Here is a 69,692-nt window from a genome sequence, read left to right as displayed (position 1 = left end):
CGTCATTTGCGGTCAGGAGAGTCCCCTGACTCGCCTGGATTTCTGGCTCCATGTCACGCCAAGGCGAATGTCCTCCAGGCAGCCACTCTGCCCTGCCAGAGCTTGAGCTGGAAGGGACCCCAGGGGTCATCTATCCCAACCCACTGCTAGGCTCAGCTCTTCCATCCATCCCAGAAGGGACCCCTCCATTGCAGGGAGCTGGGCTGCAATGAAGTTCTACTATTCTATGCTTCTACGTTTGGACTCCTGCCCTGCCGGGGGCTGGACTAGGTGACCCTCAGGATGCCATCCAGCTCTGATTCTGTGTCCCTTTTTCTCTGCAGTGCTGCTCTGGCTGTCCTCCCTGTGGGCCAAAGTTGCCATGGGGTCCCCTTTCCTGCTCCCTGCTCCCGAGAACACATCCGATCGAGGGCTGCCTGCTCTGTGGGGAACGCAGTCATCGGGGGACATTCTGCAGTGGCACACGGGATTCCCAGATCTATGGGTCACCCCCCTGGAAGACCTTAGTAAGTGTGGCCAGGGGGATACCTAGGGGTGCATCAAGTTCTCTCCTCTCCCCCTAGGCAGTCCCTGTCCTCTTGAAGAGCCACCCCACTTTAAGGGGATGGGAAGAATGTTGCACCACAAAGGACCACAAAATGTTATTAAATATATTAATCTTGTTTCCCCCACCCCCCATGCGCACCCTAATTCTGGGGAAGGCAGGCTGGGCCCCGCACATGCGCTCCCATTTAAACATGCACCAAAAATGAGGGGCGGAGAAATCCCCCTCTTCACGCAAGGGGACTCCAGTGTCAGTGAGTTCCACAAGCAAGCCACAGAAAGGAAGCTGCCACCCCAGGAAGGTCAAAAACAGCAGACCTTCCTCTCTGGGCCTAACAGGGCAAAATGCTCCCTTCTGAGACAGGATTGCATTCTTTGGGGCAAAAGGTTCCCGCCTTGCTGGGGGTTGGATTGGATGAACCTCCGGGTCCCTTCCAGCTTTAGGGTTTTTCCCCCCGTTTCCAGAACCTCCTGCCCAGCCAGTCATCCGCAGAGAGCCTTCTCCGCAAAAGCCAGGCATCCGCTTATCATGCCAGGTGCCATGGGGCGCAGTGGATGCCATCGAATGGAAAAGGGATGGGAAACCGCTCTCCGGGGGCCAAAGGGATGTTGTTCTTCTCCTCCCCGGGATGGAGACGTCCCACTGCGGCTCGTACTCGTGCAATGCCAGCAATCGCTGGGGCTGGAAGGAGTCGCCCCGGCTGGACGTGACGGCAGGTGAGTAGGCGCCGAGTAAAAAGCAAAGCGGAAGCAGAGAATCTGGGCCTTCTCCTCTCCCCTGTTACCACTTGCCATGTTTCGCACTGGGTCCCTGATCGAAAGATCTATAAACCTCCTCCAGGATCTTGGATGCTTGAGCTGAAATTCTTGTCTTGCAGGGGGTTGGGCTAGATTACCCTGGGATCCCTTCCCCATCTAGGATTCTAGGATTCCCACCAACATTTCTCCAATGAAAAGAGGGACCTCCTAGTCCATCCCTCCTCCCCCATCTATGATTCCCCCCAACATTTCTCCAGTGATAAAAGGCATGTAAGAGGCCCAATAATTCTGCTGCTCCAGAAGAGAGGGAAGAGAGGGAAAGCGAAAGCAACCTCTGAATCCATCTTTCCAGGGAATTGTAGAATGGTAGAGTTGGACAGGACCCCTGAGGGTCATCCAGCCCAACCCACTGAAAAACCTCCAATGAATAGGATAGATTCGGAAAGGACCCCAAGGGTCATCTAGTCCAACCCCAAGCAATGTAGCCCGGATATTTTTTTGGGGGGGAGGCAAAACCTCAGATCTCCCCTCAGGCATTCAGGACAGTCACCCAACCTCTGCAGGGGAGAGGCATGGGTGCCTGACCACCCACAACATTCCCATGAAGGGGCTGGGCACCCACAAATTTCGGCGCCATGGCACCAAGGTGACACTCCTGGAGAGGGGAAGAGGAAGAGGGTGTTTCCTCCCTGAGGTGCTTGATGTTCCCTCTCCCCAATGGGCTCCATCCTGTAGGGATCTCCATGATGCTGGGGGTGGCCTTCCAGCTCTCCGCCTCAGCCCTGGTGAGTGCTGCTTTCTCCGGATGGGGGATCCTCTTGCCGTTGTGTCAGCCCCACAAACTCCGAATCCGTGAGTGTCTTTTTTTCTGGAGGTCCCTCTGGGGGGGTGAAGTCGGAGCTTCCGCCAACAGCCTTGCTGCGGGTTGGATTGGATGCCCCTAGGGGTCCCATCCAAGCCTACCGCCCTGTGATGTGCATCTCGCTCCCCAGGAGGAAAGGCCTGGAAGTGGCTCAGCATCTACGTCAATGGACTGACAGGCTTGGCTTCAGCCCTGGCCTTCGTGGCCCTGATCCTGTGGAGCTACGATCAAGGTGAGAGGGGAAGGGGCTTTCGGAGAAGAGAAAGAAGCTGATTTGCCGCTTAAACGAATGCACAGCCTTAAAAAAAAGTCTGTTTCATTTGGAAGGATAGATGGCTAGTTGCCTTGCAGGGGGTTGGACTGGATGACCCATGGGGGCCCCATCTGACTCGACTGTTCCAAAATTGCCCTTCCTCTCCAGGACTCTCGGCTGCCCTCATCCTGCCTCTCTTCCTGCTCCTCTACGTCGTCATGGTCACCCTGCTGGTCTTGGGCAACGTAGCCTTCAGCCTGAACACGATCCACCAGATCACCGACCCAGCAGGTTGGTCAGTGGGGCTGAGCAGTGTTCTCCATCCTCAGAGGTTTTGAAGCATCTGTTCTGGATGCTTGTGAGGGGTTGGGCTAGATGACCCTGGGATCCCTTCCAGCTGAGGAGCTGTGATGGGTTCTCCATTCCCTTCTCTCCTGCAGCTCAGCGGCTGGTGGACTTCAGCACCCCGACGGGGGTGATCTTGGTCGCTGTGACATGCAGTCTCCTCATCAGGCAGGTCGTGAAGTTGGAAGGTGAGACTGGCAGGTGGCTTAAATCTGTATGTCATTCGTATTCAGTTTCTATGCCATTTAATGTCATCTTAAATTTGGGGTATTTTGGCATGGATTTGTTCAACACATAGAAAACGGATAAATCCCATATGGCAAATGAAATAATAATAATTATTAGTTATTAAATTTGTATACTGCCCGCAAGTCTCAAACTATAATCACAGTGATGTAAGAGCACAGCTGGTTACGTCTTGTGTGTTTGTCAAAATACCATGAAACCTACAAAAGCAGGTAGGCTCAAATAGAGAAGCAAGGGCACCCACCTAAAATTATTTTTTTAAATATCCTGCACTCCTCTCTTCCCAGCTGATTCTGCTGCCCCTAAAGTCCTGGTTTGGGGAAAAAAGTTTTTAAAATATCTTAAAACTTTGGCCTGACTGTTGTTTTCTTCACAGAGCAAGGATGCGCTACACCGGTGGACTTGACGCCTGTCGTCGCAGGAACTGCCGGGATGTGCTTCCTCCCCTTTACAGCGATTGTTGCAGTCCGTAAGTAACACCACCATTGCTTGCTGCAGAGGACTCCAATGTGGCGGGTTCAATCCCCGGCCTTGCTGCGGGTTGGACTGGATGACCCTTGGGGGTCCCTTCCAACTCTACCATTGTATAATTCTGTGTTGAGATTCCTGCACTGAAGGGCAGTTGGACTAGACGAGCCTCAGTTTCGCCCAGTTCCTTGCCTAACCTCCTCTAGGTAAAGGTCAATCAATCAACCAACCAACATAATATGGGCCTCTAGTCACAGGAGGAATTGTATAATCATAGAATGAGACCCCAGGGTCATCTAGCTGAACCCCACCGCAAGGCAAGAATCTCAAGGTAGAAGCATTGGAAGGGACCTCCGAGGGTCATTCAACCTGACTTTTGGTTGTGTTTGCAGATTGTGCAGATATGAAGAAGAGGACGGCCGAAGACCGAACCTCCAGAAGGGAAAATTGGAAGAAGGTACTATTGGCCGGGCTGCCGGGTTGCGAAAAAAATGAAGCTTTTTTTTTTGGCTGGGTGACCTGTTGCCCACAGAGAATACTCATGGAAGGCACCCGAGGGTCTCTAGCCCAATCCCCATTCGAGGCAGAAGTCTCAACATGGAATCCTAGAAACAGTCGAGCTGGATGGGACCCCAGCCTAGGCTTCGAAACCTCCAGTGTGGAGGGAGCCAGTGTGGTGTAGTGGTTAAGAGCAGTAGACTCGTAATCTGGTGAACTGGGTTCGATTCCCCGCTCCTTGAGCTAGTCGCACTTCTCTGAAGTCTCTCAGCCTCACTCACCTCACAGAGGGTTTGTTGGGGGGGGAGGAAGGGAAAGGAGATTGTGAGCCGCTTTGAGACTCCTTAGGGTAGTGATAAAGTGGGATATCAAATCCAAACTCCTCCTCCTCCTCCTTGAAAGGAGATTCCGCGTAGAACGTCTCTCAGTTTGAACCGGTCCAAAGGGTTCCTTTACCACTCTGCCCCTTTCCTTTTCCTTGTAGGCCATCCAGAGCGGGACCATCCAGTTCCTCTGAGCCGGCTCCTGTGCTCCCTCCTGTATCTCGCCAGATCTTTCCTGCCTGTGTCCCCTCTAAAGGAATTCTCTCCAAACCGAACCCACAGTGCTAATAAAAATATTTTTAAAATTCCTTCCAATAGCACCTTAGAGACCAACTAAGTTTGTCATTGGTATACCGCATGTTGTATATAAATGAATCATGAGGAAGAGCAGTTTACTACATAAGGAACAGTAAATGCAAGTAATTGCATAAACGTGCTATTTTGTTTTCCATGTAATCATTATCTGCCTATACTGTTCCTTTCTCTCATTTGCATGTACAGTGGTACCTTGGTTTACAACCATAATCCATTCCGGAGGTTCGGTTGTAAAGCAAAACAGGTTGTAACCCAAGGCGCGCTTTCCATAAATTTAAGTATTAATTCTTATATCACATGAATATTTAAACCCATTATATCAAACTTAACCCCCCTTTCCCTGAATTCTGGGTCTCCCAGATTCATCAGCGAGTTCCATAAGTCATATGGAAATGTGAGGAATTCACATTTAAAGGAGAATCTGCCCCATCCACAGTCTTGGAAACAAAACACAAAGCAGAGCAAAGTTGTCCTTCAAAACTGACACTTCTTAGAATTTCATATGGTAATTTTTCAGCCAATTAATGCCCTACAAAAATGCATAGGCCAGACTGACGTGTGTACAGAAATGCATACGGTATATTAGTAGATATACTAATATACACAAATTTGTTGTCTTAGGGAAAGATGCTTTGCAAAAGTGTTTATTAGGAGAAATTCACACTACAATGCTGACGAATTTTCACGACGACTTAAAAAGAAAATGCCACGTATCGGAAACTGATGGATTCAAATTACACAAATAGATTCTAGCTAAACATTAGGAAGGATTTTCTGACAGTCAAAGATGTTTCCCCATAGAACGAACCCACTTTGAAGGTGGTCGACTCTGCTTGGTTGGAGGTTTTTAAACACAGGCTGGATGGCTATTTGTCAGGGAATCTTCAGCTGCAATTCCTGAATTGCGGGGGGATGTATAGATGACCCTTTGAGGTCTCGTCCAACCATACAAATCTATGAATCTAGAAGAGGTACCTGCTGGCTCAAGCCAATGGCCCATCAAGTCTAGCATCTTCTTTTCCCAGATGCCTCTCTGGGAAGCCTGCAGGCAGGACATGAGCAGGACAGCACTCTGGCCACCTGCACTTTCCAGCAACCGGTATTCAGAGGCATATACACCTGTAGTGGTGCCTAGCCTAGCCAAGCTTGCTGTAAGATTTCCACCAGGCAACTGATTGGGCTCCACAGGTGAGGGAAGCCACCTGGGAACAGTCACTGTGACTTGACCATTGCACAACCAGACTAGGGCATCAGGAGCCCCAGACATGCCAGCCAGAAAATCCCTTTCCGATTCTACAAGTCTCCGGGGCCTGGACCATCTTCAGAGAGAGGAGTCTGCAAAGAGGAGCAGCCACTTCCTGTCCAACTCTCACCAGGCAGGGAATGAAATGTCCACCCAGGACAAAGGCTTTATCTTGATCCAGAAGGCGTCTCCCCACCAGGGGACTTGGCGGGAGGGAAGATTTCCATTGGGAAGAAGTGGGGGGATCAATCAAGCTCATCTCTGGGTTGAAGTGGGACTCCAAGGCCGTTGGTTGTAGGGTCTGCCCCCCAAATCCTGGCCAGTCCGTGCCCAAGTGCCTCTCTGGGGAAGTGGGAGTGATGCAGAACAGAGCAAGGGAATGGAAGGATTCGCTCAGAGGCGAGAGCATTTATGTCACATGCAAATCGCCACTGGAATCTCCAAGGGGGGCTGGGAGAGACCCCCCACCATGCCACGTGACCAGAAGCCCTGGAGAGCAGCAGCCACTCAGAGGTGGCGTGGCGTCCCAGCTTGCGAAGGGTTAAATCGAACAGAGCTGGAGTCCTAGAGAGGACAGGAACAGGTCCTCCAGAGGACAGGAACAGGTCCTCCCCACCCCGCATGCCCAGCCCCTTCCGGTATCTCTTCTCTCTTGTCTCCTCCACTTGCTGCCTCGGTGAGTCTCCTCCTCTCTCTTCCCCCTTGGGGTGCCTGTCTGGGGGAGAAGGGGGTCCCAGGGCTGCAGGGGGCGGTTCTGCTTCTGAATGGCAGGGGGAGACCCCCAAGTCTGGGAGCAGAGGGTCCTTTCCTCTCTGGAGCTCTGCTCTTCCTTTGCATCCAGGGCGGCGCTGCTTCCTCTCTGGGTCTGGGGGGGGAGGAATGGCCAGAATCCCCCTTGCAATGGGGGAGCCCCTGCCAGGCCCTCCTCCCCCCTGCCAGGCCCTCCTTCCCCCCCCCCGCCAGGCCCTCCTCCAGATCAGCTCAGGTCTCCATCCCAGAGCCTCAAGGGAAGCCTCTCCGTGGAGAAAAGGAGAGAGCCAGGGGACTGGGCTGAGCTGGCTGCCCTGGGCTTGCCAGGGTCCAAAGGAACTTGAGAGGAGAGGATGGGAAGCCGCTTTAAGGACCCCAAGATATTGTTCTTAGGGGGATGAGGCAATGCAAGAAGAAGGAGAGCGATCTGTCTGGGTGGCAGGTCTGCAAACTTTTCTCTCTCTGATCCCAAAGTGAGCTTTCAAGGTATTAGAAAACAATGGAGTTGGAGACACTTTTCTGAAGGGAATTAAGACAATCTATACAGAACACATGACAAGCATGATTTTAAATAATACTCTTTTAGAAAAACATAAGATACAGAAGGGGACATGTCCTCTTTCCCGCTTTTGTTTCTACTAGCCCTAGAAGTATTGGCATGAAGAATAAGATATAAAAGGAGGTCAGGGTGGGGCAACAAAACGACAAACTGAAGGCCTCTGCAGATGATGTGGAATTATCTTTAGAGGAACCTCTTCGTAGTGTCTTAGAAGCAATAAGGCTGTTTGGAAATGCTGCAGGTCTTAGAATAAATGGGGGGGACAAAGGTGTGAGTGAAAAACATGGATGTGAAGTCAAAAAATGAATTTCAGAGAGAGAGAGAGTGAGTGGGTTGGTGATAAAGAATAAAGTGAAATAGATTGGAGCATGCTTAACAGAAAAAACAACAACCCTAATATATTTCAAGATAATTATGTTAAAATATGGAAGAAGAAAAAAGAATTTTGAAACATGGGGAAGAATGGAACTTTCTCTGATGGGAAGAATGTCTGTTACAAAAATGAATGATTAGCAAAATGATTGCTGCCCTCTGAGAAGGCCGGGCAGCCGTAGCATCAGAGTGGCCTCGCTGAGAGCCCCACACTCCTCCCGCAAGAGGAAATTTGCCCTCAGCCCAGACCCCAAAGGAGTCCCTCTGATTGGCCTCTCTGGCGCAGGGCCAGGGCAGCGCAGCGGGAGGGGTGCCCTGTGTCTGGGGACCAAGGAGCAGGTGGGGGGTGGGTGCTGCGCAGGCAAGCAGAGCCATGGGGTATTTCCTAGCTCAGGGGTTGTCCCCCCCCTTTGCTTGCCGAAGACTGGAGCCCAACACTGAGGGCATCTCTTGGCTGGCAAGGAAAGACCCCTGATGCCAGAATCCCTCCGGAGAGAAGCCAGACAGAGCAGACCAAACTCTGCTCCATCAACCCTTCCTGCATCTAGTGGGACTAGATGACCCTTCTTCTCTCCCAGCATGACCCCACTCTCCGTTCTCTTGCTGACTCGCAGGGACAGCTATCAAATAATATCGAAATGAGTAGGGGGGTTCGACAGGGTTGTGTCCTGCCCCCAACATTGTTTTGCTTATTCCTAAATGATCTAGAAGAGTGCCTAATGGACGCAGATGGTCACCTTCCAAAAATAGGTATGAGAAGGACCCCCTTGTTGCTTTATGCCGATGACGCGGCCATAATTTCACGCACCAGACCGGGTTTGAAACACCTGTTGATGAAATTTTCTGATTATTGTCTTGGAAATGGCTTAACAATAAATTATGAAAAATAAAAAATCCTAGTATTTGAAAGAAGCTTTTCCCGGTTAAACTGGTCGCTGGATGGCCATGAACTTGAACAGATTAAACATTTCAGCTATTTAGGACTAACATTCCACCATACAAGATCATGGAAGTACCACTGGCAAACCTCCCTTCAAAAGGCGGAGATTACAAAACTAGCCATACTCCGATTCTTCCATACAAAGGGCGGCAAGTATGTACCAGCAGCTCTAAAAGTATTCAATGCAAAAACTGTCCCCCAAATCCTGTACGCAGCAAACGTCTGGCAGAATGGGGATCTGCCTAAGCTAGATGGCTTCCAAGCACAATTTATTCGATCCTTGCTTCAGGTGCCCAATTGTGTTCGAAATTCCATACTCCTGCTAGAAACGGGTGAATGCCCAATTTCAACAAAGGCATGGTGGGCTGCACTAAAACATTGGCTCAAGATTGCAGTATTTGAACTCGGGGAGGGACTGTATAAATACCTGAACAATGAGGAATACATCAGCCAATGGCAGAAAACCATGGCGAGAAAAGCCACTGCTTTAGGTCTGTCACCCACCCAACTCTATTGCCTGGGATATGAAGGTGCCCTAAAGACCTTAAAGCAAAGACTTTGGGATAATTCACACAGTGATCTACGACATCAATCACTTGCGATCTGCAGTCCATTGGCAGTAGGAGTACAATATGGGCATGTCTTTAAGCCAGCAGCCTATATTCAAAACTTGACAGTGCCAAACTACCGAAGGCTGTTCACAAAAGCAAGACTGAATGTTTTCCCCTCTGCAGTGCTGGAGGGCAGGATGAGAGGAGTACCCTACCAGGAAAGACTGTGCTCGTGCACCCATGATGTAGATTCTATAAAACACATTGTGCTGCACTGTGGGAAGTTTGAGCAAGCCAGGGCTGAAGTGATTTCACCCCTGCTAGCCTTGCTCTCAGGAAAATCAGAGGATTTCTATATCAGGTTCCTATTGGAAGACCGGTCAAATGCCAGAACACTAGCAGTGGCAAAGTTTTTATCGGTGGTCACAAGAACTAATGTTTCCTACTCCGAATTTGAGTAAGATGTCTGAGTGGTTTGAGGGCGGGGTGTCCTAGCTGTGTATCGCTTGGTAACGAATTGATGGGTCTATGGACCGTAATAAAGATGGTTGTTGTTGTTGTCTCTTGCTGACTCTCCTGCAAGACAGGAGAAGCAGCCTCATTTCTCTCCCTCTCAGAGTCTGGGCCTCATGGAGCCTCTCCCCTTCACCCCCCTTTCTGGCTCCAATACTTCCCTGCTGGTCCCTTCTGGGATTCCCATAATACATCTCCAGAAGCATCCTCAAGACATCATAGATCTGTCACAGAAAGGTTGTGGTCTCAGGTAGAACCTGAGCTCCAGGCTTGGCCCCACTCTTGGGGCAGGATCTCACCGGTCATGGGGGGTTATGGGGGGCTCACTGACCCCTCCCCTTATGCCTCACTTCCCTGGGTCCTAAATGCCATTGGAACTGAGAAGAATGATACAATGATGTGACTTCTTTGTTGTTGTTTAGTTGTTTAGTTGTGTCCGATTCTTCATGACCCCATGGACCAGAGCATGGCAGGCCTTCCTGTCTTCGACTGCCTCCTGCAGTTTGGTCATTTGTGTTTCTCCAGGGGCAGGAGAACATCTAGGGCAGGAGAATCCCTGCAGGGCCTCTGAGGCTCCCTTTGCTTCTTCCTCTCTCCCAGGACCCTGCAGCTTGTTTTGGCTCCTTGACTCCTCAGGAAGGATGAAAGAGACAGATCCTGCAAAGCTAGCGAGGATGGAAGGGGGAAGATGGACGGTTGACCTGGTCAGGTTGTCTCCTGCATCCCTCCCCACAACCTCTGAGCATTCCCTCCCAGGGACTTCTGAGAGATCTGGTGAGTTCCAGGGGAGTGGAGATGCGGACATGGCTGGATAGAGCTGGAGAGGTATTGGGGCTTCCTCCGCTTGGGAGTGAGGGGAGGCAGGCAGGTGGATGGGGACGGAGACGGGGAGCACCTTTTTGGGCTCCTCCACCTGCCTGCCTGCGCCTTTGTCATCTGAGCTGGGAATAGATCACAGATCCCTGGCGAATGTGAAGGGACAACAGGTCTCTAACACCCAGACAGAAGTTCCCACTGTTCTTTCGGCAAAAGCGGGATGAAAACCTCCAGTTTCACAAAAGATAGGGCTTGGCTTTGGGTTACCTCAGGGCACTTTATCTAAAGCCCCTCACCACCTTCCCACCAGTGGGATTTCCCTCTCATGGATCCCTACTGCTTTGGTTAGCCTTTCCCTCGGGAAACTTTGTGGCCTTCTTGGCTTCACAGACCAGCCCTTAGTATGTCAGAAGTACTTTGAACTAGCTTCCTCTCCTGACCCCAGGGAAGCTCGGTTCTCTTATTAGTCACACAACTGGAGGAACTGACACACTGCTGGAGTCAATGAGCGTTTTGGCACATTTTAAACTTTATTTATTAACTTGAGAACATGGATTTCACTGGTAACTTACAGCGCATTCCTCTCATTATAGGACACAGACTTAATACAGCGTTTCCTCCCTCCAAACCTAACCTCCTCACTCCCCACACTCCCTATCCACCTTCCCCAACCGACTCCCCCTAACGGTTATCCCTCTTTTGTTTTTAAACATAGTCTAGTTTCACCTCCTGGAGAACTGCCTATCATTGGAGGGATAGTTTAACCCCCAATGCACCGGAGTCTTCAGCAAGCACTAATCCGCCACAGCTCAAAATGTCTAAAACCAGTACTGTGATCTGAATGCCGCACCAATGTCAGAAAACGTACAGATCCATTGCGCAGCACTAGAAGCCACAACTCTTAGCCACAACTGAATGCAGATGGGGTCTCCGTGTGTTGCCTTTTTCTTTACTTTTTGGAATACCTTTTAATTTGCTTTTTAAAAAACAAGGGTAATAGGAATAATATATTAAAGGATAGAAATAGGTAGACTGAGTCTTCTCACATGATTTGTATATCTCAAAAATAGCAGAATACATTTGCCAGAATATTTATAACATGGTTCTTCATTAGTGGTCAGTGTATGAGTTCATGAATTGCTTTAAACTGAAACAAAGAGCAGAAGCAGGAGAGAACAGAGAACATTCAACATCGCAGAGCCAAATGCCTAGTCAGGAGCTCTTTTGGCAGAGTTAGCATGGCTTACGCTCTAATTAGCTTCTGTCTTCATTGCAGATGGTGATGAATTGGAAGGGAAGAACAAGGGGGACCACAAGAGAGTCCACATGGCAGAGAAGTCAGAGTGTGGAGAGAACATCCGTCAGAGCTCCCAGTCCACCTCCCATCAAAGAAAATCCTTCGTTCAGAGGGATAGCCTCACTTCACATGAAAGAGCACAGAGTAGGGAGAAATTGTATCAGTGCAGAGAATGTGGGAAGACCTTCAGTCAGAAGGATAAACTCACTTTGCATCAAAGAATTCATACAGGGGAGAAACCCTATCAGTGCTTGGAATGTGGAAAGAGCTTCATTCGGAAGGATAGTCTCACTTCCCATCAAAGAATTCATACAGGGGAGAAACCCTATCAGTGTCAAGAATGTGGAAAGAGCTTTCGTCTGAGTGCTAGTCTCACTTCCCATCAGAGAATTCATACAGGGGAGAAAACCTATCAGTGCCAAGAATGTGGAAAGAGTTTCAGTCAGAGGCATAGTCTCACTTCCCATCACAGAATTCATACAGGGGAGAAACCCTATCAGTGCTTCCAATGTGGAAAGAGCTTCCGGGAGGGGACCAAACTCACTTACCATCAAAGAATTCATACAGGGGAGAAACCCTATAAGTGCTTGGAATGTGGGAAGAGCTTCCGGGAGGGGACTAAGCTCACTTCCCATCAAAGAATTCATACAGGTGAGAAACCCTATCAGTGCTTGGAATGTGGAAAGAGCTTCAGTCACCGGCAGAGTCTAACTACCCATCAAATAGTTCATACAGGGGAGAAACCCTATCAGTGCTTGGAATGTGGGAAGAGATTCAGTCAGAGAGCCAATCTCGCCTCCCATCAAATAATTCATACAGGGGAGAAACCCTATCAGTGCTTCAAATGTGGAAAGAGCTTTCGTCTGAGTGCTAATCTCACTTCCCATCAGAGAATTCATACAGGGGGGAAACCCTATCAGTGTTTGGAATGTGGAAAGAGCTTCAGTTACAGGCAGAGTCTCACTTCTCATCAAAGAATTCATACAGGGGAGAAACCCTATCAATGCTTGGAATGTGGAAAGAGCTTCCGGGAGGGGACCAAGCTCACTTCCCATCAAAGAATTCATACAGGGGAGAAACCCTACCAGTGCTTGGAATGTGGAAAGAGCTTCAATCGGAATGATAGTCTCACTTCCCATCAAAAAGTTCATACAGGGGAGAAACCATATCAGTGCTTCGAATGTGGAAAGAGCTTCAGATATAGCTCCAATCTCACTTCCCATCAAAGAATTCATACAGGGGAAAAACCCTATCAGTGCTTGGAATGTGGAAAGAGCTTTCGTCATAGAGATGCTCTCACTTTCCATCAAAGAGTCCATATAGGGGAGAAACCATATCAGTGCTTCGAATGTGGGAAGAGGTTCCAGGAGGGGACCCAACTTACTTCCCATCAAAGAATTCATACAGGGGAGAAACCCTATCAGTGCTTGGAATGTGAAAAGAGCTTCAGTCACAGGCAGAGTCTCACTTCCCATCAAATAATTCATACAGGGGAGAAACCCTATCAGTGCTTGGAATGTGGAAAGAGCTTCAATCGGAAGAGTAGTCTCACTTCCCATCAAAGAATTCATACAGGGGAGAAACCCTATCAGTGCCAAGAATGTGGAAAGAGCTTCAGTCAAATTGCCCATCTCAGGAACCATAAAATAATTCATTTAGGGCAGAAACCCTATCAGTGCAGAGAATGTGGAAAGTGTTTCAGTCAGAAGGGCAATCTCACTTCCCATCACAGAATTCATACAGGCAAGAAACCCTATTAGTGTTTTGAATGTGGGAAGAGCTTCAGTCAAAGTGTCCATCTCACTTCTCATCTAAGAATTCATACAGGGGAGAAACCCTATCAGTGCTTGGAATGTGGAAAGAGCTTCAGTCACAGGTCAAATCTCACTTCCCATCAAATAATTCATACTAGAGAGAAAACATCTCAGTGTCTGGAAATTGGTTTACCAAATAATCCAAGTTCTTTGTAAAAAACAAAACCCAATGAAGGAGATCCCACCCACTTATGAGGGAGTTCCTTTTCACTGTCTGCTCTTACTATCAGAAAGTTCTTCCTGATCGTTAGGAGGAATCTCCTTTCTTGTTACTTGAATCCACTGGAGCAGAAAGAAACAAGCTTGCTCCATCTTCCATGGGAAATCACTACTGATTGAGGAACAAAGAATGATTATTCTAATGGAAATCCCCATAAGACTATTAAAGAAAGAGCCTAACTATAGATTATTGACGGAAACATTAAAAAAGAAAACTGTCGCATTTTGTTGGGAATATCCAGAAGGGATCTTATTTATTTATCAATGAACAAAACTAAGAAGTGTGGAACCAATGAAGGCAAGTTCTTTTGTGAGAAAATATATAAAAAGACTTAGGAGAATTAGAGGAAACACAACGAACAGAAGTAGAAGAAAAGGAGGCAGGAGAGGGAGAGGGGTAAGGGGACAAAAGAATTAGTCATTGGGATGGATCTGAAAGTGCTCTTGTGGAACATAAATGGATTTAGGAATAAAACCAAAAGAAACCAAATAGCACACATCTTGCTTAAACCAAAGTTGGAGATTATACTGTATTGTAGAGCTTTTTAACTCTCAAATTCAGGTCAAGTTCAAAAATAATTCCAAGTTCAGGTCAAGCTGAAATTAATTTTAAGTCAAGTTCAAAGTTTTAAAGAGCTGTTTACACCAGATTGGTCTTTAAAGAGCTTTGTATAATCCACAACCCTTGTCGCCCATTAGCTGCCTTTAACTCCAAAGGGAAAATAATCCACAAATTTTCCACTTGTAAAGGCTCTCATGCATAAACTACCGCAGACGGGAGTAGACTTCCTTTAAATCTTCCTGTTTTTACCAAATTTTAAATGATTATAAATACTTCTCACCTTAATGCTCAGCTTGAAGTTTTTGGATAAGTAGACTGCTTCAAAGGCTGATCAGAAGCCTTGCTCCGTGGAGGCGCAATGTTGCCTAACCCGCCAGCTTTTTCGGCTCCCCCTCCCTGTGTTTCGACACGGAGGCAAAGAAGAGAGCCCACCGAAGTGCCGTTGTGGGTCGCAGGACCTCTTGACACCTCGGACTCCCTTCTGAGACTTTCTTGAGGGTACACATCACTCTCACACTTCCCCCTGCTCCTCCACAGAGCCGAATCTGAACACGCTCAAATGGAGCTGTCAGACTCTCCGCCCACCTGCCATTTCGCGGCTACCCGGAAGTCGATGTGCTGGGACCTCTGACAGGAGAGGAAAGGCAGTTGCCCCCACAATACAAGGCCTACCAGGACGTTTCTGTGAGGAGGCCGACCAGCTTGGCCCCCTCCCCAACCTTATGACTGCAAAATAGACCTATTACCAGGGGCTCAGATGCTCACCAGTCATCTATACTCCACGTCAGAGGCAGAGCTGGCTGCTCTGAAGGCGTTTCTGGAGAAGAATGTAGCATGAGGCTTCATTAGACCACCCAAGGCTCTGGGAAGATCCCCTGTTCTATTTGTGAAGAAGGGAATTTCTGAACTTCGACTTTGTGTTGATTACAGACACGTGAACAGGATTATGTTGCCAATCTGCTACCCCTTGCCCCACATCGGGGATTTGCTCGAGTGGGTACAGTCTGCAAAGATTTTCACAAAGCTGGACCTAAAGGGGGATTATAACTTGATACATGTGAGGGAGGGAGATGAGTGGAAGACAATGTTCTGCACCAGGTATGGCAGCTTCGAATACTTGGACATGCCTTTGGGTTGCAGTTGGGGACAGCGATGTTCCAGGCATTCATCAACCACGTGTTAGACCTTCTTATCTACTCTGAGAGCCCAGAACAGCATGTGCAGCCTGTGGCGGAGGTGCTACAGAGGCTGAGAGAGCACTGACTTTACGCAAAGTTGAAGAAGTGTAAATTTCACATCACAGAAGTAGAGTTTCTGGGTTATTGTATAATGCCGGGAGGAGTGCACAGCACATGGATCCGGCCAGAGTGTAGGCGGTGGTGTCATAGAAGGAGCCCCAAAACAAGAAGGATCTGCAAAGGTTTCTGGGGTCCGTGAACTGCTATTGCAAGTTCATGGCCGGGTACTCCAGGCTCACGGTGCCCCTCCCTGACTGCTTGAGGGAAAAGAAACCTTATCTGTGGACAGCAGAGGCTCCGCAAGCGTTTGAGCGACTCAAGGCCATGTTCGCCGCAGAGGAGCACCTAGGCCACGCCAACCCCCATAAACTGATGGTGGTGGAGAACGAGGCCTCTGATAGGGCACTGGGAGCTGTGCTGCTTCAAGAAGACCAGGTTGGCAATCTGCGTTCATGCTCCTTCCTTTCCAGGAAGTTACCTTTTTCTGAGCAAAACTTCATCATGTTGTGGGAGAAAGAGCTGTTAGCTATTGGAGATGCATTTGAGGTGGGGGGGGGCATTTCCTGGAGGGTGCACAGCATCAGGCACACCAAAACCTAGAGTTTTGGCAAACAGTGAGGCACCTCAACCAAAGGCAAATCCGGTGGGCGCAGTTCTTTGCCAAGTTTGACTTCAGAGTGCAATATGTAGCTGGCAGTCAGAACCAGGGAGCAGGTGCCCTTTCCAGGAAGCTGGAGTATCAGGGAGGAGAGCCGGTTCCCGTGTCTTTCCATATCCTGAAGCCAGAGCAGCTGCAGTTAGCGGCCGTCACGGCGGTGGAGGTGACTGAGTTCCGATGGGAGACGGCTGAAGATGAGTTCGCTAAAGCCAAGCTAGAGGCACTGCTTAGGGATGCAGGCAGTGCCAAAGGGTTCGAGTAGAAAGATGGCTTGATGTATAAGGGAGAGGCACTCTATGTCCCAGAGGGGGAACTGCAAGCCAAGGTCCTAGGGCAGTGCCGTGATAACCCTACAGCTGGACATTTTGGACAGTCTAAAACCCGCTACCAAGTGATGAGTTCACCTCACGATTTTGGAAGACTTATGCAATTGCTCAAGGTAGAGGTGTATCTCACTTTGGCAAGGCACCCATAGATGAATGGGGAATCAGAGAGGACTAACGCCATGTTGCAACAGTACCTTTGGTGCTATGTGAACTATCAGCAAGATGACTGGGTGTCCCAACTGCCTTTGGCGGAGTTAGCATACAACAATGCCCTGTATGAGTCGACTCACCAAACTCCCTTCTTCGCCAATCATGGGCGTCATCCACACACCTTTCCTTCACCAGAGGACAGACTGTCGGTGCTGCATAGTTTAAGGGAGCTTGTTTAAGTTGGAGAGTTTAAGTTGGACTTGACTAAGGAAGTGTACAAGAGAGGGGCAACAGGGTGCAGAGATAAGGTTGGGAGACAAGGTGTGGCTATCCACAAAAGACCTGCCCCAGAAGGGTAGATGCCGGAAGTTGGATCCTCGGCAGGTGGGGCCCTTTGAAGTGATAGGAACAGATCAATCCTGTAACGTTCAGACTCAGGTGGCCAACTTCCATGATGTCCACAGGGCATTGGTATCCCCAGTGGTTCCTCCTCACCCTTACCAAGCCCCTAGGGAAGCACCCCCTCCCCCAGTGATAGTGGAGGGAGGAGTTTGAAGTGGCGCAGATTTTGGACTCCCGTTGGAACAGAAGGAGGCTACAGGATCTGATAGAGTGGGAGGGGTATGGCCATTCCAAGAGATCCTGGGAGTTCACTACAGATGTTCATGCTCCTGAGTTGCAAAGGGAGTTTCACTGCAACTCCCTGACAGGCCTAGACCCAGTGGGTGGAGGTAGGAAAACGAGGAGGAGAGCCTTGGGGGGGGGGGAGTGGTGTTAGGAACCTGGCTCCCCAGGACACAGTAAGCAAGTGAGCTTGCAGATGAGGCAGAAGGCTCAACTTTCCTAGCTAACACCCGGCAGCTGCAACCCCCCTCCCTCTCTAGACCTGGCACTCCGGTATCAGGGGGAGGGGGAAGACAGGCCAGACGAGGGCAGTCTGCCAATGGGTTGGATAACTGGAAGCATTATCTAAAAGAAGAGCCACTTAACACTTAACCTGAGGCATCGCTGTTGGGCACACTTCCAGGAAGAACTGTCAGGGAGGATTCGGAGGAGCAATGGACAGAGGAGGCGGCAGAACAGGGGCTCAGGGATGCTGAAGAGCCTTGCAACCGCCCAGAGACAGAGGAAGTGGAGGCGAGGGTGGAGGAAGGGCTCAGGAATGCTGAATGCTGAAGAGCCCTTCAACTGCCCAGAGGCTCAGGAAGGAAGCTCAGACTCAGGAAGGGAGGGGGCTTTCAAATCAGCACAAACAAGAAGGGAAATGAAACATAAGGATCAAATACATCTCATGTGATTCCCACGTCTACTTTGTTGGCACAGGAATCGTAGGAAGCCACTCCCCGAATCTGACTCAACGGGTTCCGACATGTCATTCTGAACTGTAGCTGATTCTTGTATATATGTAATAAAGACTGTAGGTACCAATCCTGATGGTGCTGGAGTGTTAATGCGAAGGGGAAACATCACCTTTACAACAACTAAGTCAGTATCAGACTCATCAGATGGCTTGAGAGATGTTTTGGTGCTTTTGTAATCAGCTGTGTCTGTATCACTACTAGAATCTGCAGCAGCATCACCATTGCAATCAGAATCACCTTCACCTTCACCATCAGATTAATTACCTGCATCATCAGAAATGGGGTGAGACTGAAAAATCGCCACATTGTCCCATTTCGCATTGCATTTAATGCTCCCAGTCAACCTTATTATTTTGATATCGGACATTAAAACATAATAAGCACCTTTCTCATAACCAATAAATATTCCATGCAAACCATGTTTGCTCAGCTTGTTGTCCTGAGGTGTATGAACCCAGACATCTAAACCAAATATTCTGAGGTGATTGATGAAAGGCTTTTTCTGGAATAGCGTTTCATAAGGAGTACAGCCTATGGCTGATGGAACCTGCGATTGTAGCAATAAATAAAACAGTTTAAAGCTTCTCCCCAAAAAAGGGTCTGGCAAGTTGGCATCATGTAGCAAAGTTTTCATACCTTGTTGCAGGGTCTGATTTACCCTCTCACAGAGACCATTTTGCCATGGGGACCTGGGACATGCATTTTGATTTCAGCCAGAAATCGTTCAAATTCAGTTGAACAAAATTCTCCCCCTCTATCTGTGAATAAACATTTCACCTGTGTATCATGCACATTTTTCAGCCATGCGTAGACATCCTTAAACCTGGAAAATGCATCACTGTGGGTTAAACCACAGAGTCTAGAGCTTGCTGATCAGAAGGTCGGCGGTTCGAATCCCTGCAACAGGGTGAGCTCCCATTGCTCGGTCCCAGCTCCTGCCCACCTAGCAGTTCGAAAGCACATCAAAGTACAAGTAGATAAATAGGGACCGCTCTGGCTGGAAGGTAAACGGCGTTTCCGTGCGCTCCTCTGGTACGCCAGAAGCAGCTTTGTCATGCTGGCCACATTACCTGGAAGCTGTCTGCGGACAAACGCCGGCTCCCTCAGCCTATAGAGCGAGATGAGCGCCACAACCCCAGAGTCAGACACGACTGGACCTGATGGTCAGGGGCCCCTTTACCTTTTTATGTAGACATAAACATATCTGGAGAATTGGAGGGAGGAGTTTGAAGTGGCCAAAAAAATACTGTGAATTACCTCTGGATGGAGCTAGAGGTCCTACAACGTCGGCATGTAAGTATTGATAGGGCAATGAAGCCTCCATCCTGGACTTTCTTCCCTTGGGAAACATTTTGAACTTGTTTTCAGCACAGGAAATGCATTTCATGTGATGCTTACACTCTGTAATGGCTTGGGTCTCTCCCACAGAAGCAAGACAACTCTGGCAGTAATTACCTCAGGTTTATTGCTTCTTGCCTTTTCCGCCTCTCGCAAACTCTTTCGAGCCTACGAGTTTTCGGATAGGCTATTTCCGGTGTCCCTGTCTATGAGTAGGAGCTTAAACTGACAGTCTGTTTTCCCCCCCTCGGACTCCCCCCTTCCTGCTCTTTGTTCTCAGAGCTCAGGCTTCTATTCTACTGCAGCTTGGCTGCTGCTGCTCCATTCTGCATTCCTGCTTAATCTCTTCTTCCTGCTTTTCTGCATTCTCAGCCTCTGTCAGCAACGGGGCGCATCTGACACACGCCCTTAAAGACATGCCTTCAACCATGTCTGGCATTTTAGCAACTGCCTGAAAAAGCAAATGACCTAGCCTGTGATGGTAATCATGTACACAGTTATGCAATTTCTCATTTCCCCCCACAGACATTTTGCAACATTGTTCGTAATTTACAGCATTAGAATGAACATCAATAATATCAGTATAATAAGGTAACAGAAATAAACCTTTCTCAAATTTGCCATACAGAATGACCTCATTGCCTTTGATTATCTCACACTTAGTCTTAGTGAAACACACACAGAAACCTTGTGAAGTGAGCTGCAAAACGCCCAGAAGGTTATCTGCCAGGTGCAGGACATATAGTACATTCCTGATTGTTGTGTTGAGGGATTTGAGAAACACCGTCCCTTCACCCTGGCTCTGCAACACTCCTCCATCAGCTTGATGAATCGTTCCTTCCTGCATCTCAAGCTGGATGAACAGGCTTTTGCCTTTGCAAAGATGCTGGGTGGCACCAGAATCAATGACAAAAGAAGACTGAATACGTTGACTGGAACAGTGTGTGATCAAAGCCTTGAGCTGGGGGGGGGGGTGTCCCTGGGATTAGCCACCACCTCTGGAACCATGTTCAGACTTAGTGTGCTTTTTACAAAACTTTTGCAAATGTTCTACATCTCCGCAGTTGAAGCATCTCTGCGCCTTTAAAGCAGTTTAACGCTTTCCAATCTTTAATAGTCTGCTTAACAGATTCACGCTGGCTGCAATGTCTGGTCTTGTACATCTGGCAATTAAACTCAGTTTGCCTAAAACACTTCAGAACAAAGTAACATCAGAAAAGGTTTCATCCGTATCATCAAGCTGAAAACCTGTAAGCATAGGTGTATCAACAGGATTAGCATCAATCAAATTCACCTTTGTTATTACATCAGTGATTTTCTTTGTCTGGTGTACCATAATATCACCTTTCTGATTTCTCTCTATCTTGAGAGAGAGAGAGATAATTGGTTACCTCACCAAGATCTTTCATGTCAAAGTACTCTTGTAATTCAGTTGGGATGGCCTTGTATGTGGCCTCATCCTTCCACAGGAATAGGATATCATCAATGAAACAGATACAATGGAGCTTGTGCTGCTTTCTCTCTTTGACAAATACACAAGGGTCAGCTTTACATTGGTTAAGTACTCGATGCTCTCCCGCAGCAGCAGGCCTTCCATACGTATGCTCCACACCGGATAATTTCCTGCGTCTGGGCAAGGAAATGATAATGCATCTGACCCGGTCTGCGCACAAGCCATTTCTGCTTTCTTCTATAGCCAGCAAATGACACACAGTGCAGCAGAGATTTACAGTCGGCACCTCTCTCCTTTGCCTAATTAACGGAGCTTGGCAGTAAAACAAACAGAAGCCTCAGCAGCAGCTGGACACAAGCCACATACCGTGTTTCTCCAAAAATAAGACACCGTCTTATATTTATTTTCAGGGGGTGTCTTATATTTTTTATTAAGTATGGTACAGTTTAACCTACAAGGTTAAACTGCCTATCACTATGGCTTATTTTCGGGGTATGGCTTATTTTTGGAGAAACACGGTACCTTTCGTCACCGTAAATCACAACAGTCCTGGGCCCATAACCGATATCAGGACACAAATTGGGCAGCGGTCCCGTACAACCAGCAACACATATCCGATGGACCTGTGTGTGCAGAGTCAGCGAAAAGCCAGACTGTCCAGATATGTGGCATTGAGTATTTTATTATTTACAGCAAATTAAGTAAAGGAACATGACTAGCAGTGCGAGCAGAATCTCACACAAACATCCTCTTAGTCAGAAAGAGAAGAAGAGAGAGTGTAAGTTTTTCAGTCTGTCTGCCGTTCCCACACATACAATGGTAAGGAATGCAAACATGGGATCATGTGACCCAGCAATAGGAGAATGAAAATACTAACACCGCTCTGCAAATACGCTTGTAAATAAAGACTAATTGGACTGATTATAGCCATTCCCGTGCTTGGTGTACTTTGGTCATTTATTTGTTATGACCTCTCTGAAAATAAAGAAAGGAGAACCCCCCCCCCCGACAATGCATTTTTAGCTTTTTAAAAATTTACATTCGGCACAAAAATGATAAGAAGTCCCATCCCACAAATGTCAGCGATGTGTAGGCAAACATAAAAAGGACATCACATGTTAGGAGGGGCTGCAGCAGGTCAGACAGGTTAAAGATTTCAACATGTCAGTCAAGTCTGTTGTGAATTGCAGAGCTTAAATCTTTCCAGACAGAGTTTTTGTAACGCATTGAGGTTCTAATAGTTATCACAAGTTCCATTTAAATGACAACACAGGTAACCAATAGGATGGGAAAAGATTGCTATGCTCATTGTCAATGGCCACCATCAAGGATAACTCTTCCGGACCCTTCCGCTGAGAAGGAGGAGCCTCCATGACTGCGTGCTTGGGGGTTCATGGCAGAACAAGGTTCCCACGATGCATGACAAGAAATACGCGCAATAAGGTGAACATTTCCAGCAGTGCGCCATTGACACAGCAGAGAGTCCCATTCATGGACAACCATCTTTTGACTGCAGAGGTTATGGCAGCTTGGCCCTTTAAACTCTGAATGTCATGGAAGCGAGTCTCTGTTGGGAGAGAACAGGCATTGGGTGCAGGATTTAGTACTTTGAGAGGACATATCGATGCAGACATGGGCAGCCTTCTTCTCTCTTCTCTTTGGCAATCACTCATAGCCAAGTAAGATGGTCATCCATGAACAGGGTCTTAACAGTGAGTCCATAAGTGACTGTGGAGGCCAATTCTGGATCCATACGTCCTTCCAAAGTGGGGACAGAGGTTTCTGGGCTGGAGTGGATCCCGGTGAGGGTTTGCCAAACGCCCTTCCTCTTGCCATTGGTGGCTCCATGAAAGGGTCTGAAGTGGGGGCAGCACAGTGTTGTGATGGCATTCGGGTATCAGGAATGCAATTATGAAATAACAACACTGGGAATCTTTCTCAACATCAGGGTCTTTTCCAAGGATTCTTCTCTTCTCATGAGGTGGCCAAAGTATTGGAGCCTCAGCTTCACGATCTGTCCTTCCAGTGAGCACTCAGGGCTGATTTCCTTCAGAATGGATAGGTTTGATCTTCTTGCAGTCCATGGGACTCTCAAGAGTCTCCTCCAGCGCCTTAATTCAAAAGCATCAATTCTTCGGCGATCAGCCTTCTTGATGGTCCAGCTCTCACTTCCATACATCACTACTGGGAAAACCATAGCTTTAACTATACGGACCTTTGTTGGCAAGGTGATGTCTCTGTTTTCTAAGATGCTGTCTAGGTTTGTCATTGCTTTTCTCCCCAGAAGCAGGCGTCTTTTAATTTCATGACTGCTGTCACCATCTGAAGTGATCATGGAGCCCAAGAAAGTAAAATCTCTCACTGCGTAATAATAATAATAATAATAATAATAATAATAATAATAATAATAATTTATTTATTTATTTACTATGGGACCCTCGTACCTACAGGACCGCCTCTCCTGGTATGCCCCGCGGAGGACCTTAAGGTCCACAAATAACAATATTCTGGAGATCCCGAGCCATAAGGTGGCTAGATTGGCCTCTACTAGGGCCAGGGCCTTTTCAGTATTGGCCCCAACTTGGTGGAACGCTCTTTCACAGGAGACCAGGGCCCTGCGGGATTTGTCATCTTTCTGCAGGGCCTGCAAGATAGAGCTGTTCCGCCTGGCCTTTGGGTCTGACCCCTGTGTTTTCCTCCCTCATGGCTTGGATTTATGGACTACTTAAAATCAGGCTGCATTTTAAATTTTAATACTGTATTTTAATCTGTATTTTAATCAATTGCTTTTTATGTTTTATTGTAATTTTATTGGTGTGAGCTTCCCTGAGCCCGGTTTTGACTGGGGAGGGCGGGGTATAAATAAATTATTATTATTATCATCATCATCATCATTATTATTCTTTATACCCCGCCCATCTGGCTGGGCGGCTTCCCACAGAAATATTAAAATACAATTGTCATTCCTCATCCTGTTCTGACAGTGGACAACCCAATGCCTCCATCGAAAGCCCTGGCTGGACCTGAGCACAGCAGCCCCTCCCCTGTGGAGGCAGAGCAGGACCAGGGGGGCTTTGAAAGCTTGAAGCACCCCAAATCCTTGAGAGGATCCCTTGGGACCCTCCGGTCCTGATTCTCCTATTTCCCACTGTGAGCTACATGGTGTTGGACTAGTTTCGCCTTTGGTTGGATCCAGTGGCAGGGCTCTCTCCTGAGGTCCTTGGGCACAAATTTCAGGCCAAACTCCCCCCCCCCCCGGCCCTGATTTATGCCAAATGTTAGAGCAGCATTGCAAACATGTTTTCCTCCAGCTCTGCAGCTGCCGCTTCAGCCATTCAAGTTATGCAGTTATGTTATGCAGGTGAAATTTCTTCCAGTAATAATTATCAAAATCATAGTGATTTCTTCTCCTCAAAGCTCCAGAGATATTTCTGGAGATTGCAACAGAAACACCAACAGCATGGCATTATTAATTGTAACAGGACTGGAAATAAAAAGTTGTTGCAGATAATATTTCCTGTGTTGGAGACAGACTGAGTCAAGATTTGGAGACTGGAGGAGAAAGGGAAGCCAGAGCTGAGCCCCACCCAGCCCAGGAAAGCCACTGCAGCTTGGGTCTTGCAAGAGTCTTCGGATTCTCCTGCTTGGCTGGGTCAGGAGGCAAGAGGAGTCACACGTAGCAGATGTGAAGGAGGCAGAGCCAGGATGAGATCCCTGCTGCTCCTGCTGCTAATTCAGTCACGTGGAGTTTGTGTGAAGCAGAAGGCAAAATGCCCCTTGAATCTGATCAGAGATCAAACTGATGCTCGCAATTACTACCAGCCTGGAGACTTTCTTATTGGTGGAATCGTATCTCCAAAACGCCTTTTGCAACGTGATCCATATGTCTTTTCCCAGACACCCTTCACCAGGATTGAGAGGTAAGTAATTCTTCCTCTTCTTCTTCTTCTTCTTCTTCTTCTTCTTCTTCTTCTTCTTCTTCTTCTTCTTCTTCTTCTTCTTCTTCTTCTTCTTCTTCTTCTTCTTCTTCTTCTTCCTCCTCTTCCTCTTCCTCTTCCTCTTCTTCCTCCTCCTCCTCCTCCTCCTCCTCCTCCTCCTCCTCCTCCTCCTCCTCCTCCTCCTCCTCTTCTTCTTCTTCTTCTTCTTCTTCTTCTTCTTCTTCTTCTTCTTCTTCTTCTTCTCATCCTCATTTCTATGTACAGATGTTTTGAGTTGTTATGTGCTTCCCCACCTGGACTCAAATTCCTCCTAACTAACCCACTGGTCACCCTTGACAAAACACTCCACCCCACTTAACCCCCTTTTTTCCTTCTGAATAACAGCTGGATCACAGAGGTAAAAGCAAAGGCAAAACATTTGCAGCAACTTCCCAATAGTTTTGAAACTTGGGGTGGGGGGTAGGAGATTCATTCTTTTACTCTGTTTTATTTTCTGCAGAGAGACTGTGTCCATCTACACTCCAGTAATGGAGAACAAATCTCCAAATCTGTATTGTATAATGGACAGAAAAGGCTTGGATATAAATACAATGAGATGATTAAATAGAGGCTAATATTTGGGGATAATATTTTGTTTTCATTCACCTGAGAATGGGGTTTGAGTCTTTAAAATTGCTTCATTTTTTTTAGTGAGAGGTCTAGGTTCTACTGGCACATCTTGTCCTTCCTGTTCACCATCCAGGAGATCAACCGGGATCTCAGGATCTTACCCAACATCACCCTTGGCTACAACCTCTATGAGAACTATTTTGATGCCAGGATGACTTCAGATGCCATGCTAGAGCTGCTTGCGGGCAGCGGAAGAAACATTCCCAATTATCACTGCGGAGAAGAGAATCCCCTTCTGGCTGTTCTTGGAAGGAGTGATTCTGACATCTCCAAGGAGATTTCCGCCATGTCAGGCATCTACAAAATCCCACATGTATGAATGGGACAGAGGGCAGGGAGGGACAGAGACTAAAACTCAACATTTTCATGTGGGGAGTTAAGGAGGGGCACTTTAAAAAATGAGAAGACCCTGAGCTATGTGCTGGCCATCAGGCCAAGGCTTCTCCCACCTGCCTTGCCCCACCTTCCAGCCCTGAGCTGATGCTGCCATGGACATTATCTGAATGTGTCTTTTAGTGATCTGAATTGAGAGAAAGACCAGGAGTCATGCGGTGGGGAGACTGTGTGCATGAATCCATGAGTGTGTAGTTCAGTTGGGGTTGCTGGTTTGTTGAGGGTGTTAATTTTGTTCCATAGATCATGACTACTGCAGTATTTTGTTAATCTTATAATGTTACTTTTGTTGAAATTGCGCCGTTTAGCTGTTGAATTGTTTTGTTAATAGTGTTTTATAGAACGTAAATGCTTAACTGATGGTTTGTAAATCATTCAATATTATTTATGTTGCATTTGTGATGTTCTATTACGTTTTTGCTATGAATGAGTCGCTTTGTGATTTTTGTGAATGAAAAGCAAAACAGAAATGTAATAAATGAAATGAAATGAAATCCAACACTCTTTTTTGAATGTACTGAGCCTTTTCCTACTTGGCCCCCACCTGACCCGGAGGGAACTAACAGGCAAAGTACTGGCAAGAGAAACCAGGCAGGCAGAGAGCATCTCTATCCTTCCACTTATTGGCATCAAACAAAACACACAGAGAACCACCAAGTATCTTCCCTCAAGGCTGGAGCTGTTGCCCAATGTGCCCACTCCTCATTTTCTGCTCTGTGACGTGGGTGAAACGCCTGGTATAAGAGGAAGGAGGAAGATCTAGCAGGTCCCAAGGGACAGAGTATCAACTTGCTCTGATCTTGTCTCTGTTTGGGGCTGATGAATCTGCTAGCTTGCCCTTCTTCCTCACCTTCCAACATTCCCCAACTCTTTTCTCCTTCTGGGCTGTGTTCTCTCCCCCACCCCCCAAACCTGGCTCCATACTGTCTTCCTCTGCCCCCTCCCTGGAATCCTCTTGAGGGTCTCCACCTCTTCTTCTCATCTGAACACTTCCTGACACCATCAGCTGTTTTGGATTAAAACTCCCACCGGCCCCACCAGCACAACTTTGCTTAGATATCAGTCATTTCAGATGACTAATTAATTATCTGCTCCCTATCCTGAAAGCAAAACAAACCATTCCTCTTTCCTTTCCTCCCCAGCTCAGTTATGGCTTCACAAACCAGGTTCTTGAAGATAAAAGACAGTTCCCTTTCGTCCACCAGATGCTCCCCAAAGAGGAAATTCAGCACCAGGGGATCGTGGAGTTGCTCCTCCATTTCGGATGGACGTGGGTTGGCCTCTTGGCTCCAGACAATGACAGTGGAGAAAGGTTTGTGAGCACTGTGACTCCTCTGATGATCAGAAGAGGGATCTGCGTTGCCTTCTCAAAAATATTAGCAGAAGAGGATTTACTTCAGCAGCTGGACCCAAGTGAAGTTTTTTTCAAGTGGGGACAAGTCGGCGTATTTGTTTGCTATGTAACTGATACAGTGGACATTTTATTAATAATGTTAATATGTTTTTATTACGAGAAGGTAATAGGGGCCAAAGTCTGGATCACAACGGCTTTCCAGGACATCAACGCTAGCTTGACTTTCCCTCCTCTTTACATCCAGCACATTCATGGTTCTCTCTCTTTCGCAATTAAGACCAGAATAAGGAGCACCAAACATGGTTACCATGAATCACTGTACAATCACCTTTTCTATTTTTGGAGTGAAGCATTTCACTGTTCATATTCCAAGCATGTGTTATCCCCGAAAGGCTGGATAAGATGCAGAGAGGAGGAGAAAGGGGAGTCTTTGCCCCAAGAGGATATTGAGACAGTCCTGTCTGCAGACAGCTATGGCACTTACCTCAATGTTCAAGCTGCAGCCCAGGCCTTGAATGCTGCACTTTCATCTAGACCACGGCGGATGCTGATGGTGGGAGAAGGAGACAAATGGAAACAGGGAAGGCTTCAGCCATGGCAGGTATTTCCTTCCCCTTCTGCAAACTGCAATCCAGCTCTTTGTTGCTTTTACTCAACGCTGTAAGGGGAGCTTTCTTTCTTTCTCCTTTATTACAGAAAACAGTTAATTCAACAGGTGCTGGAAACAATCGTCCCATTCCAAAGATCATTAAGAAAGGGAGGTCTTTGCGGCCCATAATAAAGGGACCGCAGTATTGTTTGGGCAAGATGATGCTCCTCAGTTTGCAGTCACAGGGCAGGAAAACAACAATCCAGCTTTTCAAAGCAACCAGAGGTGAATTGCTTCATTTCAACTTCTTTTCAGAAATGAACGCTGTCAGCCAAGCTTGTGTCTGGCTATCATCCAAGACCAGGTTGCTACCTCTGTGGGCAAGGAGTCATTGAAGACCGTCAGTCTGCCATGATCCCACCCTTGTTTGGAAAATCATAGGGCAGCTTACAGCATAAAGATACAAAATGTGGAGGAAAAATACATAACAAAAAACCAAAGCCCTGCCTTTCCCCTTGAAATATAAGTACATAACACCCATGTTGTGCTTCCATTGCCCTCTGATCTTATCCAGTCTCCTAGAATGGGGACTGAGAGGCTGGCCCTCGCCCTCCCCACTTTCAGACCTCTGCTGATCTGCTGATTGCCTAGCAACACTCTGGCTGCCTTCTAACTCTTCCTCTTCTTGAGAGCTAACAGTGTCTTCCTTGAGATGGGGAGGGGGTGTCGAACTGCCCTTGTTCAACTCTGTCAGTCAGCTCTCATCTGCAGAGTAGGTCCCTCTTTCACTTAGTTCAATTTCTGAGTCTGAGTGTTCCCCTGAATTCTGGTGCAAGAGCAACAAATAATTTTAATTATGCTGCAATCCACCATCAGATCATTGGATGCACAGCACTATATGAATTCAAATAATCAATCTTCACTGTGAAAATGAGGCTCTCTCAGCCAATTCCAATAGACCAAGGTGTCTCCTTAGGTATTTTGTTTTTTACTTTTAAAGGAATGTATTGTCTTTTGTATTAATATTATTTATTATTTGCATTACTTTTATTTTGGAGAGCCCCCATCTCCAAGTGGTAAAGGTAAAGGGGCCCCTGACCATCAGGTCCAGTCGTGTCCAATTCTGGGGTTGCGGCGCTCATCTCGCATTATTGGCCGAGGGAGCCGGCGTACAGCTTCCAGGTCATGTGGCCAGCATGACAAAGCCGCTTCTGGCAAACCAGAGCAGCACATGGAAACACCGTTTACCTTCCCGCTTGGAGCAGTACCTATTTATCTACTTGCACTTTCATGTGCTTTCGAACTGCTAGGTGGGCAGGAGCTGGGACTGAGCAACAGGAGCTCACCCCGTCGCATGGATTCGAACCGCCGACCTTCTGATCAGCAAGCCCTAGACTCTGTGGTTTAACCCACAGCGCCACCTGAGTCCAAGTGAGGAACAATAAAATGCTGCTCTTTTCCCTGTCATTCCAGCTCCACCCTTTCTTAAAAGAAACCCAGTGTTTGAATACTTCCAGGGGCACAATGTGTTGGGATGAGAATTGGGAGCTGCCTCCTGACTTTGATATTCTGAATTGGGTGATGTTTCGCAATGGGTCTCGTGCTATGGTGAAGATTGGCAGTATAAGGGGAGAGGCATCTACTGGAATCAAGTTCAACATCAACCCAGAAGCCATTGAGTGGCCCAAGCAGTTTCACAAGGTAGGGGATGTTGCGGAGGAAGAAGGCGAGGAGAGCTTGCTCCTGCTCTTCCTTCAGCCACTCCTGCAAAATGACCTTCTAAGGGGGACCAGAGGTGTCCTTTCCACCCAGTTTCAGCTGCTGCCACCACCGCTCCTTCTTGCCCCTTCTTGCCCCAGCAGCTGAGATGGGTAGGGAATCTTGAGGCTCTAGAATGCGCTAGTGCCCTGGCATCCTGAGAAAAGGCAGACTTCCTCCCCATGTTCCCGCCACCGCCAAGCCAGTCCCCGAGCCAAATTGCGGCGTGGGGGGGGGCTTTTTGCCGTTTGCCTCCCCCTTAGCTCAGGGAAGGCAAACGGCAAAAAGCCCCCCCCCCCCGCGCCGCAATTCGGCTAAGTCCCCCACGCGCTTTGGTTTGGGGAAGCAGGCAGGGAGACGGCAACAAGACCCTTGTCTTGTTCTTTTTTCAATTCTAATTTCTTCTGATACCATATTATTTACAATAATCTTAGCTTTTTGTTCAGAATAGATCGCATTCACTCCATTCAAAAAAGTTTTGCCCATCTCCATTTTCTCTAAATTATTTTTCATAAATAGCCAAGAAATATTATCAAAGGCCTTCTCTGCATCAATGAACATTAAAATGGCTTTTTATTTATCTTCTGCTCCAACATTTCCAAAATATCCACTACATTTCTAATATTGTCCTTCATATGTCTTCCCGGTAAGAACCCGGCTTGATCATGATGGATAAAATCTTTAAGAACCTTTTTCAATCTTGAAGCCAAAATATTTGCAAATATTTTATAATCCACATTCAACAGGGAGATTGGACGATAATTTTTCACTTGTATTCTATCTGTGTCTGGTTTAGGTATCAGCGTGATGTATTCATCCTTCCAAGACTCTGGGGCCCCTCCTCCTTCCAAGATCTCATTAAATAAGTCCTTCAAAGGTTGAACCAACCAGTCTTTCATTGTTTTATAATATGTAGCTGTTAGTCCATCCGGTCCTGGTGTTTTACCCAGTTGCATTTGTTGTATAGCTTGCTCTACTTCTTGTATTGATATTCGTTGAGATAGTAGGGATTTTTTATCTTCTGGAATTTTTTGCAATCCATTTTTGTCCAGGAATTGCTCAACTTTATTTTCATCTTGTTTTTCTTGTTTGTACAATTGTTTATAATATTTAAAAAAAACATTTACGAATCTCTGTTGGGTGCTCCAGATTTTTCCCTTCTTGGACAAGATTTGTGATGGTATTCTGTTTCTGCCTCTTTAATTGCCACGCCAGTAATTTTCCGCATTTATTTGTTGACTCAAATGATTTTTGCTTCATTCATTTGATCTTTGATTCGATCTCTTGATTCATCAATTGCGAAAATTGTGTTTGTAATCCTTTAATTTCCTTCTGGATCTGTATATTCTTGGGATTGCTTCTTAATTTCTTTTCCTTTTCTTTCAATTGTTTTAAAATATTTTCTTATCTCAAATTATGTTCTTTTTTCCTGATTGCGTTTTGTTGAATAAAAAATCCTCTCATAACAGCTTTACTGGCGTCCCAAATACCGGTAGTCTTTTTTTCCAACGTTGTCCTCAAATTTATATCAAAATAGTCCTTCAAAGTTTTTTGGGCCTTCTCCACGATTTTCTCATTTCTTAACAGTGCATCATTCATTCTCCATCTGAATGTACCCTGTAGAGATATTTTTAAGTCCAATAATACTGCATTATGGTCCGAGCAAGTCCTTGGGCAAATTTCCACATCAATGATCCTCGGAGATAACTCTCTTGTAATCCATATATAGTCGGAACGACTCCATGATTGGTTTGCATTTGAAAAAAAAGTTTGGTCTTTTTCCAATGGGTTTTTCAACCTCCAAGTGTCAATCAGATCAAAATTGTCAGTTAATTCGAAGAAAGACTTTGGTAGTCTTCCTTCATTAGTGATTTTCTGTCTTTGTGATCTGTCCATTAATGTAGAGACTACTCCATTCAAGTCTCCCAACAAGCATAATTTGTAATCCAGGTAATCCAAGAGTTTTTCATGCACTTTTTTGAAAAAGTCCGATTTTCCTTCATTTGGTGCATAGATTCCCAAAATCAATTTTTTTCGCCTTGAGATGTTATTTGAACTGCTACATATCTTCCCTCTTCATCCTTAAATATTAATTTAGGATTTAGTTTTTCTTTTGCATGAATTACCACTCCTAGTTTCTTCACTTTATCAGATGAAATGAATTCTTCGCCCAAATTTTTATTTTGTAAAATTCTTCGATGAGTTCTTGTGACATGTGTCTCTTGTAAGCATATCACATTCAATCTTTGTTTTGCTAAAATATGGTAGACCTGATTCCTTTTCCACCTTGAGTTCAGTCCGTTCGAGTTCCAAGACAAGATCTTCAGTGACATTTTTAATTTACCTTGGTGCTGTTGTGCCCTCACCCAGGTCTGAGTCGGAGTCCAAGTCTATTGGTTCTGCAAGTGACCCTGGAGCTGGTCCTGATCCTTGTAGTTCTCTTTCGTATTTCTGTAAGAATTCTCTTTTTTGGACCACTGTCCTAATCTTGATCTTCTTTTGACGATATTGAAAATTTAATCCTTCCGGGAAGTCCCACTTAAAGAAAATTCCTTTTCTCCTTAGGATGGTTGTCAAATCAGTGTACTGGGTCCTCAGGTCAAGGAAAAACTTTGGCAGGTCTTTGAAGAGGATAATCTGTGATTCTTGAACTTTCAAAGTATTTTGATAGTGTAGCCCAAGGATTCTGTCTCTTTGTTCCTTGGTTTGGAATGTAATCATGCAGTCACTCACAAAGTTTTTATCTTTCTTTGATCTTGTTCCAAACCTAAATGCCTTGATGATCTGCGATTATAGTTCTTCTTTGGACAGGTCCCAGGTTCTGGCAAATTCTTCAATTATCGTAGCCTTCAGATTGTCCTGCTCTATCAACGGAAACGCCCTTATCCTGAGGTTCCCCTCCCTCTGTCTCATCTGCACAAACGCAAGCGCAACCTGAGTTTGGTACACTTGCTTTTCCAGGTCCAGGACTTTCCCTTCTTCCAGTTGTGTAACTCTTTGTTCCACTCTAGTCACTTGAATTTTTACTTGTGAAATGTCTTTAGAAATGGCTCCAAGCTCTCCTCTCAATTGTTTCAGTTCTTCTGTGTTGCGCTGTTGTTCCTCAGCGGATCTTTTGAGTTCTTGGGCGTTGTGCTCTAACCCCTCTTTCAGCGATGGCAATGTTGCTAAAGCTGTTAAAACCTGTTCTTCAAATGAGGCTGAAAGGGAGGTTTTTTCTTTGTCTTTCCAGTTGAAGCCTCTGGCCCAGACATAGTGGTGTTATATTCAGTAGTATAATCAACAGTCCTTCAGTCCCTGAGCCAGATGTCCTTTAGTCAGTAAATAAAAAGAATAAACCGTCCTCCAACTGTGAAGCTAGTAGCTCAAGGTCAGTCCTTATCAGTGCTTTTCCCAGCAAGAAGCAGCTGCAGGCACAGTCACAATAAGTCACAGTAGGCTGCTCTAAACAAGCTGGTTGACACAGTATTAACAAGGTATACAAGGTAACTTAAGCTCTTTTAGCAGAAGAGGGATAGAAAGTTGCAGATTCCTCTTAAAACAGTCTTTTCCCCTCAAACGAAAAGGCAGCAGGCAGATCAAAGCCTGTCAAAGGGTGAACAGAAGTTCATAGACAGAGTCTCATTGTGACGTCACCGTGAGCGGCTGGGGTGAGCGGGGCTCCGCTCCGGGTCTGCAGAAGCGATTTAAAACAACAAAGAGTTGCTTCTGTGCAGAAGGTGGACAGGGTAGGGGGACAAGAGTTCCTGTTGGGTCATTTCCAAACCATATGGGTGAAATCCAGATACACAAATACCCCTAACACTTCCTCCTCAATGCACCTTCTTTCCTGTTGGGTTTCTTGAATAATCAAGTTGCTTATGAGCCGGTCTAATGTCAATTGTATCTGTTTAAGAAAACAGGTGCCGGTGATTTCTGTTTAATTGCTCAAAGGTGTGGACTTTACTCCATGTATATAAGGCTCTGTTGGACAGCATTTGATGTGGTAGTTGTGTAGGAGTCTGGTGGGAGGTTTGGAGAGTTGAAATATGGGTGTGCAAAGTTACTGGTAGAGAGTGTTTAAAGTCTCTGTAGAAAAGGTTTTTGGCAAACGGAGAGTTCCGAGTCAGTTTGTTTTATTATTCTTTCCGTTAAAAAAGCCAATATGTTGTTTTCTTCTGTATACTTTTTTTGGCAATATATTTATTGATTTTATAACAAACAACAACAAAAACACAAAATACAAAAATACAAAATACAAAAATACAATTTTTTTAACTAATTAAATATTATACCAAATCTAATACTGTTGATTACAGGTAGGTAGCCGTGTTGGTCTGGGTCGAAGTAAAATAAAAAAATTCCTTCAGTAGCACCTTAAAGACCAACTAAGTTTTTATTTTGGTATGAGCTTTCGTGTGCATGCACACTTCTTCAGATACACTTCTATTTCACTGTATCTGAAGAAGTGTGCATGCACACGAAAGCTCATACCAAAATAAAAACTTAGTTGGTCTTTAAGGTGCTACTGAAGGAATTTTTTTATTTTACTAATACTGTTGACTTCCTCATTCCTCCTCTCACTGCATTACATTGTAATCTTCTGTAATCTACGGTATACTGCTAGTCAGGGGTTTCATGCTAGGTTGGGAAAAAACCTTTTAACTCTTTGGGACATACTCTAGCCGTGTCAACTTCTGTTGCGTGTTTTGTTTTTCTGTCAACTCTGTGTGAAGCATACTTATGATGGGCCACTGGAAAACTGGGGTGTGTGATTTATTTTTAGCACTCTCAGGTTATCCCCAAGTTTTTCCAATATTTCCCTCTCCCCATATCATTTTTATTTATTTTCTATGCACCTTCTTATCTTCATGGTTAGGCCGTGCCTCGTTCCAGGTGTAGCAAAATATGTCAACCTGGATATGCAAAGGTGGTTCCAGAAGGAAAGCCTGTTTGCTGCTACGCTTGTGATCCATGTGCAGAAGGAACCATGTCCAACCAAGAAGGTGGGTGAAAAGGATTACGAGAGAGGGAGCATTTTTTCCCTTTGCAAAAAAGGAACAAAGTATTTTTGCCACTCTTTACCTCTTTAGACATTCATATTTCCGGAGAACAGGTGGTCATGCATCTCTCTCAGAAACTGGGAGAGATGGGGGTGGGGTGGAGATTCCCCTGGGATGACGCCATTAACCAAGAGGCTGGGTTCCATAGCCTCTCTCTGTATATACTGAATAAAAAGTGAGTGGTAATAACATCCCTTGCCTTTGTATGTTCCTGAGCTGAAGGAGCTGCAGGCAGCCGCCTGGCACGATGTTGTTGTGGTGCTCATAATGAGAAAACCCTTGTGCATCACCTCTGCCTCCTTCAAGGAAATGTAAGATGAAAGGATGCCCTTTGCAAAAAAGGAACAAAGTATTTCTTGCGACTCTTTACCTCTTTAGACATTCATATTTCCGGAGCACAGGTGGTCATGGATGTTAAGGGATGCTGAAGCCACTCTTTCCCTCCTCCTCAGATGCAGAACGTTGCACCAAATGCCCAGAAGATCAGCATCCAAACAAGGACAGAGATCAATGTGTCTCCAAGATCATCACCTTCCTGGCTTATGAAGAACATCTGGGGATCACCTTAGCTTCCATTGTCCTCTTCTTATCCTTAACAGCAGGCATAGTGTTAGGAATCTTCATTAAATACAAAGAAACCCCACTAGTCAAAGCCAACAACCGGGACCTCTCCTACATCCTGCTCGTCTCCCTCCTGCTCTCCTTCTTGTCCTCCTTCCTCTTCATTGGGCAACCAAGGATAGCCACCTGCCTTCTCCGACAAATGGCCTTCAGCATCATCTTCTCCGTTGCTGTTTCTTCTGTCTTGGCCAAGACCATCACGGTGGTGCTGGCCTTCCTGGCCTCAAGGCCAGGGAACAGGGTGAGGAGATGGTTGGGGAAGAGTCTGGCCACCTCCATTGTCACCTCCTGTTCTGGTGTCCAAGTTCTCATCTGCACCATCTGGCTGGGCTCTTCTCCCCCATTCCCAGAGCCCGACATGCGCTCCCAGGCGGAAGAGATTATCCTGCAATGCAACGAAGGCTCTGTGGCCATGTTTTACGGTGCCCTCGGCTACCTGGGCTTCCTGGCTGCCATCTGCTTCACGGTGGCTTTCCTAGCCAGGAAGCTGCCTGGGTCCTTCAACGAAGCCAAGCTGATCACCTTCAGCATGCTGGTCTTCTGCAGTGTTTGGGTGTCTTTTGTGCCCACCTACCTGAGCACCAAGGGCAAGTACATGGTGGCCGTGCAGATCTTCTCTATCTTGGCGTCCAGTGCTGGGCTCCTGGGCTGCATCTTCCTTCCCAAGTGCTACCTTATTCTGCTGAGGCCTGATCTGAACACAAAGGAGCACCTGGGAACAAGAACTTAAGGTGGCATCCGATTCCTAAAGTCTTCCATGTTGCGTATACCCAGCACTGCAGAAAGGAAACACACGTAGTTTTTGGATTAAAATTTATGTTTAGAACGAGTTATGGTTAGAGCAACCGAAAAGCAGGGCAGCTTGCAACTTCTCTGTATGCGTCAGCAGGTGTCGATGTAGAATGGCTGGGGGCAGGTAAAAATTTATTATTATTATTATTAATAATAATAATAATAAACAACTCGGCTACACCCACTAGTGCCCAGGATGTGGCTTTATCACTTGAGTCAATGTGTAAAAGGCTGAAAGCATAGACCATATAAGGGGAAGACAAATATGAGAAGTCGTTGGAATTAAGGGTAATGGGCACTGTTAACAAAGGCGGGTAATTTAGTATTTTAATCAGGCGGTCGTGATAAACTATTTGCTCCTTCACCAATTTGGTTCAGATTTATTTTGAGGGCCTCAAGGCCTCAAGGTCTTGGGACCTGCATTTTATATGGAACACATACCGAGCTTTTTAATTTTTGCAGTGAGGATTTAAACCTCATATTCCTGTATTCTCGTCCTCCTGATAATGTCTCTTGTGCAGAGTCCCCTTGGAACGGCCTCTATTGTTTCCCACAATATAGGAGTGTCTAGGCCTGGAAAGTCATTCTCTTTAAAGTGAAGGGCCAAAGATTTAGCTAATCGTTCTTTAGACACTGCCTCAATGAGAAGACCGGGGTCAAAGCACAAGTTCCAGGTCCTGGAGAACATGCACCAAAGTTTTAAAAGAATAGCTGCTATTATTCATTATTATTATTATTCATTATTATTATTTGTTACCCCGCCCAACTGACTGGGTTGCTCCAGCCACACTGGGTGACTTCCAGCATATAAAAAAACATAATAAAACATTACACATTCAAAAGCTTCCCTATACAAGGCTGCCTTCTGATGTCTTCTAAACAACTGAATCTGAGTTTCTGGGCTGAACAATGGAGGTGGAGACGCTCCTTTGGGTCACAGAACCTGCAACACCCCACTTGTCACTTTTCCCAGGATGGCAGGGAACCATTAATGAGCCTTGGACAAGGACTGCCCAACTTCAGAAGTCTATGGGGCAGCCCAAGGAAACACACTGGAAGGCAGAGATGCTGTATTTCTTCCTGCCCCCTAAACGTACGCTTCCTGTGGTGAAAATAACCAGTTATCATTTTGAATTTTAAAATGTTAAATTTACACACCATCAAATGACAAAATGAGGGGTTCCAAGAGGTTTGCCAAGTATAAACGCCCAATTACACAACATTACACAACATGCTCTAGTTATCTCCCGCTTGGACTACTGCAATGCGCTCTACGTGGGGCCACCTTTGAAGGTGACCCGGAAACTACAATAATCCAGAATGCGGCAGCTAGGCTGGTGACTGGGAGTGGCCGCCGGGACCACATAACACCGGTCCTGAAAGACCAACATTGGCTCCCAGTATGTTTCTGAGCACAATTCAAAGGGTTGGTGCTGGCCTTTCAAGCCCTAAATGGCCTCGGTCCTGTATACCTGAAGGAGTGTCTCCACCTCCATCGTTCTGTCCGGACACTGAGGTCCAGTGCCGAGGGCCTTCTGGCGGTTCCCTCGTTGCGAGAAGCCAAGTTGCAGGGAACCAGGCAGAGGGCCTTCTCGGTGGTGGCGCCTGCCCTGTGGAACGCCCTCCCATCAGATGTCAAAGAGGAAAACAACTACCAGACTTTAAGAAGACATCTGAAGCCAGCCCTGTTTAGGGAGGCTTTTAATGTTTAATCGATTATTTTATAAAAAAATTCCTTCAGTAGCACCTTAAAGACCAACTAAGTTTATATTTTGGTATGAACTTTCGTGTGCATGCACACTTCTTCAGATACACTAGAAACAGAAGTGTCAGACCCTATATATATACAGAGGGTGGTGGGGGTGGGTGGGAATGGGAGATGGGCTGATGGGAGTGGTAAACCTGTAGATGGGTGTTAATGGCTGCTGATGGCTGCAATTAGTCCTGGGCTGAGGTGCTAAAGAAAGCTTGATCATGCATAATGAGATAAGAATCCGATATCTCTATTCATCCCAGGTGCTTCCATGGTTTTAAGCTTGGTAATGATTTCCAATTCAGCAACTTCCCTTTCCAGTCTGTTCCTGAAATTTCTCTGTAATAAAACAGCTGCTTTGAGATCTTGTATAGAATGTCCTGGGAGATTGAAGTGTTCTCCTACTGGTTTTTCAGTCTTATGGTTCCTGATGTCAGATTTATGTCCATTTATCCTTTGGCGTAGGGTTTGGCCTGTTTGTCCAATATAGAGAGCTGAAGGGCACCGTTGGCATTTGATGGCATACACAATGTTAGAAGATGAGCAATTAAATAGTCCTGAGATGGTATGTTGGATGTTGTTGGGGCCAGTAATGATGTTGTCCGGGTGTATGTGGCAGCAAAGTTGGCATCTGGGTTTATTGCAGGCTCTGGTACCAGTGTCCATGTTAAGTCTGGTGGTTGTATTATTGTGGGTGAGGAGTTGTTTAAGATTGGGTGGCTGTTTAAGATTGGGTGGCTATTGACGATATCTTTATTATCTGGACACATGGACAACAGACCCTGGAAACCTTCCACCAGACATTCAATGACTTTCACCCCACCATCAACCTAACAATGAACCAATCTATGCAAGAAATACATTTTTTGGACACTACTATAAAAATACAGGATGGACGTATAGACACCACCTTATACAGAAAACCAACTGACCGACAAACATATCTACATGCTTCTAGCTACCATCCCAAACATACCAAACAATCCATCGTATATAGCCAGGCCCTACGTTACAACCGTATCTGTTCCAACTCTACAGACAGAGAATCTCACCTAAGAGATCTACAGCAAACCTTTTTAGAACTAAAATATCCACCTGATGAAGTTAAACAACAGATCAACAGAGCCAGACTGATACCTAGGGAGAACCTGCTGCAAGACAGACCCAAAAAAGAAAATAACAGAACACCACTAGTCATCACATACAGCTCCCAAGTTAAAACAGTACAACGCATCATCAGAGATCTACAGCCTCTCCTGGACAATGACAGCTCCCTTTCTCAAGCTCTGGGAGGAAGACCTTTCATTGCCTACAGACAGCCACCCAATCTTAAACAACTCCTCACCCACAATAATACAACCACCAGACTTAACATGGACACTGGTACCAGAGCCTGCAATAAACCCAGATGCCAACTTTGCTGCCACATACACCCGGACAACATCATTACTGGCCCCAACAACATCCAACATACCATCTCAGGACTATTTAATTGCTCATCTTCTAACATTGTGTATGCCATCAAATGCCAACAGTGCCCTTCAGCTCTCTATATTGGACAAACAGGCCAAACCCTACGCCAAAGGCTAAATGGACATAAATCTGACATCAGGAACCAGAAGACAGAGAAACCAGTAGGAGAACACTTCAATCTCCCAGGACATTCTATACAAGATCTCAAAGCAGCTGTTTTATTACAGAGAAATTTCAGGAACAGACTGGAAAGGGAAGTTGCTGAATTGGAAATCATTACCAAGCTTAAAACCATGGAAGCACCTGGGATGAATAGAGATATCGGATTCTTATCTCATTATGCATGATCAAGCTTTCTTTAGCACCTCAGCCCAGGACTAATTGCAGCCATCAGCAGCCATTAACACCCATCTACAGGTTTACCACTCCCATCAGCCCATCTCCCATTCCCACCCACCCCCACCACCCTCTGTATATATATAGGGTCTGACACTTCTGTTTCTAGTGTATCTGAAGAAGTGTGCATGCACACGAAAGCTCATACCAAAATATAAACTTAGTTGGTCTTTAAGGTGCTACTGAAGGAATTTTTTTATTTTGCTTCGACTCAGACCAACACGGCTACCTACCTGTAACTACGATTATTTTATTTCATTTTTCTGTCAGAAGCCGCTCAGAGTGGCTGGGGAAACCCAGCCAGATGGGCGGGGTATAAATCAATAAATAATATTAAAAAATGCAACATTCAAGGTCATCCCTCTGGTCAACCTGTAGCAAGATCTTCCTCTCCCCTCCCCTCCGCTGCTTCCCAGAGCCCCTCCCAGGCTGGCTGCTCATAGACATGGTGTGTCTGGCAAGAGGAGCAAGTTGGCTGCATGTGCAAGAGAGACTCGCCTTCCCCAAAACACGTTGAGAGTCTAAGGCCTCAGAACAGCAGTTCTTTCCCCAAACAACCCCAGAGAGCAGCCCAATCATTCCCACTGAATGTGGTTTTGGGAGGGGCCATGGAAAAACTAAATGCTCCCCATTCCAGGCTCCATCACCCATCAGTGTGTGTGGCCCACCCCAGGTGTCATCCCTGGGGGGGTGGGGGGTGGCTGTCAGTATTTTCCCTGCCAAAGAGAGAACAGAGGAGAAGAAGCCTGCCCATGTTTGCGTCGATAGGGTTAAATCGAACAGAGCTGGAATCCTAGAGAGGACAGGAAGTAGAGAGGCGGGGCAGATCCTCCAGAGCAGAACCCCCGCCCTTCTTTCCCAGCCCCTTCCGGCGTCTCTTCTCTCTTGTCTCCTCCACTTGCTGCCTCGGTTTCCCTCCTGGGAAGAATCCGGTGAGTCTCCTCCTCTCTCTTCCCCCTTGGGGTGCCTGCCTGGGGGAGAAGGGGGTCACAGGGCTGCAGGGGGCGGCTCTGCTTCTGAATGGCAGGGGGAGACCCCCAAGTCTGGGAGCAGAGGGTCCTTTCCTCTCTGGAGCTCTGCTCTTCCTTTGCATCCAGGGCGGCGCTGCTTCCTCTCTGGGTCTGGGGGGGGAGGAATGGCCAGAACCCCCCTTGCAATGGGGGAGCCCCTGCCAGGCCCTCCTTCCTCCCCCTGCCAGGCCCTCCTTCCTCCCCCTGCCAGGCCCCCCTTCCTCCCCCTGCCAGGCCCTCCTTCCTCCCCCTGCCAGGCCCTCCTTCCTCCCCCTGCCAGGCCCTCCTTCCTCCCCCTGCCAGGCCCTTCTCCAGATCAGCTCAGGTCTCCAGCCCAGGCCTCAAGGGAAGCCTTTCTGGGCAGGGGCAAGGGCTCTCCGTGGAGAAAAGGAGAGAGCCAGGGGACTGGGCTGGCTGCACTGGGCTTGCCAGGGTTCAAAGGAGCTGAGCTGCCTTCCTGAAGAGGAGAGGATACAAATAATAATGATAATAATAATAATAATAATAATCACCTTCAAAGGTAGCCCCACTTAGAGCGCATTGCAGTAGTCCAAGCGAGAGATACCACTCTGGTAAGACAGTCTGCAGGCAGGTAGGGTCTCAGCCTGCGTACCAGATGGAGCTGATAGACAGCTGCCCTGGACACAGAATATTGACCTGTGCCTCCATGGACAGCTGTGAGTCCAGAATGACTCCCAGGCTGCGTGCCTGGTTCTTCGGGGGCACAGTTACCCCATTCAGGACCTGCCTGCCTCCTGTCCCCCAAGAACAGTAAAGTCCCCCACAAACAGCAAAGCTGCTTTAAGCACCCCAAAGATCTTGTTCTTAGGGGGATGAGGCAATGCAAGGAGGAGAAGGAGAGCGATCTGGGTGGCAGGTCTGCAAACTTTTCTCTCTCTGATCCCAAAGTGAGCTTTCAGGTTATTAGAAAACAATGGAGTGGGAGAGACTTTTCTGAAGGGAATTAAGACAATCTATACGGAGCACATGGCAAGTGTGATTGTGAATAATACGCTTTTAGAAAAACGTAAGACACAGAAGGGGACATGTCCTCTTTCCCGCTTTTGTTTATACTAGCCCTAGAAGTATTAGCATGAAGAAATAAGATATAAAAGGAGGTCAGGGTGGGGCAACAAAACGACAAACTGAAGGCCTCTGCAGATGATGTGGAATTATTTTTAGAGGAACCTCTTCATATTGTCTTAGAAGCAATAAGGCTGTTTGGAAATGCTGCAGGTTTTAGAATAAATGGGGGGGACAAAGGTGTGAGTGAAAAACATGGATGTGAAGTCAAAAAATGAATTTCAGAGAGAGAGAGAGAGAGAGGGGGGGGGGATTGGTGATAAAGAATAAAGTGAAATAGATTGGAGCATGCTTAACAGAAAAAACAACAACCCTAATATATTTCAATATAATTATGTTAAAATATGGAAGAAGAATAAGGAATTTTGAAACATGGGGAAGAATGGAACTTTCTCTGACGGGAAGAATGTCTGTTATAAAAATTAATGATTAGCAAAATGATTGCTGCCCTCTGAGAAGGCCGAGCAGCCGGAGCATCAGAGTGGCCTCGCTGAGAGCCCCACACTCCTCCCGCAAGAGCAAATTTGCCCGCAGCCCAGACCCCAAAGGAGTCCCTCTGACTGGCCTCTCTGGCGCAGGGCCAGGGCAGCGCAGCGGGAGGGGTGCCCTGTCTTTGGGGACCAAGGAGCAGGCAGGGGGTGGGTGCTGCGCAGGCAAGCAGAGCCATGGGGTATTTCCTAGCTCAGGGGCTGCTCCCCCCCCTTTGCTCACCGAAGACTGGAGCCCAACACTGAGGGCTTCTCTCAGCTGGCAAGGAAAGACTCCTGCTGTCAGAATCCCTCCAGAGAGAAGCTTCTGCCAGACAGAGCATACCAGACTCAGCTCCATCAACCCTTCCTGCATTGCAGGGGGTTGGACTAGATGACCCTTCTTCTCTCCCAGCATGACCCCACTCTCTGTTCTCTTGCTGACTCTCCTGCAAGACAGGAGAAGCAGCCTCTTTTCTCTCCCTCTCAGAGTCTGGGCCTCATGGAGCCTCTCCCCTTCACCCCCCTCTCTGGCTCCAATACTTCCCTGCTGGTCCCTTCTGGGATTAGGGATTCCCATAATACATCTCCAGAAGCATCCTCAAGACATCATAGATCTGTCACAGAAAGGTTGTAGTCTCAGGTAGAACCTGAGCTCCAGGCTTGGCCCCACTCTTGGGGCAGGATCTCACTGGTCATGGGGGATTATGGTGGGCTCACTGACCCCTCCCCTTATGCCTCACTTCCCTGGGTCGTAAATGCCATTGGAACTGAGAAGATTGATACAATGATGTGACTTCTTTGTTGTAGTTGTTTAGTTGTGTCCGATTCTTCATGACCCCATGGACCAGAGCATGGCAGGCCTTCCTGTCTTCGACTGCCTCCTGCAGTTTGGTCATTTGTGCTTCTCCGGGGGCAGGAGAACATCTAGGGCAGGAGAATCCCTGCAGGGCCTCTGAGGCTCCCTTTGCTTCTTCCTCTCTCCCAGGACCCTGCAGCTTGTTTTGGCTCCTTGACTCCTCAGGAAGGATGAAAGAGACGGATCCTGCCAAGCTAGAGAGGATGGAAGGGGGAAGATGGACGGTTGACCAGATGAGGTTGTCTCCCTCATCCTTCCCCACAACTTCTGTGCTTCCCCTCCCAGGGACTTCCAAGAGTTCTGGTGAGTTCCAGAGGTATTGGGGCTTGCTCAGCTTGGGGGTGGGGGGGAGGCAGGCAGGTGGATGGAGATGGAGAAGGGGAGCACCTTTTCTGCCTCCCCCACCTGCCTGCCTGCGCCTTTGTCACCTGCAGGCAATCTGAGCTGGGAATAGATCACAGATCCCCGGCCAGCACAGCTCAAAATGTCTACAACCAGTACTGTGATCTGAATGCCGTACCAATGTCAGAAAACTTACAGATCCATCGTGCAGCACTAGAAACCACAACTCTTAGCCACGACTGAACGCAGATGGGGCCTCTGTATGTTGCCTTTCCCTTTTCTTTTTGAATAACTTTTAATTTGCTTTTAAAACCAAGGGTAATAGGAATAATAAATTAAAAGATAGAAATATGTAGACTGAGTCTTCTCACATGATTTGTATATCTCAAAAATAGCAGAATATATTTGCTGGAAGTTTTAGTTTTAAGTTTAGTTTAGTTCTCGACCAGCATACACATATATACATAAAGCAATCCAAAATACAATCTAAAATATAAGCAATAAATATAAACCTTTTTAACCATTATAAAAATTATTAGATAAAAGAAGGTATCACTACTTGGGAGGGTACTACAGATGGTAGCAATGGATCATCTTTGGCTCTGTCCTGAAATTTTTGGGCACTACTAACACAGATGATGCCTTCCTGGAACAGATGACCAAGCATTCAAAAGGAAGTGAGATAGTAGTAATGGGGGATTTCAACTATCCTGATATTTGTTGGATGTCAAACTCAGCCAAGAGCATAAGGTCAAACAGATTCCTCACTGGCCTTGCAGACAACTTCATTGTCCAGAAAGTGGGAGAAGCAACAAGAGGATCAGCCATTTTAGATCTGGTCCTAACCAATAGTGATGACCTGGTTAGTGGGGTAGAAGTGGCAGGATCATTAGGTAAAATAAAAAAATTCCTTCAGTAGCACCTTAAAGACCAACTAAGTTTTTATTTTGGTATTGAGCTTTCGTGTGCATGCACACTTCTTCAGATACAGTGAAATAGGAGTCCCCAGGATCTTAGTTGGTCTTTAAGGTGCTACTGAAGGAATTTTTTTATTTTACTTCGACCCAGACCAACACGGCTACCTACCTGTAACCAGGATCATTAGGTGGGAGTGATCATGCTCTTCTGGAGTTTATTATTCAGCGGAAAGGAGCAGCCAAGCATACTAAGACTCAAATCCTAGACTTTAAGAAAGCCGACTTCAGAAAACTTAGGGAAACGCTGGATGAGATCCCATGGACAGAAATACTAAAAGGGAAGGGAGTTCATGATGGTTGGGAGTTTGTTAAAAGGGAGAAATTAAAAGCACAACTTCAGGCAATACCAATGAGACGGAAACATGGAAGGTGCCTAAAGAAGCCAGGGTGGCTATCTAAAGAGTTAAGATTTAAAAGGGATATGTACAAAAAATGGAAAAAGGGGGAAATCACCAGAGAGGAATTCAAACATATAGCCAGCACGTGTAGAGACAAAGTCAGAAAAGCTAAAGCAGAGAATGAACTCAGGCTTGCTAGAGAGGTTAAAAGCAACAAAAAGGGCTTTTATGGGTATGTCCGTAGCAAAAGGAAGACCAAGGAAACAGTGGGGGCACTTAGACGAGAAGATGGTGAAATGCAAACAGGGGACAGAGAAAGGGGAGAACTCCTCAATGCCTTCTTTGCCTCAGTCTTCTCCAAAAAAGAAAACAATGCCCGACCTGAAGAATATGGAGCAGATGATTCAGCAGGGGAAACACAGCCCAGAATAAGTAAGGAGGTAGTACAAGAATACTTGGCTAGTTTAGATGTATTCAAGTCTCCATGGCCAGATGAACTACATCCAAGAGTATTAAAAGAACTGGCAGAGATTATTTTAGAACCATTGGCAATAATCTTTGAGAATTCCTGGAGAACAGACGAAGTCCCAGCAGACTGGAGGAGGGCAAATGTCCCTATTTTCAAAAAGGGGGAAAGAGAGGACCCAAACAATTGCCGCCCAGTCAGCCTGACATTCATACCAGGAAAGATTCTAGAGCAGATCATTAAGCAAACAGTCTGTGAGCACCTAGAAAGGAACGCTGTGATCACCAAAAGTCAGCATGGGTTTCTGAAAAATAAGTCATGTTAGACTAATCTGATCTCGTTTTTTGACAGAATTACAAGCCTGGTAGATGAAGGGAACACTGTGGATATAGCCTATCTTGATTTCAGCAAGGCCTTTGACAAGGTGTCCCATGATATTCTTGTAAAGAAGCTAGTAAAATGCAGGCTAGACAATGCTACCATTCAGTGGATTTGTCATCAATGGCTCCTCCTCATCCTGGAGAGTAGTGACTAGTGGGGTGCCACAGGGTTCTGTCTTGGGCCCAGTCTTAATCAACATCTTTATCAATGACTTAGATGATGGGCTTCAGGGCATCCTGATCAAGTTTGGAGATGACACAAAATTGGGAGGGGTGGCTAATACCCCAGAGGACAGGATCACACTTCAGAATGACCTTAACAGATTAGACAAGTGGGCCAAAGCAAACAAGATGAATTTTAACAAGGAGATATGTAATGTACTACACTTGGGCAAAAAAAATAAAAAATGAAAGGAGTAGGACAATTCAAGAAAGCAGAATGATGCATATGCTATGGTAATATATCAATAGAATCATAGAATTGTAGTCGGAAGGGACCACAAGGGTCATTTATTCTAGTCCAACCCCCTGCAATGCAGGAATTTTTTCCTAAGGTGGGGCTTGAACCCACGACATGGTTGAAATATTATGCTGATATGCAGCAATGCCTTGGAGCCATCGTGACTGCGGCCATGCCTTGCCTCGCCCACCCTGCCATCCCCTCTCGCCTGCCCAACCCTCTCATCCTCTCCAGCCAAGCAGGGTAGCCGCCGACGCTGCCAGCCCCAGAAGCACAAGGTGGCCGCCGCCACGATGTCGTCGGCCCGCTGGCCCTGTAGCCCCATCCACATTCCCACTTCATGGTTCCTCCCTTCCCATGCCTTGGCCCCGCCCCTGAACGACCATGGCTCCCCCCCCCCTAGTTTTGATCCTGGCTACGCCCCTGGTACTGGAGACCCATTTCCCCTGGGGACAGAAATTGACTCAATGTCCATTCTTCATTGGATAGAGGCTTTGTAGTATAAGTGGCAAGGTTGAATTCCAGAGGGGCAGGGAAGCCTAAGAGGGGGTGGATTTCCTTATATTTGATAGTCTTGCTATTAACACGTCCTGTGATTTTTGTATTTGCTCAAGGGAGGCTACGAAGAGCTGTTCATACTCATTGTTGATGTCTTTCTCTGATTCGGTTGAAGATGGTAAAAAGTTTTGGAGTTTATCTGTCTGAGCAGTGACTTTATCTGCTTCTAATTGTGGCGGCTTGCAGTTGACGCCAGTGATGGGCTTTACCGGTTCTATCTTTTCCCTAGTACACATACCTGTTTCCATGAGAGGTTTTTGGAGCTTATCAATCTGTGAAGGGGCTTTATCTGCCTCTGACTGTGGCAGCTTGCAGTTGACGTCGATTTTATATTTTCTCTAACACTCATGCGTGTTACCATGTGAGGTGAAGGGACGCCGGAATCTTCAAATAACTGCGTCACCAGCAGTCCAGCCCTTTGGAGCATGTCCTTGTTGGCTAAAATTTGTTTAGTTGTCAGCCAATCCCTAAATGTCACCATGGCTCTGTTTTGATCATTATCAAATGGAAGAAAATTAATGTTGATAATGTTTTCTGCTGAAACGAGGCCTCTCAGAGCTATATTGATTTTCTTGAGAGTATAGGTTCTCTGCTGTGCAATTGTGAAGAGGCCTCTATGTGTGAATAAAGGCAGGAAGACCAGTTTCTGTTTGTTTAGGATTAAATTCCGACTGTTTTGGGTTATCTTAGAGCCAATTTCTTGCTTCTGATCCAAATATACCAGGGGTCAGCAAACTTTTTTAGCAGGGGGCCGGTCCACTGTCCCTCAGACATTGTGGGGGCCGGACCATATTTTGGAAAAAAAATATGAACGAATTCCTATGCCCCACAAATAGCCCAGAGATGCATTTTAAATAAAAGGACACATTCTACTCATGTAAAAACACCAGGCAGGCCCCACAAATAACCCAGAGATGAATTTTAAATAAAAGGACACATTCTACTAATGTAAAAACATGCTGATTCCTGAACCGTCTGCGGGCCGGATTTATTTTTTATTTTTTAAAATTATTTTTTATTAAATTTTTCAGGTAATAGGAAAAAACAATCATTACAATCATACTTCCAATTATATATAGCCACATCCAATATATGACATAAAAAACAACAATAAAGAAATACAACAAACGCACACACAAATAAAATAACAGTGACAAATAACCGAAGAAAGAAAAGAAAAGAAAAAAAGAATATCAAGTTAAAATTTCATATTTGTATATTTCATAGTTCCTTAATGGACCTCCTCGGGTACCCTTTTTAACGGTTCCCATACCACTTCCACTTTACAGGTACCACTTTTTAAGTCTCTTGTTTCATAATCCACAGCCTATATAGTTGCTTAAAATCTCCCTCAAATGTCAATTCTACAATACTTCCTGTAATATATTCTAAATTTCTTCCAATCTTCTTGCATCTTCTCTTCTCCCCGGTCGCGTAGTTTCCCGGTCAGGTCAGCAAGTTCCATATAGTCCAACATTTTCATCTGCCATTCCTCCACTGTAGGTAACTCAGGTGTCTTCCAGTGCTTTGCTAATAATACTCTCGTAGCAGTTGTGGCATACAGAAACAAATTCCAATCTTTGTTAGGTAATTCTATTCCCATTATGCCCAGAAGAAAGGACTCTGGTTTATTAAGAAACGTATTCTTGAAAACTCTTTTCAATTCATTATAAATCTTTTCCCAGAAGTCCTTTACTAATGGGCACGTCCACCACATATGATAAAAAGTTCCTATTGCCTCTTTACATTTCCAACATTTATTGTCCTGGTTATGGTACATCTTAGCAAGTTTTACTGGAGTCAAGTACCATCTATACATCATTTTCATCATATTTTCTCTTAAAACCGTGCATGCAGTGAATTTCATATTCTTTTTCCATAACCTTTCCCAATCTTCCATCATAATATTATGTCCCACATCTTTTGCCCAATCTATCATTACCTTTTTTGTCTGCTCGTCTTTCGTATGCCACTGCAACAATAAATTAAACATTCTGGAAAGATTCTTTGTCTTTGGGTCTAGCAGTTCTGTCTCCAGCTTGGATTTTTCCTGTGAAAAACCATTTTTCTTATCTATCTTATACATTTCATTTATCTGGTGGTATCGGAGCCAGTCATCTAGCTTACTTCTTAACTGATTGTCACAGATGGGGTGTTGGCTACTCCCGAGTAAGCACTCCACACATCCTCTGGATTTTCATAGTTTTATTGTGCATGCTATATACAGTGGTGAGATGTCTCAAATCATGTCTGCTCTGCATGGGGCAGAAGCCCACAATGGCGTCTCGTGGGCTCTGACCCCCCTTTTAAGACTCCAAACGCCCCTCCTCCTTGCTCTATGGGTCCTCCGTGGTCCCAAACCAGGCTCCTGAGGTGCCGTTCTCTCTCCTCCCTCCTTTCCAGCCCCTGCTGAAGCTAGCTCCTCCCCTGCTTCCCTGCTACCAACCTGGAGCTGAGCCACCAGGACTCTGCAGAGCCCTGGACCCGTCTTAACCCTTCCTGTTCCTGATTTGAACTCCCAGACTTGCTGCTGCTCTCTCATCTGATGGAAGTAAGCAGAGTGGGCTGCTCTCTGCAAGCCCTCTCTCTTACATCCACCCCCCCTCCAGGCTCCCCCCCCCCTTCCTGAGGCCTGGTTTGCCTGGTCTGATGTCTGTAAAGAGGGCTGGAAGCCTGACAGGTCTTCCTCCTCTGTAGTGTGTGTAAAATCCTGTTCCCCGTCGGTGCTGGGTGGCTGGTCCGTGTAGTTCCTTCCGTTGTCATCCTCCTCCTCCCTCTGGAAAATTGCTTCCGATTCCCGGAGGGCTCCTTGGGTCTGCGTCTCCCCTGCTCCCCACCTGGGATCGCCCTCCCCCTCTGTGTTCCCTGTGCTACTGACGTGTGGTGGTTTGGGTCTGTGGGAGAAAGGAGCGTGCAGTTCCAGTGTGCGGTCCTCCCCTTGCATGGTGTGCGTGGTTGCCTCCGCGTTTTGGGAAGCAGGAGTGCCCTGCCTGGCCATCAGACATTTTAACCCCCCCTCCCCCCACCGGGAGCCCGGGCTCGCTGTGGCACTGTAGACCTCCTCCTCTTCCTTTCTTTCTGGAACCTCTTGGCTGCCTTCTCCCTCCACCCTTCTGTCTAGTGTCTTTTGTGTGATTTCCTCCCCCTCCCTCCTGTCAGCGTCTTGTGTTGGATGTGTGTCACGTCCTCTGAACCTTGGGCTTTCCCTAAAGTGTGAGAGCAAAGACCTGTGACCCACGGGATGGACCTTTCTCGCTGTAGGTGCTTCCCCCCTGAAGGTGACAGGGTTGATCTGTGTCAGAACCTTGAAGGGCCCCAGCCTTCTGGGTGCCAGCTTCTTCCCCCTTCCCCCCATGGGAAGGCCTTCTGACCACAGCCAGACCCTGTCCCCTCCGTGGAAGACCTTCTCCAGTCCCCTGTGATGGTCTGCCCCCTCCTTGTAAGCCTCATTGCCCCTTGCCACGTCTCCATCCAGTTGTTGGTGTACTGTCTCCCTCCTCTCACCCCATGCCTCAATAGGAGGTCCCCCAATCTCCCCCTCCCCCTGCTCTGGGAAGGCTCTGGGGTTTCGCCCAAGACTGGCCTTACTGGGTGTGAGCCTCGTGAAGACATGTACTGCATGCCCCTCCGTGGGGTTGTCATGATATTGCTTGAGAATCTTCCCTCTGAGGGAGTCCTGGGGCATATACCGGGCATCATTGCTAAAGAGTAACCCCTCTTTCTCGGCAAGCCCTTCCCCTGCCCCCTTTTTCTCCCTCAAGTCCCTCCGTATGTTCTGGGTAAAAGTGTCCTCTTTGGTGAGTTGGCTCAGTTTCTCTTCCTGCATCCCCGCCTCTGCGTCGTTCCATCCGCCTGGGGAGCTGATGTGGTGCGATCCTGAGGATTCTCCTTCTTTCCTGCAGTGCTCCTTGCCGTCTGCATCTCCAAAGGTGAGATCTCCCCGGCGCTGGCTGCCCACAGGGTCATTGTCCATTAAGTCCAAAGCTAGCACTTCTGCGTGCTTGTTCACTGTCATCTTCCGAGAGGGGGTCTGTTGCGTGACCTCACCCTCCTGCAATTCCCGGCCGCCTACGGTCAAGACGCTCATGGGCAGCTCCCTTGGGAAAATGGGAATCTGATCCTGCTTAGCCAAGTGCACCGATAGGAAATCGTTGCTGCTGCCCCTGCGGAGAAGCCCGACTGTCTCCTGGGTCTGGCCTCTTGGCAGCTGCAGACTCACTTCCATCTCTTTGTCGTGCTGTGGGGTGTTACAGGAGGGCTCAGTTGTTGGTGCTCTGCCTGGCCCCTCCCCTCCTGATCTGGCATCCAGGCTTGTGTCTGTGCCTGCCTGCTCTCGCCATTCCTTCCTCTGGGGGCAGTGTTCCACCCAGTGGCTGGGTGCATTGTAAAGGCATCTCCCGCCTTTCTCTTCCCTCTGTTTTCCCGCGTCAGCGTTTGAAAGTACCCGCGCGCGGGCTTTGTCCCTCTGCATCACATCTGGCTGGAGGGGGCTGTGCTGTGCTGCAGCTGCCTCCCCGGGACTGTATGGGAACTTGTGGCCGCTGCCTTTCCCCTCCGTCTGTCCCCTCTGCCCGGACTCGCCTCTCAGCCTCCTGCACTTCCACGCCACCATGCCTCTCAGTCTTAGAGCCAGCTTGTGCTGAGGGTCGCCCTACAAAGTGCTGGCCCGTCCAGAGTGTCCTCTCTGCTTGTCCAGCCTCCGCTCCTCTGGCTTGGCTGTGTTCCGAGCTGCTCGGTTCACTAAGCTTGGCTTCCCCTGTGCCCGGGTGCCTACCTGGTGCTTGAGCCGTTCCATAGTTGCAGGGTGCTGGCAACTCATGCCAATCCTCCCTCGGCATCTCTCTCTTCTGCTTTAGATGCTGCCAACTTCATGCCGGCTGCTACATTTGCAGCCCTCTTCCCTCGGGGTAGCCATCAAGAGATTGTGGGCTTGCTGTCACAGATGGGGTGTTGGCTACTCCCGAGTAAGCACTCCACACATCCTCTGGATTTTCATAGTTTTATTGTGCATGCTATATACAGTGGTGAGATGTCTCAAATCATGTCTGCTCTGCATGGGGCAGAAGCCCACAATGGCGTCTCGTGGGCTCTGACCCCCCTTTTAAGACTCCAAACGCCCCTCCTCCTTGCTCTATGGGTCCTCCGTGGTCCCAAACCAGGCTCCTGAGGTGCCGTTCTCTCTCCTCCCTCCTTTCCAGCCCCTGCTGAAGCTAGCTCCTCCCCTGCTTCCCTGCTACCAACCTGGAGCTGAGCCACCAGGACTCTGCAGAGCCCTGGACCCGTCTTAACCCTTCCTGTTCCTGATTTGAACTCCCAGACTTGCTGCTGCTCTCCCATCTGGTGGAAGTAAGCAGAGTGGGCTGCTCTCTGCAAGCCCTCTCTCTTACACTGATCATATGTTTTTAACTTTAACTGGTCTCCTTCCTCCACCAAGATATCTCTGTACTTGGGCCATCTGGCCTCCGTAGTCAGTTTTTTATAGGCCTTAGCTTCCAACGGTGAAATCCACAGGGGCGTCCTCCTCTCTAATAAATCTTTATACTTGGTCCAAACCTTTAACAATGATTTCCTAATTACATGGTTTTTAAAACCTTTATGATTCTTGACCTTGTCATACCATAAATATGCATGCCATCCATAAGCATTATTGTATCCTTCCAGATCTAAAACATCTGTATTCTCTAATAAACACCAATCTTTCAGCCAACAAAAAGCGGCAGCTTCGTAGTAAATCGCAAGATCTGGCAGGGAAAAGCCTCCTCTCTCTTTACTGTCTGTCAGCAATTTATATTTAATTCTCAGTTTTTTCCCTTGCCATATAAACTTTGATAAAACCTTTTGCCACTCTTTAAAACATTCTACCTTATCTATAATTGGCAACGTTTGAAACAAAAATAACATTCTTGGCAATACATTCATTTTCACAACTGAAATTCTTCCTGACAAGGACAATTTTAAATCAGACCATCTTTCTACATCTCTCTTAATCTCGTTCCAAACTTTAACATAATTATTTTTATACAAATCCAAATTTTTCGCAGTTAAATTCACCCCTAGGTATTTCACCCTTTTCACAAACTTTAGGCCAGTGGCTTCCTCCAGTTTCTTTTTCTCATCCAGTGTCAGATTCTTATCTAATACTTTGGTTTTACTTACAGGTAGGTAGCCGTGTTGGTCTGGATCGAAGTAAAATAAAAAAATTCCTTCAGTAGCACCTTAAAGACCAACTAAGTTTTTATTTTGGTATGAGCTTTCGTGTGCATGCACACGAAAGCTCATACCAAAATAAAAACTTAGTTGGTCTTTAAGGTGCTACTGAAGGAATTTTTTTATTTGGTTTTACTCTTATTCAGTTTAAAGCCTGCAACACTGCCATACTCTTGAATTAAATTCAGTGCATTAGTCGCACTGATTTCTGGGTCTTGCAAAGTTAAAACTAGATCGTCCGCAAAGGCTTTTAACTTAAATTGTTTCCTCGCCACTCCCACTCCTTTAATCGATTCTTCCTTTCTTATCATTGACAAAAGCACTTCCAGGACCAATATAAATAAGAGGGGTGATAGGGGGCACCCCTGTCTGGTTCCTTTTTCAATTCTTATTTCTTCTGATACCACACTGTTTACAATAATTTTAGCTTTCTGCTCTGTATAAATTGCATTTATCGCGTTCATATATCCTCTTCCCACCCCCATCCTTTCCAAATTCTTCTTCATGAAGACCCAAGAAATATTATCGAATGCTTTCTCCGCATCAATGAAGATTAACATAGCTTTTTTGTTAATTTCCTCTTGTAGATACTCCAAAATATCAATTACATTTCTAATATTGTCCTTCATATGTCTGCCCGGCAAAAAGCCGGCCTGATCATGATGTATTAGCTCTCCTAACACCATTTTTAATCTTGAAGCCAATATATTTGCAAAGATTTTGTAATCCACATTTAGTAAAGAGATGGGGCGGTAGTTCTTAAGTTGTGTTTTATCCATTTCTGGTTTTGGTATCAGAGTGATATATGCTTCTTTCCAGGAGTCCGGTGCCCCCCCTCCCCTCAGAATCTCGTTGCACAGATCTGTCAGTGGTTGTATCAGCCATTCCTTTAAGGTTTTATAATATTTAGCTGTTAGTCCGTCCGGTCCCGGAGCTTTCCCAAGTTGCATCTGGTTTATTGCATTTTCCACTTCTTGTATCGTTATCTGGTGATTAAGTAGGGTGGTTTTATCCTCTGGAATTTTTTGCAATCCATTTCTATCCAAAAACTGCTCCATCTTTTCCAAATTCTCTTTTTCTTTCTTATACAACTGTTTATAGTACTTCTGAAAACATTTTCTAATCTCTGCAGGGTTCTCTATATTCCTCTCATCTTGAATTAAATTTGTTATTGTATTTTGTTTCTGTCTCTTTTTTAATTGCCAGGCAAGTAATTTACCGCATTTATTTGCAGATTCAAAAGTCCTCTTTTTCATCCATTTAATTTTCCATTCTATTTCCTGATTTATCAAGATTGCATATTGGGCTTGCAATACTTTCCTTTCCTTTTGTATTCGTTCACTTTTAGGTTTGGCTCTCAATTTCTTCTCTTTCTCTTTTAGCTGATCCAGGATACTATTCTTTTTCTCATTTTGTTCCTTCTTCCTCTTTGCATTCTGCTGAATCAGAAAGCCTCTCATAACTGCTTTACTTGCTTTCCCAAACTGTACTTTTTTCCAATGAGGTATTCAAATTTATCTCAAAATAATCTTTCAGCGACTTCTGGGCATTCTTCAAAATCTGTTCATTTCTCAACAACGAATCATTCATCCTCCATCTGAAAGAACCCTGTTCGACCAATTTTAAATCCAGAAATACGGCATTATGATCAGAGCAAGTCTTTGGACAGATTTCCGCTTTATGAATTCTTGGCGCCAGTTCTTTTGTAATCCAAATATAATATAATCTACTCCAAGAATGATTAGATTGGGAGAAAAAAGTTTGCTCTTTTTCCAGTGGATTCTTCAGTCTCCACGTATCTATTAAGTCCATCTCGTCAATCATCTCAAAGAAAGATTTAGGTAGTCGTCCCTCATTTGATATTTTATCTCTTTGGGATCTGTCCATCATTGTGCAGACTGCCCCATTCAGATCTCCCATCAGAATCATCTTATAATCCAGATAGTCCATCAGGTTACAATGTAACTTTTTGTAAAAATCCGCTTTGCCTTCATTTGGTGCATAAATTCCAACTATTAACAATTTCTCGCCTTGTGTTGTTATTTCCACTGCAATATATCTTCCCTCCTCGTCCTTAAATATTTTTTTTGGCTTATATTTTTCTTTAACATAAATTACGACACCACGTTTCTTCACCTTATCAGCTGTGATAAATTCCTCTCCCAATTTTCTATTTTGTAAAATTCTTCTATGTAATCTGGTCACGTGTGTCTCCTGAAGACAAATTATATCCAATTTTTGCTTTTCCAAGATATGAAACACCCGGTGTCTTTTCTTGGGTGAGTTTACGCCGTTAACGTTCCACGATAACGTCCTCAACGCCATGATGAATTATTCGTGTGTGCCTGGGCCTGCCCCCAGACCGAGATCTGCTCCTAGTCCTGTTAGGGGGTCAGTATCTTGTTCTGGTAGTCTTGATGGTCGTCCTTGTCCTCCTTTCAGCTCTGCTCCGTGGTCATCCAAAAATCTTCTTTTATCCTCCAGAGATCTTATCTTTATCTTCTTTTGCTGATATTGAAAATGCAGACCCTCCGGAAGATCCCAAGTGAAGGAGATATCTGTTTTCCTTAAAACTGTGGTCAGATCTAAATAATTACGTCGAAGATCAAGCAGATATTTCGGTATGTCTTTGTACAGAATTACTTGGGTGTCTTTTACTCTTAGGGTCTTCTGATAATGTAACTGGAGTATTCTATCTCTCTGTTCCTTTGTCTGGAATGTTACCAGTCACTCACTGATTTTTTCTCCCTCTTTGATCTTGCTCCAAACCTAAAAGCTTTCACTATTTGTGTCTCCAGTTCATCAACAGGTAGATCCCAAGCTTTATTAAATTCCTGAATCAATGCCGCCTTCAAGTTATCCTGTTCAATCAAAGGGAGTGACCTCAACTTTAAGTTTACTTCCCGTTCCTTGAGCTGAAGCAGAGAGATCGCAATTTGGGCCTGATGCCCTTGTCTTTCCAAGTCCTGCAGTTTCCCTGTCTCCAGCTGTGTCACCCGCTGGTCCACTTCCACAACCTGACCCTTCACCTGTTGAATTTCTTTGTTCAGCGTTCCTAGTTCGGTCTTAATTAGTTTCAGTTCTTCAGTGTTCTTTTTTAACTCTTGTGATGTTTTATCTTGACTGTCTCTCAAACCACTCAGCAATTGCAAAACTTGGTCCTCAAAGGACGGAGAGACTGACCCCTTCCATCCTTTCTTAGCCGTTGCAGCAGCTGATGAAAGATTATCAGAAGTTGACATATTTTCTCACAGCCGTTGCCTCTATTCAGTCCAACTCAAGGTCAGAGTCTTATCTCTGTTGTTTCCCAGCAAGAGCAGAGCAGCTGTTTCCCACCAGAAGCAAGCTGTTTCCCATCAAGGGCAAGCCAGGCACAAACTGTTATACTGTTTCAATGGCGAGGGGAGAGAAACACTGCAACTTTTTAACCTCAGTCTTTGCAAGTCTCTATTAATTATCCAGGCAGTCTGCTTTTCAGCTTTCTTAAATGCCAAGCCGGTGTAAGATTTCAAAGTAACAATTTCAGAGCCTTTCACAGTTAGTTGCTGTTACACTGACTGAGCCCCGCTCCCGGGGGGGGGGGGTAGAGAAGGTTTCCCTTTTCTGTTTAAATCCACAGTCTTACAGGGAAAATCAGCACAACAAAAGTCTTTTCACCCCACTGCTCTCTGTCCCAGTGGGGGGTTTCTCTTTAATCCGCAGGATTTAAAGCTGTCAGCTATCGATTCTTAAGCGGCTGCAGCACTCTTTCCCTGCTTCATGCTTGCCGTTATAAAGGAGAACCCGACCTCCGTTTCGAAGGTTCTCCCGCAGCCAAATTAAATTCAATTAGCAGTGCAATAAGAGTCTCTTACTCACGGCAGATCAAAGCTCTCTATGCTTGAATTTGGAAGAAGTCCGTCGCTTACAGCCCTCCGGTACTAGCGGCTTTGCGTCCGAGGAAAGCAGAACGCCTTGGGAAGCTCGCGCCTCCACTCCGTCCTCTCTCAGCCCCCCTACATTAGGGGTTCTGGGGGTCGAAGGAGGCGCCCCGTAGCCTCAGCCAGGTCACCACGAAACCGTCTGCGGGCCGGATTTATAAGGTGATTGGGCCACAACCGGCTCCTGGGCTTTAGTTTGGGGACCCCTGAAATATACCTTTAATTTTCCTGCAATTCCACCAGGGGGCGATAATTGTTCTACTGAATTTTGAGGCCTAGCCTCTTGATAGGATACTTGGGCTTTGGCTTTGGCTCTTGTCTTGGGGGGTTGAGAGATTGTTGGGGGTCCTTGTGTTTAAGTTCTCCAGGAACTTAAAAAGCTTTGTAAAATTCATTTTCCTGGACCGAGATGGTAGTTTTACCTTTCGTCCCATTTTAATATTCTTTGGTTTATTGGGTTTCTTTCCCTTGATCTTAAGACACTTTCCCTTTAAGGAGGATTTCTTGATGTCAGAACATTTCCCCTCCTTTCCTAATTCAGTTCTAATTGTTTGCCTATTTCCACCGTCAGGCTGAGTTTTATTTCTACTTGGCATGTTGCTGATTACTTTATAGGGACGGGCAGATTCATTTCTCCTGGGAAGTAAGCAATCCCAAACATTCCGAAAGGAAATATTTAACAGGGCCCAGTTCTTTTCTTATCTGTGTTTGGTGTTCGTTCATCAGGTCTTTATATAGGCCAGTTATAATATAGAAATAACTGTCCACGTCCAGGTGTTGTGCTCTTATATTATTTGACCACTCCTCCAACGCAGCCCCGGTGGGGGATACCACCTTCTCTCCGGGCGTAGGAGGTTGATTGGTCTCAATTGTCCTAATTATTGAATTGTCCCCTTGTGGCTCCTGGTCCTGATCCTGCCCCTGTTGGGCGTTGTAGACTTCATTTTTTGAAGTTACTAGTTTGAGCTCAGTAGCCAGATCGACTCCCTCTCCTCCTTCGTTTGCCTCCGGAGCCCTCCCATACCAGGTACGGTCAATAGACATTCATGAAGGTGTGGGCTCTCCAAGTTTCTTATATTATCTGCTTTAGGTTTAAAATAGTGAGCAATTTATCCTGCTTTTCTCTTGTGGGCAGTTCAGTTGCTTGCATGAGTGGAATTCCTAGTTCTTCGTAGTTCTGCCTTGTGAGCACCATCCCCAGAACTAGTTGATTTGAATATTCCTCATGTTGTTTAGTCCTTGCCTTGTTCGAAGCAAACCCAGGGGTTGAAATGAATCTCGGCCAGGCCTAGACAACTCCAGAAAGTTTTGGTTGCCTTCCAGGGATTGTCAACGGATTTCAGAGAGGTTTTGGAGAGGCCTCTAATGAAAGGGAGTAAAAACTATGAGTAACTCCCAATGACTTTAGGGAGGCCATATCAGGCTGGGATATAGTCTTTTATCCCTGAAGTTTATCTTTGCATTTGCTGGAATATTTATAACATATGGTTCTTCATTAGTGGTCAGTGTATGAGTTCTGAGTTCATGAATTGCTTTAAACTGAAACAAAAAGCAGAAGCAGGAGAGAACAGAGAACATTCAACATCGCAGAGCCAAATGCCTAGTCAGGAGCTCTTTTGGCAGAGTTAGCATGGCTTACGCTCTAATTAGCTTCTGTCTTCATTGCAGATGGTGATGAATCGGAAGGGAAGAACAAGGGGGACCACAAGAGAGTCCACATGGCAGAGAAGTCAGAGTGTGGAGAGAACATCGGTCAGAGCTCCCAGTCCACCTCCCATCAAAGAAAATCCTTCGTTCAGAGGGATAGCCTCACTTCACATGAAAGAGCACAGAGTAGGGAGAAATTGAATCAGTGCACAGAATGTGGGAAGACCTTCAGTCGGAAGGATACTCTCACTTTGCATCAAAGAATTCATACAGGGGAGAAACCCTATCAGTGCTTGGAATGTGGAAAGAGCTTCAGAAATAGCTCCAATCTCACTTCCCATCAAAGAATTCATACAGGGGAGAAACCCTATCAGTGCTTCAGATGTGGAAAGAGCTTCAGTCGGAAGGATAGTCTCACCTCCCATCAAAAAGTTCATACAGGGGAGAAACCCTGTCAGTGCTTGGAATGTGGAAAGAGCTTCAGTCACAGGAATAGTCTCATTTCCCATCAAACAATTCATACAGGGGAGAAACCCTATCAGTGTTTTGAATGTGGAAAGAGCTTCAGTCAAAGTGCCCATCTCACTTCCCATCAAAGAATTCATACAGGGGAGAAACCCTATCAGTGCTTGGAATGTGGAAAGAGCTTCAATCAGCAGAATAGTCTCACTTCCCATCAAAGAATTCATACAGGGGAGAAACCATATCAGTGCTTCGAATGTGGAAAGAGCTTCAGTCACAGGCATAGTCTCATTTCCCATCAAATAGTTCATACAGGGGAGAAACCCTATCAGTGCTTGGAATGTGGAAAGAGCTTCAGTCAGAGAACCAATCTCACGTCCCATCAAAGAATTCATACAGGGGAGAAACCCTATCCGTGCTTCAAATGTGGAAAGAGCTTTCGCCTGAGTGCTAATCTCACTTCCCATCAGAGAATTCATACAGGGGAGAAACCCTATCAGTGCTTGGAATGTGGAAAGAGCTTCAGTCACAGAAACAATCTAACAACCCATCAAAGAATTCATACAGGGGAGAAACCCTATCAATGCTTGGAATGTGGAAAGAGCTTCCGGGAGGGGACCAAGCTCACTTCCCATCAAAGAATTCATACAGGCGAGAAACCCTATCAGTGCTTGGAATGTGGAAAGAGCTTCCGGGAGGGGACCACGCTCACTTCCCATCAAAAAGTTCATACAGGGGAGAAACCATATCAGTGCTTTGAATGTGGAAAGAGCTTCAGTCACAGGCATGGTCTCATTTCCCATCAAAGAATTCATACAGGGGAGAAACCCTATCAGTGCTTGGAATGTGGAAAGAGCTTTCGTCATAGAGATGCTCTCACTTTGCATCAAAGAGTCCATAAAGGGGAGAAACCATATCAGTGCTTTGAATGTGGGAAGAGGTTCCGGGAGGGGACCAAACTCACTTCCCATCAAAGAGTCCATACAGGGGAGAAACCATATCAGTGCTTGGAATGTGGAAAGAGCTTCAGTCAGAGTTCCAGTCTCACGTCCCATCAAAGAATTCATACAGGGGAGAAACCCTATCAGTGCTTGGAATGTGGAAAGAGCTTCAGTCACAGGCATAGACTCACTTCCCATCAAAGAATTCATACAGGGGAGAAACCCTATCAGTGCCAAGAATGTGGAAAGAGCTTCAGTCAAAGTGCCCATCTCAAGAACCATAAAATAATTCATGTAGGGCAGAAACCCTATCAGTGCAGAGAATGTGGAAAGTGTTTCAGTCAGAAGGGCAATCTCACTTCCCATCACAGAATTCATACAGGCGAGAAACCCTATCAGTGTTTTGAATGTGGGAAGAGCTTCAGTCAAAGTGTCCATCTCACTTCTCATCTAAGAATTCATACAGGGGAGAAACCCTATCAGTGCTTGGAATGTGGAAAGAGCTTCAGTCACAGGTCAAATCTCACTTCCCATCAAATAATTCATACTAGAGAGAAAACGTCTCAGTGTCTGGAAATTGGCTCACCAAATAATCCAAGTTCTTCGTAAAAAAAAAGCCAATGAAGGAGATCCCACCCCCTTATGAGGGACTTCCTTTTCACTGTCTGCTCTTACTATCAGAAAGTTCTTCCTGATCTTTAGGAGGAATCTCCTTTCTTGTTACTTGAATCCACTAGAGCAGAAGGAAACAAGCTTGCTCCATCTTCCATGGGAAACCACTACAGATTGAGGAACAAAAATTATTATTCTAATGGAAATCCCCATAAGACTATTTTAAAAAGTGCCTAACTATAGATTATTGACGGAAACATTAAACAAGAAAACTGTCCCATTTTGTTTGGAATTTCCAGAAGGGATCTCATTTATTTATCAAGGAACAAAACAAAGAAGTGTGGAACCAATGAAGGCAATATAAAAATATAAAAAAGACTTTGGAAAATTAGAGGAAACACAACAAGTAGAAGAAAAGGAGGCTGGAGAGGGAGAGTAGTAAAGGGACAAAAGAAGAAGACATTGGGCCCAAGACTCCTCTGAGAGTCTGGGGCCCCATGGAGCCTCTCCCCTTCACCCCCCCTTTCTGGCTCCAATACTTCCCTGCTGGTCCCCTCTGGGATTATGGGAATATGGTTTCCCATAATACGTCTCCAGAAGCATCCTCAAGACACCATAGATCTGTCACAGAAAAGTTCATGACTCCTTGGGAAGGCCCTGTACATCTCGGGATTATGGTGGGCTCACTGACCCCTCCCCTTAAGCCTCACTTCCCTGGGTCCTAAATGCCATTGGAACTGAGAAGATGGATACAACAAGGTGACTTCTTAGGAATTTCTAAAGTTTAACAATACTGTGTTTCTCACAAAATAAGACGTGCCTATAAAATAAGCCATGGCACGATTTTCTCAAGGCAATAAAATATAAGACATACCCCCAAAATAAGACGTACTGGGGTACTGGTAGTGGTGGGAGCAGGTCTGCATGGCGCTTCTGCAGTGCGCACCGAGCCCCGACTGAGGGTATGTAGCTGTTTCCAAACTATTAGCAGAGTTGTAGAAGCGTAGCAAAAACTCCTTGCTTAGCACGCTTGTCAGGCATCTATTTGCCTGACTCCAAGTCCAAGCTGCGTAGCAGAGAAACTGTCCAGTGCGCTCCCGTTGCGCAATCTCTGCTTCTATCACGAAAGTCAAACCTCGTTTCCTAAACGTCTCAGAATTCTTTCTTCTGAAGTTTAGATAACAGTTCAAACTGCAGCTTGTAGCAGCGGAAACTTTCCAGCTTTCAGTGCTCGTGAAATAAATCACTTTCACTCCCTTTCACTCACATCGGATTCTTATCTCATTATGCATGATAAAGCTTTCTTTAGCACCTCAGCCCAGGACTAATTGCAGCCATCAGCAGCCATTAACAGCCATCCACAGGTTTACCACTCCCATCAGCCCATCTCCCATTCCCACCCACCCCCACCACCCTCTGTATATATATAGGGTCTGACACTTCTGTTTCTAGTGTATCTGAAGAAGTGTGCATGCACACGAAAGCTCATACCAAAATATAAACTTAGTTGGTCTTTAAGGTGCTACTGAAGGAATTTTTTTATTTTGCTTCGACTCAGACCAACACCTACCTGTAACTTTCACTCCCTTGTTCATTAAAACAAAGAGATTTATTGACACCAGCCCGGACTGGACAAATCCATCCTGGCTAGAAGCTTCAACACAACAGACAGAACAGAAACAGACGATGTCATATATACAGATACACAATAGCAACAGGTACTACTTCCTGTTTCCTGTCTATACGACACATCACAAGCCCCTTGTGATACAGGACGACTGCTGAGCTATTTATCCCTCAGCTCACATGTGGCAGAATAGTAATGGGGAACCCCCGTCTGCCTCGCGGTTAGTCTGCATAAGATTTGGCCTCCTTGGGGCAGAGTCCTTGGCATAGATGGAGGAGGGTGGAGAGAAGGGTGGCAGCCCCTTGAGCACAGGCACAGAAGCAGGAAGGGAGGAGGGGCGGGCTCAGTGCTCTTGGCTTTGCAAAGGTTAAAAGGAGCAGAGTTGGATTCCTAGAGAGGACAGGAAGTGGAGGGGAGGGGGTTGAAAGTCCTCCAGAGAAGAAGCCCCTCCCTCCCACATCCCTCCCTGCAAGCAGGAGGCTGCTTTCTTCTCCTTTGCAAAAGCTTCCTCGGTGCCTCTCCTGGAATCCTGTGAATCTCCTCTCTCTTCCCCCTGAGGGTGCACTGGGGAGAAGGGGGTCCCAGGGGTGCAGGGAGGCTGCATGGGGGTCCCTGTTCAGATCATGCATGGTGGGAAGAGACCTCTAAGTCAGGAAATCCTCTCTGCCAAGCCAGGGAGGGGGTGAGTTCGCAGGAGGTCTGCAGCTCTCTTCTTCCTTGGGATCCAGATCCTTCCTTCCTTTTGGGGGAGGGGGCTTTGGGTCAAGGAAAACTGGGCTTGCAAATAAACCCCCTTCAGGTTTGGGGATAAGTCACATTTGCTAACAGGGGCTGTAGCCAGATGGGAACATTTGCACATGGTGCCCTTCTGCATCTGCAGTAGCAAAGCTGGACCACTTCCTCTGTCCCAGATGCAACAACACATGTCTCTCCCCTATTCAGGCTAAACAAGTAGATGAACTAATGTGAAAGCAAATTTCAGATCTATCCTCAGGAAATACTAAAGCTAGTATAAAAGATTCCTTCTCCCAACATTATGGGACAAATGAGGAGGACATGGAACACATAAAATCCTTTTTGGCTCACTGTAATAAAATTCTTACCATCCTGATAGGTACTTGTAAAACCTAGAAAAAATCTAGCAGAGAGTCTGTGCGTTTTGATAAACAAGAAATGAAAATTGTTGCTAATGCCTGCGCCTTTGTCATCTGCAGGTAATCTGAGCTGGGAATAGATCACAGATCCCCGGCCAGCACAGCTCAAAATGTCTAAAACCAGTTCTGTGATCAGAATGCCATACCAATGATCCATCGCGCAGCACTAGAAGCCACGACTGAACACAGATGGGGCCTCCATGTGTTGCCTTTTTCTTTTCTTTTTGGAATAACTTTTAATTTGCTTTTAAAAACAAGGGTAATATTAACAATAAATTAAATGCCTGTCAGGTTCGTGCAAGCATGTACACAGACCATTTGCCCTTCCTGGCCTGGCATCCTTTAACCATGAAGATTAGGAGTTGGCTTTGATGTAGATCTGTATCTTTCACAGGGAGATGGTAAATGCCTGTCTTTCTTTCCTGTGTGTTTATTGCCTCCAGGATTTCCTAAAGTGCATTCCTCCTTTGCTTCCTGTTTATTTAGCCTCAACATGTATGCATACTTAAGTGGTAAATAAATGTCTTTGTAGTTCAGAGATTTTCTGTTAATCTGACTCTGTCCCACGTGGATTTTTGAAATGTCCAGAGAGGATTTGATTGGCTCTTGCAAGTGCTGTGTTGACATTCTTGTTGTTAATAAAGCAGCCTGGGGCTGTGAGTGAGGGTTGCACTTGCCCCCAGAGTCTTGCTGGTCAAGCCTCGTGTCTGTGTCTTTTTAAATCTCTGAGTTCAGTTCCTCCTCTGCTTTTAGAACGTTACACTCCTGTTCTTCCCTCGCCTGTTCAACACAACCTTCTGCCTCTCCCAGTGACTCCTTTCCAACGATGCCCAGCTTATGACCCACACATTCCCCTTGGTCTTTTTTTCTGGGTCTTCAATGCCAAGATGCTCCATGTCTGGATGGAGAGCAAAGCTGCAGAAGCTTCTTTGGAATGGATGCATCTGGTTCCCAATAAAGTGGGGTGCCACAGGGTTCTGTCTTGGGCCCAGTCTTATTCAACATCTTTATCAATGACTTGGATGATGGGCTTGAGGGCATCCTGAGCACGTTTGCAGATGACACCAAATTGGGAGGGGTGGCTAATACCCCAGAGAACAGGATCACACTTCAAAATGACCGTAACAGATTAGACAACTGGGCCAAAGCAAACAAGATGAATTTTAACAGGGAGAAATGTAAGGCACAAATACAGGATGGGAGACACCTGGCTTGAGAGCAGTATATGTGAAAAGGATCTAGGAGTCTTGGTAGACCACAAACTTGACATGAGCCAGCAGTGTGATGCAGCAGCTAAAAAAGCCAATGCAATTCTGGGCTGCATCAATAGGAGTATAGCGTCTAGATCAAGGGAAGTACCGGTAATACTACCACAGTATTCTGCTCTGGTCAGACCTCACCTGGAGTACTGTGTCCAGTTCTGGGCACCACAGTTCAAGAAGGATACTGACAAGCTGGAACGTGTCCAGAAGAGGGCAACCAAAATGGTCAAAGGCCTGGAAACGATGCCTTATGAGGAACGGCTTAGGGAGCTGGGTATGTTTAGCCTGGAGAAGAGAAGGTTAAGGGGTGATATGATAGCCATGTTCAAATATATAAAAGGATGTCATATAGAGCAGCGTTTCTCAACCACTGTTCCGCGGCACAGTAGTGTGCCGCGAGACAGGGGCTGGTGTGCCGCGGCGTGCGGCGACGAGAAGGGCGATTTGCTGCCTTGTCACATGCCTGGCGGCCGCCATTACTGACCCGCACTGCCCCACAGGAAAGAAAGCCGGAAAGGGAGGGCGCGCTCCGACGTTCGCACTCGCTTCCAGTCTAGTCCCGCGAGTGGCGAGCGCAGCACAGCGCTCCTTGGCCGGCCAGGCTAGAGCGCGAGAAGGCGGAGAGCAGGCCCGTTCCTCCCTGCGCACCCCAACCGCCGCCAGAGTTGGAAGGGACCATGCAGTAAGCGAGGCGGGCAGGAGAGGCGGCCCGGGATCAGGCCGAGCGGAAGCGGAGTGGAGGCGGCGTTGGCCATGGCCCTCCGGCAGCGGTTGGGGTGCGCAGGGAGGAACGGGCCTTCGCTGCACCCGAAAAGTGGTGCCTCTGAGGGGAGGGAGGGAGGGAGGGAGGTCTGGCGGGGGGAGAGAAACACCCGGGACGCGCCTCTTTCCTCTCGAGGGGAGGGTCTCCTGTGAGCCCCGCATGGCACCCTCGTTCCCTCTTGGGTCGTGGAGTCGGGGCCCTGTGAAGCTCCCCTCGACCCGAGGGCTTTTCATTCTGCGTTTCATTCTGCTGTAAGTGGCCCTGAGGCCTTTGGGCCTAATGCCGGAGTCTCCTTCCCCCCATTTCCCCCCTAACGCCTGAGAATGTTTGTACTGTGTGGCAAGGGGGAAAAAATTAAAAAGAGCCACCCAGGCTTAACGTCAACAAAGGGCATTAACAAATGGCCTATATATAAAGAGAATTACTTTATATATAGTCAATATAGGCACAGAGTTAATTTTTTTTAACTTTTTTAATGGTGGTGTGCCTTGTGATTTTTTTCAGGAAACAAGTGTGCCGTGGCCCAAAAAAGGTTGAGAAACACTGATATAGAGGAGGGAGAAAGGTTGTTTACTGCTGCTCCAGAGAAGCGGACACGGAGCAATGGATTTAAACTACAAGAAAGAAGATTCCACCTAAACATTAGGAAGAACTTCCTGACAGTAAGAGCTGTTTGACAGTGGAATTCGCTACCAAGGGGTGTGGTGGAGTCTCCTCCTTTGGAGGTCTTTAAGCAGAGGCTTGACATCCATATGTCAAGAATGCTTTGATGGTGTTTCCTGCTTGGCAGGGGGGTTGGACTGGATGGCCCTTGTGGTCTCTTCCAACTCTATGATTCTATGATTAATCTTGACACTTCCTTATAAAAGACATCTGTTGTTATGGCTGTCATCTGTCCAACTTGAAGGTCACCGCAGAGCAAAAACAGGACACGGAGGGATGCATTCAGTGTATCCAAATAAGTGAAAGTGGAATGTATCTTCACATTGTCAAATCTTAGTCCATTGCGCTGCAGCTCCAAACCCCCTTGCTCTCGGTGGCTCAAAACAGAGCCTTACCAGGGAGGGGGGAGCCACTTTCTGCGCCCAGCCAGACGACTATGTTCAGTGAGGAGTGTAATCATAATCATAATAATGGTGGTGGGGATGATAAAATACAAAAAGCCCGCCTCCTCCTCCTCTTCCGCCATCTCCTTCTCCAAGGCAAGGTTCCTCCAAGAAAGGTTCATTCCTGTGTACAGTACTGTACAAGTAAGTAGTTCATGTCAATCTCAATGTAACCAAGGGAAAATGTTACTACATCTCAATTCCGCTCAAGGTGTTCCCCTTCCCTTGGTGTCAACACTGCCATCTACTGTGTCTATAGCACAACCACATACTCATAAGTGAATAAACATCGTTCTCATGTAAACACAATAATAAAGAACTGTGCAATGGGGGGGATAAAATAATAAATTAATAATAATAATAAGAGAAGCCTTGCTCAAAGCTTTTCATTCCTCCACTCTCACTTCTCCTCTTCAGCAGTGCGATGCAGCAGCATAAAAAGGTAATACTATTCTCTGCTGCATAAAAATACGCATAGTGCAGGGGTCAGCAAACTTTTTCAGCAGGGGGCCGGTCCACTGTCCCTCAGACCTTGTGGGGGGCCGGACTATATTTGGGTGTGTGTGAATGAATTCCTATGCCCCACAAATAACCCAGAGATGCATTTTAAATAAAAGGACACATTCTACTCATGTAAAAACATGCTGATTCCCAGACCATCCACGGGCCGGATTGAGAAGGCGATTGGGCCGCATCAGGCCCCCGGGCCTTAGTTTGGAGACCCCTGGCATAGTGCCTCAATCAAAGGAAGAAATAGTCGCACTCTATTCCAGGGGTAGACAAACTAAGGCCCGGGACCCGGATCCGGCCCAATTGCCTTCTAAATCCGGCCGGCAGACAGTCCGGGAATCAGCGTGTTTTTACATGATTCCCCCCGCCCCAAATATAGTCCAGCCCCCCACAAGGTCTGAGGGACAGTGGACCGGCCCCTTGCTGAAAAGGTTTGCTGATCCCTGCTCTATTCTAACTAGGTCAGTTTCCAACTAGAGTTCTTTGTCCAGTTTTGGGCACCATAATTTAAGAAAGATATTGACAAGCTTGAATATGTGCAGAGGAAGGTGAACAAGAAAATCAAGGACCTGGAAACCAAGTCTTATAAGGAACAGTTGAGGGAGTTCAGGATGATGATGATGATGATGATAATAATAATAATAATAATAATAATAATAATAATTGTACCCACCCATCTGACTGGGTTTCCCAACCACTCTGGGCGGCTTCCAGAACATATAGAAACATGGTAAAACCTTAAAAAGCTTCCCTATACAGGCCTGCCTTCAGGCGTCTCCTAAAGGTTACATAATTACTTGTGTCCTTGACATCTGATGGGAGGGCATTCCATAGGTTGGGCGCCACCACCAAAAAGATCCTCTGCCTGGCTCCTTATACCTTCCCTTATTGCAGCATGGGAACCACCAGAAGGCTCTCAGAGCTGGACCTCAGTGTCTGAGCTGAATGATGGGGGTGGAGATGCTCCTTCAGGTATACAGGGCTGGAAAAAGCAAAGATTGAGAGGAGATATGCTATCCTTTTTCAAATACTGAAACGGCTGCTACATGAAAGATGGAGTAAGCCTCTTTGATCCTGCTCCAATGGCTTCAAGATACAGTAAAGGAGATTCCCACTGAACATCAGAAAGAACTGAGACCTCCGAAGCTGCCGGCGGGGAGAAGCTCTCTTCTCCAGGCCGCTGTCTCGCCTGCCTTCCCCGACATGGGACGCAGCTTTGGAGACCTCCTACATCACCTTGTCGTCTTGCGAGGCAACCTCTGATCGCAAAACCTATTCGTTAAGCGAAAAATTAGTCTTTCAGGGCCTTTGTCTAGCGAGGTACCACGGTACGCTTGTTCAGCTCAGCGTCAATGGAGTGGTTGCTTCTAATGGTGGAGCCCAGGTAGACAACATCATCTTCCACGTCATGCATAGAATCAAAGAATTGTTGTGTTGGAAGGCATTCCAAGGGTCACCTAGTCCAACCCGCTGTGATGCAGGAATGATGCGCGGAGTGCTGGACATATCCTGACCCAGAATGATGGCCTTCGCTGGTCTGATGGGGAAGCCAAACTCTCTGCAGACTTCAGCAAAACAGTGAGTGAGTCTCTGTGGAGCTTCCTCAGAGAAGGCTGTCAAGGCTGCGTCATCCAACTCTTTCAGCTCTACAATTTGATGGTTCTGTGAAATATCTGAACAGCTGCCACAGGGAAGATTTAATAAAGTTAACACTTTTTTTTATCCCTTTGGGGCTGCACTGTATCTTTGTACTTTGTCCTTCCAGTCTGTGGTGCTTTGTGGTTTAAATATTTGATTCTTCCCTTTCCTTCTTTTTGTTACCTAAACACTTTTGTTTGTGTGCTAACAAATCAATAAAATTCTTTAGGAATAAATAAAAAAAGGCAGAGGAGCCTCCGGTGCTCCATGGTGGGCCACCCTCAGCTTCACTTGTTTTATTTATTTGTTTGTAAAAGTATGTATGTACTGCTAAAGCACAAAATCTCTCAAAGCAGTTTACATTTAAAAGATTTAAAAAAACCATACAACAAAATCATTTTTAAAAATCAAAACAATTTACAAGCAAATAAAGAATTACAAATCTCCGCAGCTTCCCCTCCAGCTCACGCGTCTGCATCCCGATAAGCAAAGAAAACTTTGCTCATTTTGGATGTTGGGAAAATGAGCGTCAATTCTCAGCTGGAATGGAGAGCGCGCGAGAGCGCCCTGCGCATGCGCACAAGGATAGGCAAGCTCTATGGCGGAACTCTATGGTCACTTCCGGCACTACGGAGCCGGCGGAGCTTTGCTGCCAACACCGGCCAAGACAGTGGTCACAGTCAGTGCAGTGTGGGCGGGAGGGGGGGGGGAGGCCTCTGTCGTTGACCCCGGAAGTTCTCCCTCCGGCCATCTTTTTCCTTCCTTTTCAGGCTCCGTCCCTTCTCGCCTTCGTCCCCTTGCGGCCAATCATCGTCGAGCAGCTCGACTCCTCTCTGGGGTGTCACAGGGAGGGCGCCGCCTCTTTCGCCCAATGAGAAGAGAGGCGTGGCTCTCTCGCTTCGTCGCCCAATCGGAAGAGGAGCCGCTTGAGGGGCGGAGCCCCTGGCCAGTGCACTTCCTTCCCGGGGCCGGCCTGGCGGCAGCGGAACCACACTAGAGTGAGCGACCCCTTTTCCCTCCCTCCAAGCGGGGGGGGGGCGGCGGAGGCGGGAGGGTCCTGCTGGGTCAGGCGGAAGAAGGCCGCGCGGTAGGCTGCCCAGAAAGGGGGAGAGGAGGGGCACACGAAAGCGGCCCTCCAAACCTCTCCATGCGGCCCTCAGGGCTGTCGCCAGGCCACGCCCCTCGGCAGTCCGGCCTCGCTCCCCCGCTCCCAGGGCCTGGGAAGGGGAGCGGGAAGGCACGTGACCCTGGGGGCTGAATCAGCGGGAAGGGATCCCGAGGGTCATCTAGGCCGGAATCTCAACTCCAGCATCTCAAGGGGCTTCTCTCTCCCCCCCTCTGACCTTCGACCTT

At 46.6% G+C, this 69,692-nt stretch overlaps 5 protein-coding genes across 8 annotated transcripts in view; all 5 read left to right on the top strand.

Annotated features, from left to right (window-relative positions):
- LOC118078646 (uncharacterized) overlaps positions 1-4,607 on the top strand; it is a 6,353-nt gene extending 1,746 nt beyond the window's left edge. Inside the window, exons 3-11 of the mRNA XM_035102567.2 lie at positions 324-506; positions 1,009-1,260; positions 2,038-2,154; positions 2,295-2,396; positions 2,586-2,708; positions 2,858-2,950; positions 3,385-3,477; positions 3,869-3,933; positions 4,459-4,607. Coding sequence (XP_034958458.2) covers positions 324-506; positions 1,009-1,260; positions 2,038-2,154; positions 2,295-2,396; positions 2,586-2,708; positions 2,858-2,950; positions 3,385-3,477; positions 3,869-3,933; positions 4,459-4,491 — 1,061 coding nt within the window. The 3' untranslated portion in view covers positions 4,492-4,607. The remainder of the gene's footprint in view (positions 1-323; positions 507-1,008; positions 1,261-2,037; positions 2,155-2,294; positions 2,397-2,585; positions 2,709-2,857; positions 2,951-3,384; positions 3,478-3,868; positions 3,934-4,458) is intronic.
- Positions 4,608-6,487: 1,880 nt separating this feature from the next.
- On the top strand, positions 6,488-19,020 carry LOC118078645 (zinc finger protein 420-like). The gene is made up of 3 exons (XM_060280502.1): positions 6,488-6,531; positions 10,141-10,314; positions 11,633-19,020. Exons 2-3 carry the CDS (start codon positions 10,182-10,184, stop codon positions 13,411-13,413), a joined length of 1,914 nt encoding a protein of 637 aa, XP_060136485.1. The 5' UTR covers positions 6,488-6,531; positions 10,141-10,181; the 3' UTR covers positions 13,414-19,020.
- Positions 19,021-40,412: 21,392 nt separating this feature from the next.
- Positions 40,413-63,758, top strand: LOC118092329 (zinc finger protein 850-like). Of its 4 annotated transcripts, XR_009558351.1 has the most exons (4): positions 40,417-40,482; positions 43,099-43,272; positions 58,286-61,038; positions 63,121-63,758. XR_009558351.1 is itself a non-coding variant. In XM_060280490.1 (3 exons), the coding sequence occupies exons 2-3, from the start codon at positions 43,140-43,142 to the stop codon at positions 60,274-60,276; spliced, it is 2,124 nt and encodes a 707-aa protein (XP_060136473.1). In that variant the 5' UTR covers positions 40,413-40,459; positions 43,099-43,139; the 3' UTR covers positions 60,277-63,758. The 4 variants fall into 4 exon arrangements, 3 of the variants coding, with proteins under 3 accessions (XP_060136473.1, XP_060136472.1, XP_060136474.1); XM_060280490.1 differs by having other exon boundaries at positions 40,413-40,459; positions 58,286-63,758; XM_060280489.1 differs by having other exon boundaries at positions 58,286-63,758.
- Positions 43,297-48,542, top strand: LOC132592834 (uncharacterized). Its single transcript, XM_060280517.1, has 2 exons — positions 43,297-44,204; positions 44,417-48,542. Exons 1-2 carry the CDS (start codon positions 43,967-43,969, stop codon positions 45,415-45,417), a joined length of 1,239 nt encoding a protein of 412 aa, XP_060136500.1. The 5' UTR covers positions 43,297-43,966; the 3' UTR covers positions 45,418-48,542.
- A 5,467-nt stretch (positions 63,759-69,225) lies between the features above and the next one.
- Positions 69,226-69,692, top strand: part of MRPS12 (mitochondrial ribosomal protein S12) — a 2,312-nt gene continuing 1,845 nt past the window's right edge. The window contains exon 1 of the mRNA XM_035130264.2: positions 69,226-69,337. The gene's annotated coding sequence lies outside the window, so the exon portion shown is untranslated. The remainder of the gene's footprint in view (positions 69,338-69,692) is intronic.

Source organism: Zootoca vivipara, chromosome 12 (genome assembly GCF_963506605.1).
Source record: "Zootoca vivipara chromosome 12, rZooViv1.1, whole genome shotgun sequence".
Taxonomy (NCBI): Eukaryota; Metazoa; Chordata; class Lepidosauria; order Squamata; family Lacertidae; genus Zootoca; species Zootoca vivipara.
Note: the sequence above shows the minus strand (reverse complement) of the source record. Positions and strands in the feature narration are given on the sequence as shown.

Excerpts from the sequence above, each read along its gene's own strand:
- LOC118078645 (XM_060280502.1), top strand. The coding sequence starts at position 10,182 with ATGAAAGAGACAGATCCTGCAAAGCTAGCGAGGATGGAAGGGGGAAGA. Across the intron at positions 10,315-11,632 it reads AGGGACTTCTGAGAGATCTG|ATGGTGATGAATTGGAAGGG; the intron begins GTGAGTTCCAGG and ends TCTTCATTGCAG.
- LOC118092329 (XM_060280490.1), top strand. The coding sequence starts at position 43,140 with ATGAAAGAGACGGATCCTGCCAAGCTAGAGAGGATGGAAGGGGGAAGA. Across the intron at positions 43,273-58,285 it reads AGGGACTTCCAAGAGTTCTG|ATGGTGATGAATCGGAAGGG; the intron begins GTGAGTTCCAGA and ends TCTTCATTGCAG.
- LOC132592834 (XM_060280517.1), top strand. The coding sequence starts at position 43,967 with ATGACCAAGCATTCAAAAGGAAGTGAGATAGTAGTAATGGGGGATTTC. Across the intron at positions 44,205-44,416 it reads AGAAGTGGCAGGATCATTAG|GTGGGAGTGATCATGCTCTT; the intron begins GTAAAATAAAAA and ends CAGGATCATTAG.